Source organism: Elephas maximus, chromosome 17, assembly GCF_024166365.1.
Source record: "Elephas maximus indicus isolate mEleMax1 chromosome 17, mEleMax1 primary haplotype, whole genome shotgun sequence".
NCBI lineage: Eukaryota > Metazoa > Chordata > Mammalia > Proboscidea > Elephantidae > Elephas > Elephas maximus.
Genome location: NC_064835.1, coordinates 42,408,758 through 42,477,996, shown reverse-complemented (window position 1 = coordinate 42,477,996; position 69,239 = coordinate 42,408,758). Strand labels below are relative to the sequence as shown.

The following is a 69,239-nucleotide window of genomic DNA, read 5'->3' as shown; positions in this document are numbered from 1 at the left end:
CTCTAGTCCATGCCGGGGAGATTCCCCCATCACTGCTAGAGACTGCATGTCTCATAGCAGCAGTGCCTTTAGACCCAGGCAACCCAGGCCTGTCTTCTAGAGGTAAACACTTAGCTACTGTCTTAGTCACCTGGTGCTGCTATAACAGAGATACCGCAATTGGATGACTTTAGCAAAGAGAAATTCATTCTCTCACAGTCTAAGAGGCTAGATGTCTGAATTCAGGGTGCCAGCTCTAGCGGAAGGCTTTCTCTTTCTGTCAGCTCTGGGGTAAGGTCCTTGTCATCAATCTTCCCTGGTCAAGGAGCTTCTCAGCACAGGAACCCTGGGTTCAAAGGATGTGCTATTCTCCTGGCTCTTGTTTCTTGGTGATATGCAGTCCTTCTGTCTCTCTGCTTGCTTCTCTCTTTTATATCTCAAAAAAAAAAAAAACAAAAAACTGACTCAAGATAAAACCTAATCTTGTAGATTGAGTACTGCCTCATTAAAAGAAACTGCCTCTAATCTTGCCTTATTAACATCATAGAGGTAGGATTTACAACACATAAGAAAATCCTGTAAGATGACAAAATGGTGTTACAACCACACAATAGTGAGAATCATAGCCTATCCAAGTTGACACACATTTCTGGGGCACATATCTGTCATAGTCATCTAGTGCTGCTATAACAGAAATACCACAAGTGGATGGCTTTAACAAAGAAGTTTATTCCCTCACAGTCCAGTAGGCCAGAAGTCCAAATTCAGGGAGCTGGCTCCAGAGAACGTTTTCTCTCTCTGTCAGCTCTGGAGGAAGCTCCCTGTGGTGCATCAGTTTTCCCTTGGTCTGGGAGCATCTCAGCACAGGAACTTCAGGTCCAAAGGACACGCTCTGCTCCCAGCACTGCTTTCTTGGTGGTATGAAGTCTCTCGTGTCTCTCTGCTCACTTCCCTCTTTTATATCTCAAAGAGATTGGCTTAAGACACTATCTAATCTTGTATATCTCATCCATATAACTGCCACTAATCCACCTCATTTCATCAGAGTGATAGGATTTACAACATATAGGGAAATCACATAAAATGGTGGACAATCACACAATACTGGGACTCATAGCCCACCTATGTTGACAGATATTTTGGGAGAACACAATTCAATCCATGACAACATTCAATCCATAACAACTACCTGCTGAAAGGGTGGCAGTTCAAATCCACCCAGACATGCCTTGGAAGAAAGGCCTGGCAATCTACTTTCAAAAGATCACAACCATTGAAAACCTCATGGAGCACAGTTCTACCCTGTAATACGTCAGTCAGAATTGGCGTAGGGCAGCTTGCCTTTTTTTTTTTTAAACTCTAGCTGTAGTCCTCCTCCAGCTGTACCCCTCCCCACAGAGTGAGGTATCCACGGGCCGCAGGGGCGTGCCTACCTGAAGCCCACAAGCCCCTTCCTAGTACCCTACAGTTCGTTCCCCAACCAGCCTGGGCCTGCCTCCAGGGCCTGTGGGCCTCTCCCTCCTGCGGTGACTGCACTGTGGTCTCACAGCCCCCAACCTGAGCTGAGAGTACAGGGAGAGAAGAGCACCCAGGGCTGACCTCTGGAAGCTCCAGCACTGAGAGGTCAAACGCAAGAGAAGTCTGCAAAGGAGTCGGATGAGGGGTCATCAAGGAGGTGAGAGCCAAATGGAGGAGTGTGGTGTCACAGAAGACAAGATGTTATTTTAGAAGAAGGAAGTGGTCAGCTATGTCAAATGCTACTGAAAAGTCGAGTCAGAGAAGAGGAGAAAAGTCATCATCAAATGAGGGAACAGACAAGAGCAGTCTGGGTAGAACGATGGGGGAAGAAGCCAAGTGAGCATGAGTGAGAACTGATGAGGTGAGGCCCAGGGTCTGCTTCCCTCGTCACCTCCTCGACTCTGGGCTTTCTCCCTACAGTCCAGCCTCCACATCACTGCAGTTTCTCAGCACACCTGGCTCCCCACAGTTTGGACTGGTGCTGGTCAGGAGAACACCAATGCTGTCTCCTTCCCCAGCCCAGGCCCTCTCTCCTCTACCTTTCCATCTATCCCCACAGTTACTTGTTTATGGCTCTATATCCTCTACTCTGTGGTTTTTTATCCTCTACTCAACTGTCAGCTTCTCAAGAGCAAGGACTGGTCCATCCATCCACATATCTACCCCCGCTGTATACAAAGTGCTTGGCTCATGACTGGTCGATAAGTGTTCGACGGACAAGTGAGTACAAGCTGCTCCTCTCCTCTTCCTTGACCACTTCAAGACAGTACTACGGAAGGTGGAACCTGACCGTTTCCTCCCAGTCTGTGGGGCTTGTGTGTGTACGTTGTGTGTGTTGGGGGTTGGAGGAGGTACGTGGCTGGGGGTGGTTCCTGCTTACACCAAACTTCGATAAGACCCTCCCAGACTCCTGGAGTCTCCAGCTCTAGTCCACCCATTACAACTTCCAGCAACTTTCCCAAGACAGCATGAGTAAAACTCTGAATGAAGGGGTCCCTGGCTGCAGGCAAGAAGAGCCTCCAGCTCGGGACAGTGCTGTAGCTTGGATGCGAGGAGGGAGAGGGAAGCTGGCTCCTGCCCCCAGAGTCCCTGCCAGGATGAGCTTTGATCCTCTATGTCCAGCCCCCATCCTGGGACTCCCCACCCAGACAACTGTCCCCCTCTCCAGGGGCCAAAAGACTTGCTGCTGCCAGACACACAGCTTCCTACCCTGACCACGTGGAAGGCAAGCATCACAGCTCACAGGCACGCGGCACTGCCAGGCAGCCCCTTCCTGCCTTCCTCGAGGTGAGCCACTTCCTGTGTGCCCGCAGAGGAAGCTGTTCTGCACAGGTGGAGAGGTGGCTTCTCACGGACTGAGCATGGAATGGGGAATGGGGCCCACCCTCCAGGAGAGGAGCCCTGGAGCTCTCAGCACAGAGTCTGCCTCTCCTGGGAGGCAAACGACAGAGAAGAGGGGGCAGCAAAGGAGAGGAATGGGCATCCCATTTATAACTACCCTTTACTGAAGGCCCACCAGGGCTGCCACTCACCAGCCCTTTCCAGGCGCTATCTCTAATCCCTGCAGGTCTGAGGAGGGGCTGGGGTATTATTATCCCCATTCTAGGATACCGAGGCTCAGAGTAGTTACTCAGGCTCACATAGGCAGTAAATAGTAAAGCTGGGATTTGATCCAAGGACTGTCGAACCCCAAGAAATATACTTTCTGCTATAACTGTTGCCATCTGCATACTGCAGATACAGAAACTGAGGCACAAAGTAGGCCTTCTTTGCAAGCAAGTGGTGCTGACAGCGTGAGCCTGCCTCATTTCTCCCATCTTGAAGCTTAACATAAAAACCCTTGAGGTGAAAGGAGTTCACATCATCCTCCCAAGGGCACTAGCTACAGAGCAGAGTGAGAGAGGAGGCCTGAAGAACCTCAGCAAGCCCCTGAATTTGCATCTGTAAAATTGCTCTCCTTCAGGGCAGTCTGGAAGTAAGGCAGCCAGAGAACGGTCTATTCTCTCCAGGCTCCACAGGCCCTGGGCCCTCAGCAAGGACAGGCAGGGGAAGATCTGCCTCCCTAGACACATTCCTCTGCCCAGTTAGACGTTTACAGTCCTAGAGACAGATGGGCTGTGGGCTGACCTAGGAATGGAGCAGAGAGCTGGGAGGTCAGGCTAGGGCGAGGGCTTCCAGTGACTAAGCACCTGGCAGGAGCCAAAGGCAGTGACCTCTTCAACATCCACGGTCTTAGAAAAGTACAGAGAAGGCCCTTAGAAGCAGGGCAGAGGAAAGGAAAAACAGTCCAGCAGTACAACAATCACCAACCTCCCAACATGTGTTTACACGCACGCATGCACAAACACACATACACACACAACCAATGCCACCCTTAGTTTCTTAGAGAAGTGACTACAAAAGTGAAAGATACACTTCTGTCTCTCGAATGTGGCCTGGCCAGTGATCTGTGAAGGCAGTCCTCACCCAGCCTGTGGCCAGTCAGTGTAAACACCCTGTGTCTGTGGACGGAGGCCCAGGAAGGGCAGCCCGGCCACAGCTCGCTGGCTCTCTCTTGCCCCAGTACTAACTGCTGCCCCAGGCTTCCCTCCTCTTCTGTCCCAACACTGTGTTTTAGAGTCGCACTTTCCCTCCAGCTGGGTGTCACAGGTCTGTCCCTCCAAGTGACCACTGAGTGGGGCTCTACAGTCATTCACCCACCATCCCCTAGCCCTCTGGGGGCCCAAAGTTACCTCAAAACATCTGCTGAAACCCTTGGGCATGCAGTTATTTATAATGACCAAAGTGTTCACAACCTCAATGTCCACAGTAGGGAACTGGATAAATAAGTTACTGCATAGCCATGGGGGCGGTGCAAACAGTGAAGCAATCAACTACTAGCCGAAACGCTGGTGGTTTGAACCCACCCAGAGGTATCTTGGAAGACAGGCCTGGTGACCTACTTCCAAAAGGTCACACAGCCTTGAAGCACAGTTCTAGTCTGGACACGTGGGGTTGCCGTGAGCTGGAGTCGACTTAATGGCAAGTAACAACAAGGCAACCTTTAAATATCTTATTTTTGAAGAGTATTTAATGAAGTGCAAAGATGCTCACAGTATATTATTAAGTAAAGAAACTGATCACTGTGTATATTCAGTATAATTTCAATTAAAAAAATTTTTTTTATGTCTTTAGGCAATAAAATACCAAAACGTTGATAGCAGCTGTGTGTGGTAACAGTACACATGATTTTCATGTCTTTATGCTTTTCTGCTGTGTACTTAATCTTTAAAAGTAAATATGTATATGTTTATCATCAGCCAAGTTAATAAAGCTATAAAATTGAACTTCCTGAATTAAATATGAATGAATTTCTCTGCTCACTTTAAAGACCAGGAGGTCCTTTGCCAACCTATCCCCCACATTGCCCGTGGAGGGTGAGGGCTTGGGAGGGTCTGGATAGGTGTTCATTTTTCTTGACTCTTCACTATCACCACCTCTCAGGTGGCTGACAGTGTGACCTCCCTGACGGAGAGCTGGGAGACTCGCATGCCCCAAATTTCTCCTCCAGGAGTCCATGAATCTAAGGCCCTGATTGCCTAAGCCCGTGTGTGGTATACATAGTAAACATCTGAAATAGCTAAGCGTTTACCTGAATACGCATTAGGAAAAATATCATCAGCACAGCAAACCTGTGTTACCGCGTAGGACCACACTAAAGTAGACAATGCCAACTTTAAGGGTGTTTTCTTGCTGTTGTTGTTGTTTTTTTTTTTAAGTGTGTAAATTTAAAGAAAAATGTTAAATAATAGCATAGGATATTGCATATTGAATATACCATGGACTGCCAAAAGAACGAACAAATCTGTCTTGGAAGAAGAACCACCAGAATGCTCTTTAGAAGCAAGGATGGTGAGATTGCTTCTTACATACTTTGGGCATGTTGTCAGGAGGATCAGTCCCTGGAGAAGGACATCATGCTTGGCAGAGTACAGGGTCAGCGGAAAAGAGGAAGACTGTCAACGAGGTGGATTGACACAGTGGCTGAAACAATGGGCTCAAGAATAACCACGATTGTAAGGATGGCACAGGACTGGGCAGTGTTTCGTTCTGTTGTACAGGGGGTCTCTATGAGTCAGAACCGACTCAACGGCACCTAACAACAACAATAGCATAGTTGGAAAACTCTTAGGCCAAAAATCACGATAAACCAAACCCACTGCTGTCAAGTCAATTCTGACTTATATTAACCCTATAGGACAGAATAGAACTGCTCCGTAGGGTTTCCAAGATTTCTGTTAACTTTATGGAAGTGGATTGCCACATCTTTCTCCCACACAGTGGCTGGTGGGTTCCAACCGTGGACCTTTTGGTTAGCAATCAGGTAATTTAACCCCTGAGCCACCAGGGCTCCTAAAAATCTTATACCTAAAAAAACCAAACCCACTGCCTTCGAGTCAATTCCAACTCATAGCGACCCTATAGGACAGAGTAGAACTGCCCCAGAGAGTTTCCAAGGGGCATCTGGCGGATTCAAACTGCCGACCTCTTGGTTAGCAGCCATAGCACTTAACCACTACGCCATCAGGGTTTCCCAAAAATCTTATAAGAGTATGTAAATGTCCAAAAATGAGGTACAGCAAATTGGACCTTTCCAGCATTTGCTCCTCTGGAGAAAGAATTGGAAGTCTTATAATGCTAATTATTGGCCATGATTGGCCATTAACCCATGAATAGGAATTCAGTCATCCAATTAGAAGGAAAGCAAGGCTCTTCTGTTATAACATGAGAACAGTATGCTTTGAACAGGTAAAACCAAATGAACAAACTAAAAAAACAAACCCTTTGCCCGTGAGTCGACTCTGACTCACAGTGACCCTATAGAACAGAACAGAACTGCCCCACAGGGTTCCCAAGGAGCAGCTGGTGGATTCAAACTGCCGACATTTTAGTTAGCAGCCAAACACTTAACCACAGGTAAAGGAGGAAGATAAAACCCAGAGCAGGCCTTTCTCGGGGCCATCCACATGTTCCCCTGGGGGTGCCCGCTCTCAACCCTGCCTGTAGCAACCAATGGTCACTGGGGTGGAGAGGTGCGCTAGCTATACAGCTCCCCGCTGGGACCATGCTGGGGCCTCTGAGCTCATCCTGGGGAAGAGAAACAGCCTACCTGGTGCCTCCTGAGCTTTCTAGGGCTATTTCCTTCCTCTCTGCCTCAGCACCACCTATCCACCCTCCAAGGCTGTACCCAGAGCTGTGGATAACGGCTGCCGCCAGGAAGGCAGGGGCCAATCTTAGGTGTTTTTGTACATAACCTGCCCAGGTTCCACACAGGCACAGAGTCCCAGAGACAGAATGCTCTCCTGAGGCTGTCTAGCCAGTAAACGCCCCAACAGAGGGCAGAGGGCAGAGGTCAAAGTTATATCCCATGTCTCCCTGGCTGGCTTCACCTGACCATCCGCTTCTCCCCGTACACCTGCCCTGGGTTCTGCTCTGGCCAGGCCTCTCTTGCCCTTCACCCTTTTCCTGGGTGAGCTCATCCATTCCCATTCATTCATCTCCCACTTACTTTCTAACCAGTTGCCATGGAATCAAACCCATATGTGTCAGAATAGAACTGTGCTCCGTAGGGTTTCCAATGGCTGGTTTTTCAGAAGTAGATCACCAGGACTTTTTTCCGAGGCATCTCTGGGTAGACTCAAACCTCCAGCCTCTCAGTTAGCAGCTGAGCATGTTAACCTTTTGCACCACCCAGGGACTCCTACTTGCTAGAGGTTCACCTACCCTCTCCAACCCAGAGTCCTCCCTGCGGCGGTGTCCTCTAGAGGGACATGCAGCAGACTGCAGACTCAGTAGTGTGCTCGCCTGCCCAGGAGCGCCTCTCCCCACTCTATGCCCACACCTCTCCTGCGTCCTGTCTCAGGGACTGGCATCACATCTGCCCACTGTCCCATGTTAGCAGCCCTAGCACAGCCTGGACCCCTATCCCTCCTGGCTCCACAGCCCAGTCCTTCCAGGTCTTCCCTCACACCGAGCCTTGTCCCCTCTCACCTGAAGAACTGCAGGGACCACCAGCCTCTCGGCGCTTGCAGCATCACTCAGCCCACCCTGACTCTCCTCCCTGAGATCACTCCTGCCCTGAAAATCTTGCTGACGGTCCTCCCCTCCATCCTACCCCTTCCCTGCTGCCTTTAGGAGAAGTCCAAACACCGGCATTAGACCTCCTCAGCCTCTCCTATGGCCACACACCCGCCCCTTAAACTTCAGCCCCAGCACTCCACAGGCCATCCCCTAAATGTCCCTGGTACTTTGACACGCTGGCTTTGTCCTCATGTTGTTCTCTCAGTCAGCTCTGGCCTCCCCGTCCCCATTCCCTTTCCTATCTCTCATTCATCCTTCAAGGCTCACCCCCATAAAGCTCATTCTCCCATTCAATCCTTCTTGACTAATTCAGTGTTAATCAATTGTTATAATTCCAACTATGGACTACAGTGCGGCATTCAGAGCAATGAACCAAATGTACATATAGCAATCAGATAGATCTTTTAAAAATGAAGCACCAGGTTTGAAAAGTGAGAAAAAGGCCAAGATTTATAGCACAATATGTAAGTTTCGAATGCACGCATATAAAAATCAACATAATATATTTTTCTAAAATGTGTATAGGTCTGAGGATACTATTGAATATACAGAGTGGCTGCTGCCCATGAGGTAAGGGAAGGTGACAGGTGTGAGGCCCAGCAGTGGGACCAGGGATGGGGAGGAAGAAGAAACCATAACAAGATCCCTTATAATTCAATCAACAACAAGACCAAAATGCAATTTAAAACAGAGGCAAGGATATCAACAATCCACAGAAAAAGACAAATAGCTTAAAACAAATATAAGACTCACTATAAAAAAAAAACATTAAAACTACAACATGATGACATCTTTTATCTGTCAAACTGGCAAGAACAAAATGTTGATAGCGCACCAAGTTGGTGGGGCTGTGTGGAATAAGTACTCTCGTAATTATAGAGCCCTACCGTGTCTTTGGAAAGCAGGCTATTGTTTAGCATCTTCAAAATCCAAAATAGACATAACTTTTGAACCAATAGTTCCACACATATGAGTATTTTCTCCTGAAATATTCACAGAAGTGAGTGAACATGTAAGCATGCTGAATGCGTTATTATTTGTCACAGCAAAGAACAAACAAACCAAAATGGGGAAAGCAGCCTCCCAGTCCACAGAGGACTGGCTAGAGACACATGTTACGTCCACTCAGTGAGACATCCTACATTTAAAAAAGAATGACGTTGACCTACATGTCCTAAATCAGAATGACCGATGAGTACGCTAAACTTAAAAACAAGGTATTAAATTTTTTTTTTTTATAGACAGGAATATCATTTGCTACTATTTGTGTAGAAGGTATACATACACATTTGTCAGTTTACAAATTGCATAGATCTCTCTGCAAGTAGTCACGTGAAATCATCTCTGAGAAGGAGAACTGGGGACAGAGGACAGGAGATGAAGGGATGTTTTTCACTGTGTACCTTCAGGCTGTTCGAATTAACATTTTTAAAAAGATTTTTAATTTGCAAGTATTACCTTTAAAAACAATTAAAAAATAAATTTTAATGTGCATTACCTTAAAGATATAGTTTTAAAGAAGAAGTGGAGCTCATAACAACCCCTGGTCACTTCTCTAACTGCCCAGGGGTGTCACTGGGGGGGGCAAGGGATGTGGATTGCACCAGGTGACACTCTCAGAGGTGGTGACACCAACATGACTATCTATAAAATTTTTGTGCAGTGTTTCAGCAGAAATTTATTATTTTTTATAAAAATATCCCTGTATTTCAGGGGACATCTAGGTCAATTGGTATAAGAAAATGTATTAAGAAAACATTCTACATCCCACCTTGGAGAGTGGTGTCTGGTGTCTTAAATGCTACCAAGCGGCCATCTAAGATACATTAATTGGTTTCAAGCCACCTGGAGCAAAGAAGAATGAAGAACACCAAAGATAGAAGGTAAATATGAGCCCAGGAGACAGAAAGGGCCATATAAACCAGTGGCTACATCGGCCTGAGACTGGAAGAACTAGATGGTGCCCGGCTACCACCAATGATTGCCCTAACAGGGAACACAACAGAGAACCCCTGATGGAGCAGGGGAACAGTGGAATGCAGACCTCAAATTCTTTTAAAAAGACCAGACTTAATGGTCTGACTGAGACTAGAGGGACCCCTGAGGTCATGGTCCCCGGGCCCTCTGTTAGCCCAAGACTGGAACCTTTCCCGAAGCCAACTCTTCAGACAGGAATTGGACCAGGCTGATACTGGTGAGGAGTGAGCTTCTTGACACAACTAGGCACATGAGACTACATGGGCAGCTCCTGTCTGGAGGCAAGATGAGAAGGCATCGGGGACAGGAGCTGACTGAATGGTCACGGGGAATAGAGGGTGGAGAGTATGCTGTCTCATTAGGGGGAGAGCAGCTTGGAGCACAGAGCAAGGTGTGTATAAGTTTTTTTTATGAGATACTGACTTAACTTGTAAACTTTCACTTAAAGCACAATAAATTAAAAAATATATACATCCCTGTAGTTGGTTGTAACGACAAAAACATTTTTTGCAAGCCCAGGTTACATGTATCAATATACCCTACAAGGCTAAAACTCTGTGCTTATTTTCCCTTTTAATCTTCTAATGTGCTTGGGTTAGAGCTGTCATCATTACCCAATCTCAGTGATGCTTCAAATCACATGGTTTCACCTGCACGCGGCTACAAGCACGCACGCACTGTTGTTTTCATTGCTGCCAGTAGTGTTTTTATAGTTGCTGATTTTGTCAAATTTTCTGGTATGTTAGCTATAAAAATAGCACTGTGTAATTAGCATGGAGGGGGTGACACCAACCCTAGTGACGCCACTGTAACCACCCTCTGCAGCCATGCACTGTAGAATCCCTCTCTGTGTAAACATTTCTTCAGCCAAAACACCTCTCTCTCATCCTTGTGCCTCCTGGGGCCCCTCTAGAAGCCACACTCAGTTCCAAAGACACCTCTCACCTTGCTCCTTTTGACAGGAGTCTGAGCTTATTCGTACTCTCTCTTCCTGCCACCCCAATCTTCTATGTGAAAATCAAGGGAACAAAATGGAATGTCAACGTCCTCTGTGCACTTCCAGACCACCGCCCCCAACCCTTGGCTAAACCGCAATGGCTATCATGCCCCAAGGCTTGGCCTGGGGAGGGGAAGTTGCAGGGAAGGGCTGGCACCTGAGAAGGCAGGCATTCAGCCTCACGGACATCTCCCAGAGGAGCCCGGGGCACAGTGACAGCTTAGGGGCCACGATCTCCTTTGAGGAACCCAGCCCTGTGTACAAGGCTGGGACTCACCACTGGGGTAAAACCAACTGGAAACTGACCCACTGACCCAGTGTTACTATGTCACCACACCCTGCATGTGGCCTCACCTTGGCCTGAGACCAGGATTTGGGGGAATAAGCCACACTGCCACAGCTATTTTATAAACACGCCAGTTTCATTTGCCAAACTCTGTGCTTTCCCAAAAGCCAGGGCAGTAGATAGAACTCAATTTTGATAAACAGAATCTCTTACCAGTTTGGGCCTGAGTTGGGGTCTCTGACACTTCTATAGTGTTTAAGAGCATTTAGCTCTAAAACTGGGCCCTTAATGTCAATCCTGATTCTTCACTTACTAGCTGTGCGACCCTGGGCAGCTTTCCTACTCACTCTGGGCCAATTTTCTCTTCTGTGAAATCAGATAGTAATAGTATATGCCTCGGAAACCCTGGTGGTGTAGCGGTTAAGTACCACAGCTGCTAACCAAAGGGTCGGCAGTTTGAATCCGCCAGGTGCTCCTTGGAAACTCTATGGGGCAGTTCCACTCTGTCCTATAGGGTCGCTATAAGTCTTAATCGACTCAGCGGCACTGGGTTTGGGTTTTTGTTTGTTTGTTTTCTTGGAGCTGCTGTGAGGATTATCTGTGTTATTACTGCTCCTAAGTAGCTCAAAGGAGGGCCTGGCATACAGTATATGCTTAATGAACGTCAGTCAGTATATGCTCTCCCATTTCATTAAGCCTACTAACGAGATCACAAAATGAGTTTAAGGATGAAAAAATAAGATTATTGGAATTTCTCCAAGCAGCAACTTTTCCTTCCCCATTGCCAGTTTCCAGTTTGAAAAACCTGGGGTCTGGCTTCGACATGCATTCTCACTGTGTGGTCCCATGATGTCTGGAGGGACAGTGGGTATAGGTTAGAAATGCAAATTTATACTTCCCCTGCCAAGGGACACAGTCCTTCCATCTCTGATCACCTCTCCCCCTGCTCAGAGCAGCCACCAGACCTGACCCCGAGGTCACCTGGGAGCTAGCTCCTTCATCTTCCTGCCAGAGCAGCTGAGAGCATGTCCTGTCCTGGACGGCTCTAGTCATCAGGCTGAGCCCCACCCCGAGACCTCCTTTAACAAGAGCCTCTGAGACCCTGCTCACCTCCCAGAGCCACACTGGCCTCCTCTTTTTCCTCCAGCATGCCCAGCAAGCTCATGCCTCACTCATGCCTTGGGGCCTTCTCTTCTGCCCTCCCCCCTGCCTGGAATGCATTTTCCCAGATAATTACATCGCTGCATCCTGTCTTCATTCAGGTCCTTGCTCACATCTCTTCTCCTTTGCAAGGCCTGTCCTGGCCACTCAATTGAACACTGCAGCCCCTATCACCTTCTCATCCCTTAAGCTGGCTTGCTTTTCTTCATATATTGTTGTTATATTGTCCCTGTCTCCTGCCAAAAAATAAGTTCCATGGGAGGAAAGACCATCTGGTCTGCTGATTAACACCTGGAACACTGCCTGGAGAACATAAGCTCTCAGTAAGTGTTTGTTTAATGAATGAACAAGTAAGCGAGTGAACAGAGCAAGTCTTCCCTGGAGGCTTAACTCTCTGCCTTGGATTCAAGTCCCCCAACAAGAAACATGCTCTCAGGACTTCACAGGGCAGCGAAAAGCTCCCTGTGCCCAAGTCTATGCTTTCCCCAAGGTGACAGAGATCTTCAATCCTGGGCCCCAGATCTTTGGGGCCTGAAAACGGCTCCATTTCCTCTCCTCACTTAAAAAGCCAGCTTGCTACCCCTTCTAGCTAAGGGACAATTTCTCTTACTTGTTTCACTGTCACCCGCATCACCCTGGTTTGTTTGACAGCATTTACCACTCTCTGAAGTAATGCGACTCACTGGCTTACTTGTTTATTTTCTCTCTCCTGTAACTCTGTAAAGGAGCACAGTCTTATTTCCAGTGCCTGCAAGGCTTATTCCTAGCTGGCACTTAGTAAATATGTGTTGAATGAATGAATGAATGAATGAATGATCGAATGACTCATCATCATATCTTTCACACAGGAAATACTGAGAGCTTTGCTCAGCATATTAACAACTGTCTTGGCTGGCCTGAGATCCTCTCCTTGGCTGTTTCTTACATAGAGATGCACTCCTAGACATCCAATTAGTTGCTAATTACATTCCGTCAGCGCTGGGTCGGGGAGGAGCCAGGCTAATGAGGTCCAGGGGCAGCAGAAGCCTGGGGTTGCCAAGGCCTTCCCTGTGACCCTGCTTCCTGACCTAAACACGCAGCCGCTTGCACACAGATCCGGGTGAGTGCACAGACAGGAGGCGCAAAGTTCTTCGCACAGACCGGAAAAACTCTGCAAAGCACTCACACTCCTGGCTCCACCGTTCTATTGGAAGGACAACCTAAACTGAATTCTACAGCCAGAGGGACCTTGGAGAGACTTGAGTCGTCCGATGCCCAGACACTGTTTAAATCGCGCTGGTGCTTCCTGGTACAGACCAGAAACACCAAGAAGGGCCAGGGAAAGGGGCAAGCATCCAAGGGCGCGGGCACAGCTCGGTTCTGATCCATCCCAGGGCACTCCGAGGCAGCTCCCATTGGCAGGAGCTCACAGGAAGGAGGTCCTGGCCCTTGACACCGGGGAGGAGCTCACAGGAAGGAGGTCCTGGCCCTTGACACCGGGGACCAGCGAGGTATAGGGCAATAGGGGACAAAGAGCAAAGCCCTCAGTGTCGCTGGGATTCTGATACTGCTTGGCTTTAATCACTCCTCCTGCTCTCCGTCGGGCTTGGAACGCAGACCCACGCAGCCCAGCAGGAGGAGCCTGCAGAGCAACTGTTCCCCAGACGCCCCCCGCCCCGACTCTCGCAGGGGGGCGCAAAGGAGCCGGCCAGTAGGGGCACATTCCCCGCAAGCTGGTTGGGCCTGGATGGGAAGGGTTTACAGTCTGAGAAACCTCGGCTGGCTCCCGACCCTCTGCGGCTTCTCCCCGGCCGCCAGGCTCCTTTCCCTACAGTGCCCCGGCCCGGCGGCCGCTCCGCACGTGCTCACCGGCTGGGCAAGAACCGGACGCCGCACACAGTAAACGTCGAGGGCGGCTGCGGGGGCGTCCCAGCCCGGCCCTCCCCACGTGCCCTTACCCACTTCCCGCCGAGCTCCTGCTCCGGCCTCCCGCCGGCCCGGGCGCCCCATGGCTCCGAGCCCGGGCGCGGGCCGGGGGCGCCAAGGGCTGCGAGGCGGTGGCCGCGCGGGGGGCTGGCCCGCTCCAGCTCGGGGCGCTCTCAGGAGGGACTTGGGTTTCCCGAAGGGAGGACAGCGGCCGGCGGGCGGAGCAGCGCGGCGCGGGGCAGGGGCGCGGCGGGCCTGCGAAGCGGTCCGACTGGTCTGACGGCGGCGCGCCCGCTGGGCCCCAGGCAGGGCCAGGCTCCTCCTGCGCGCCCCACTGCGCTGCCCGACCTCGAAGTTCCCGGAGCTGCAGCACTCCAGAGCCCCTCTGCCTTGTTTTTCCAGCGCATACGCCGGAAACTAAGGCCAGACCCAGATGAAAAATATGTAACAATTTAAAGTCTCTACAAACTCATTATTTATTTACTGTTTATTTGTTGGGGACGGGAAGAAACTGTATGACCTGAGTTCAGAATTTCAGCTGGCTGTAACTTTTGACTTACTAAGCGGTTTAGCTAGCTGGTTTGGGGATTGGTGTCATGCTGGCACATAGTTGTGTCTCGAAACTTCCACAAGTTTTACCAAACATCTTCAGACACAGATTGGCTTGGGCAAGGAGCTATTATTAATTTTTTTTCAATTTCCTACTTGATAGCACTGTCCAGTTTCTATTTCAGTAACTATATAAGGCAGCCTGTGTGAATTTTAAGTGTGAAAATTTGAGTTAAGTGGTCTATGTTTCTAATATCCCCAGCCCCAGTGTGGTCGAGCCGATTCCAACTCATAGCTACCCTACAGGACAGAGTAGAACTGCCTCATAGAGTTTCCAAGGAGCACCTGGCAGATTTGAACTGCCGACCCTTTGTTTCTAATATATCCGGTGATATTTTAGCTGCCCGTAGAGACTGGCAGGAGCCCTGGTGGCGCAGTAGTTAAAGCTACGGCTGCTAACCAAAAGGTCGCCAATTCAAATCCACCAGAGCCACTCCTTGGAAACCCTAGGGAACAGTTCTGCTTTGTCCTATAGGGTCACGATGAGTCGGAATCGACTTGAGGGCAAAGGTTTTGGGGGGGGGGAGGCGGTTTAGAGATTGACAAAGTCCCTGGATGGCACAAACGATTAAAGACTCAGCTACCAAACCAGAAGAGCCTGGGAAGACAAGCCTGGCAATGTGCTTCCCAAAAGTCACAGCCTTGAAGACTCTATAGAGCAGCCCTACTCTGCACACATGGGGTCGCCATGAGTGAGAATCAACTCCATCCCAGCTAACAACAGCAGAGGTCAGCAACCTGTAGAAGAAGTTCATCTCTTGATCTGATGCTACCTAAGACTGTGTGCTAGGCATTGTACAAACAACAGCCACAATAACACCTAGTATTTACTGAGGGCTAACTATGTGCCAGAGAATAAGCTCTCTACTTGTCTGAATGCATTTAATCCTCACAGCAACGCTATGAGGTAGGAAGCTTTATTCTCTCCTTTTTATATGATAAGGAAATGGAGGCACAGAGAGATTAAGTAACCTGACCAAGGACACACTGTCAGGTAGCCTGGACCCAGAGACACTCTCTAAATCACCATGTAACACAGCTGCTTTGTCTTTTTCAGATGGGGCACTGATGCTAGGTCAGCAATCCTGTAATTACGACTTCATTTTTTCACTCTAAACATTCATTGAGCACCTACTGTATGTATGTCAGGCACTGGATAGGCACTATGGAATAGACAGATGAACTAAACATGCCAAGAGCTTGCAGCCTAGCAAGAGAGAAAAGTAAAAGTGTGATGAAAACTGGTGTTGAGGATGGGAAACACCCTGAAAGGCGGGAGCCACAAAAGGGAGAAGCCCAACATCTGCATAGAAACTCCCCTCGAGTCCTTGGCCGACTTCTGGATAAACATGCTTGGGGCAAAAATCCAAATAGTCCAAAGAAAACATCAACTGAGCAGAAATTGGGCAGTTGCCTGCTCCTGGGGAATTTGGAGTTCAAGTCCTGCCATCTTAGAGGTAAACACCGGGGCTTTCCATTGAAACCGCAGAATGGCCACACCTAAGAAGTAAAGACCACATCCCAGAACTCAGGTACTTATTCTAGGATTAGCACAAAACCAATAGAAGCCCATCCAAAGTCTAAAAGCAAGCCTCCACCAAAACAAAATGATCTTCTAGTGGTTTAACTTCCTGCTAGAACAAATTCTTTTGGGGAAGATAACAGGATCCAAAACATCTGCAATGTATTATCCACGATGTCCACCATACAACAAAAAATTATTAAACATGCAAAGAAAAAAATCAGTCAATTGAAACAGACTCACATCAACCCAGATGTTGGAATCAATGAATAAAAAATTAAAAACAAAAACTATGATAAAGATGTTAAAGGACCTACAGGGAAGAAAAAAAAAAGATCTAATGAGTGAAGATCAGGAATTTCATCAGATATATGATAACCCTTTTTTAAAACATAAAGAACCAAGTAGAATATGAATGAATCTGCTCCAGTAAGGGAGAAATCTTTGTCTTTATTACCCTAGAATGAAGAGACACCTCAATTTGAAGATGGGGTAGGGGGACTTTTGCAATAACATTACTTTACTATTGCTGTGAGTAACACAGTGTCTCGTATCTTCTGTCAGAATCTATGAAACTGGGGCAGGCTACCTGGTTAGCATTCAAGCAGAATAAATTCTCAGACCCTTTCAGTTACTGACTTAAAGGAAGTAAAGGGGAAGACCTTAATAACAACCAAAAATTCACATTGCATTTTTTTTTATAAGAATTATAGCTAACTTCTGATCAGAAGCAGAGTAGGCCAGAAGTCAATGCACTCCATCTTTAAAATCCTGAAAGTTCTATATCCAGTAAAAAAAAAAAAAAAAAAAAAAATTTCAATAGGTAGGCAAATTAAAGGCATTTTCAATAAAACAAAATCTGAGAGTATGGTAAGGAAAGTGAAAAAAATCAAGATAAAGGGAGTTATGGCAGATAAAAATTACAATCTGCAGGAAGGAATGAAGAACATTGGAAATGATAAATATATGGGTAAATATAAAAGACTATTTTTCTCTTAAATTATTTAAAGTCAGTTTACTATTTAAAATAAAAATAACACTGGAGGATTTAAAACATGAAGGAGTAAAGCATATGATAAGAAAAATACAAAGCACAGGAGGGGAGGTAAACGGAAGTAAATTTTAAGGCTTTTACATTATAGGTGAGATTTTTCATATTAATTCAGAATAAAATCTAGTAGCAGATATAAGAGTAATTACTAAAAATAACTAACCCAAAGGAGTTCAGGAAAGGAAGAAAAAAATAAAAATAGACAAAGAATAGAGGGACCACATATAAAACAGATAGCATTCTAGAAAACTTACCAGTAATTTAATTAAATACTCCAATTAAAAGTCACAGCTTGTCAAACTAAGAAAACTGTCTAACTATATGTGTTTATAGGAGACACGCTTTAAATATAAAAACACAGGCTGAAAGTAAAAGAGTGGAAAAAATATACCATGTAATATTAATTTTAGACAAAATAGAATTTAATACAAGAGTATTATAAACAATTATAAAGGTTATCATATAATGATAAAGGATCAACTTATCAAGAAGACATAACAATCTAAATACATATAAACCTAACAACAGAATTTCCAAATACATCAAGCAGAGAGTGATAGACCCAAAGGAAGAAACAGAAAATCTACAACCACAGTTGTACACTTTAACATCTCTCTTTCAAAATCGGTAAGGATATAGAAAATTGGAACATTATCTTTAAACTTGACCAAATTGACATTACAGAATATTTACATGATCAATAGCAAAAGGCATATTCTTCTCAAGTGCACGTGGAATATGTGCTGAGACTGACCATGTGCTAGACTGTAAAAAAAAAAAAAAAAAACCCACTGTAAAGCAGTCGCTTAATTTCAGTGGATTGAAATCATACAGATCGTATTTTCTAACACAATGAAATTAAATGAGAAACAAGCAACCATATCCTATCTAAAAGATACCCAAATATTTGGAAAGCAAGCAATACAATGCTAAACAACACAAGGATCAAAGAAGAAATCACAGGGAAATTAGAAAATGCTTCAAACTGAAATGGTGTAAAGGTAGACAAACAGAGCAATGTAACAGAATTAGTGTGTCCAAATATAGACCCATACATATATGGTCAATTGACATCTTTTGAAAAAGACGTTTGGGTAATTTAGCAGAGAAAGGAAAGTCTTTCAACAAAGGGTACTGGAACAACTAAAAATTTGTATGGTAAAAGAAAAAAAAAAAGAGACTTGAGACTTGTATCTAGAGTATATAAAGAACTTCTACAACTCAATAAGACAAATAACCCAATTTAAAAATTAGTAAAGGAAAGGTAACACCAAATGAAAGTGAAATGTACACAGCTTGACAAAGATGAAAGATGTCACTAAAGAGTACATAATAAAAAAGAACCTGTAGGGAGAAGGCATATGTGAGTAACTGTAGGCATATGTATGTTTATATATATGCATATGTACATGTATATGTATATGTAGGCATATGTATGTTTATGTGTGCTACATATATTTTCAAGTATAAAATAAAGCACATAGAGGGCACAGTTATGGATACTTCCTAGAAACAACCACTTCATCAGGCTGGTCTACTGGGTTTGAGGGCTTAGGACCATAGTCTCATGGGGCAACTAAGTCAATTGGCATAATGTTGTCCACAAAGACAATGTTCTACATCCTAGTTTGGTGAGTAGCATCTGGGATTTTAAAAGCTTGTGAGCGGCCATCTAAGATACAATTATTGTTCTCTACTCATTCAGAGTAAAAGAGAAAGAAGAAAATCAGAGTCAAAGAAGAAGTTAGTCTACAGAACCAATAGTCCACATGAACAACGACATCCCCTACCTTGAGACCAGAAGAACTAGATGCTGCCTGGCTACCACTACCAACCAGGGACTCAATAGACCGTCTCAGATAGAATAGGAGAAAAATGTAGCACAAAATTCAAATTCCTAAAAAAAAAGGCCAGACTTACTAGGCCAATAGAGACTATCGCCTTGAGATACTCTTTAAACTTGGAACTCAAACCATTTCCAGAGGTCACCTTTCAGCCAAATGACAGGTTGACCCACAAAATAATAATATCACCCATGAGTACCAAAAACAAAAAGCAAACCCATTGTCATTGAGTCATTCCAACTCATAGCAACCCTAGAGGACAGAGTAGAGCTGCCCCATAGGGTTTCCAAGGAGCGCCTAGTGGATTAGAACTGCCAACCTTTTGGTTAGTAGCAGTAGCTCTTAACCACTATACCACCAGGGTTTCCCCCATGAGTACTGTACTCAAAATAACCATCCAGATGAAACCAGAGGGTTAATATTTACCCTAAACCAAAGATGAGAAGGCAATGGGGGACATGGAAGCTAGATTAATGGAAACAGAACAACAAAAATGGAAATAACAAGAATACTGACTAGGGTCTTGAAAGCTTGCAAGTGGTCATCTAAGTACAACTATTGATCTCTACTTGTTAGGAGCAAGTGAGAAAGAAGGAAACCAAAGATTCAAAGAAGAATCTACAGGGCTAATAGTCTGCTGAACCACAGCCTCATCTACCTTGAGACCAGAAGAACTAGATGGTGCCCAGCTACCACTACCAGCCATTCTAATCAGGGCCACAATAGATGGACCCTGATAGAATGGGAGAAAAAATGTGGAATAGAACCTCAAATTCCTAAAAAAAAAAAGAAGAAGAAAGAACCAGACCTGAGACTATTGCCCTAAGATAACTCTTTAAACCTGGAACTGAAACTAACTCCTGAGGTCACCTTGTAGCTAAATAACAAATTGGCTCAAAAATAATGACTGTTACCCATAACTACTGTGATCCTTAAAAAAAAATCACCTATATGAAATCAAACAGTGCTCAATTACATTAAAACAAAGATGAGAATGTAAGGGGCCAGGGAAACTAGATTAATGGAAATTGAACAACCAGAATGGAAATAATGAGAATGTTCACTCATTGTAAAGAATGTAACCAATGTCACTGAACAACTTGTATAGAAATTGTTGAATGGGAAACTAAACTCCTGTGTAAGTCTTCACTGAAAACACAATAAAATACTATTTTAAAAAATTGCCAAAAGAATAGACATTTCTCCAAAGAAGATATACAAATGACCACTGAGCACACAAAAGATGCTCAGCATCATTAGCCATTAGGGAAATGAAAATCAAAACCATAATAAGATATCACTTCACACCCACTATGCTGGCTTAATAAAAATGATAATAACAAGTCTTGGTGTGGATGTACAGAAATTGGAACCTTCAAACATCGCTGGTAGAATCAAAAAATGGGGCAGATGCTTTGGAAAATGGTTTGGCAGTTCTTCAAAAGGTTAAACATATAGTTACCGTATGACCTAGCAATTCCACTTTGGTATATACCCAAGATAAATATACATCTATAAAAAAACTTGTATATGAATGTTCATAGCAGCAAATCCTTAATACCCAAAAGTAGAAACAACCCAAATGTCTATCAACTGATGAATGAATTAAAAAAGGTGGCATAACCGTACAAAAGATTATCATTCGGCCGTACTGATACATGCTACAATACGAATGAACCATACAAATATGCTAAGTGAAGGAACTCAATCACGAACGACCACATATTATATGACTTCATTTATATAAAATTTCTATAATAGGCAAATCTTAGAGACAGAAAGTAGGTTAGAAGTTGTCTAGGACTAGGGGAGGGGGCAATGGAGAGTGACTGCTAAAAGATAAGGGGTTACTTTTCAGGTGATACATTGCTCCAAAGCTGACGGTGGTGATGGCTGTGCAGCTCTGTGAATATATTAAAAACCATCCAATTACACCGTTTAAATGGTTGAGTGGTATGGTATGTGGACTTTATTTCAATTAAGCTGTTATAGGAAAAAAAAAAGAACCATGTGCTTCACTCCACACCGTACATAACAATTAATTCAAAATGGATCATAAACCTTAATATGAAAACAGAAACTATAAGACATCTAGGTGAAAATCTTCCTAATGTTATAGGAGTCAAAGATTTCTTAGAACATAAAAAGACTTGATAAATTGGAGTTTATCAAAATTTTTTTTAATGTGTTCATCAAAATACTGTTAAGAAAGTGAATAGCAAGCTACAGATTGAGAGAAAACATTCACAGAACAGCTGACAAAAGAATCGTACCTAGAATATATTCAAATCTTCAAATCAGTAATAAAAGGACAAATGACCAAAATATATGAACAGACACTTCACAATAAATGATTTTAAAAAATGGTCAGGAATGTTCAATATCATTAGTGCAAATTAAAACCCCAATGAGGTATTACTTCATCCCCACTAAAATATAAAACACCGATAATACCAAATATTGGCAATACCATCAGATGTTGCCAACGGAAGTGTAAAATGGTACAACTACTTTGGAAAACAGTTCAGCATTTTCTTGTAAAATTAAACCTGTACCAACCATTTGACCCGGACATTCCACCCCTAAGAATTTACTCAAGAAAATTGAAAACAAATGTCCGCAAGAAGATTTCTACAAAAGATTATTCATATCTTCTTTATTTAACATAGACAAAAAATGTAAAAACCCCATGGTCCATGAATGAACAGTTGTGATTTATTCATAAATTGAGATCCTAATCAGCAATAAAAAGAAACAATTGACTTATTTTCCACAATAACACGGATGAATCTCAGAAACATTATGTTGTGAGAACGAAGTAAAAAAGAGAGTGGTTACTGTTTACATGAAGTTCAGAGAAGGCACAACTCATCTACATGGATAGAAATCAGAACGATGGCTGCCTTTTAGATGAGGGGAATTCATTAGAAAGGGACAAAACAATTTCAGGGGTTATTGAAGTGGTCAAGGTCCTTAGGTGGCACAAAGAGTTTGCACTTGAATAGTCTAAAGGTTTGGAAACCCTGGTGGCATAGTGGTTAAGTGCTACAGCTGCTAACCAAAGGGTCAGCTGTTTGAATCCACCAGGGGCTCCTTGGAAACTCTATGGGGCAGTTCTACTCTGTCCTATAGGGTCACTATGGTCAGCAGTTCAAGCCCACCCAGTGGTACCATGAAAGAAAAGGCCTGGCTACCTGCTTCCATAAAGATTAGAGCCAAGAAAACCCTATGGAGCAGTTCTGCTCTGTAATATACGGGGTCACAATGAGTCAAAATTGACTCGATGGCCACAAACAACAACTACATTGAAATGTGCTACATTTTGGTTGGGGTGGTGGTTACAGGAGTGTATACTTTTGTAAAAACAGAGCTGAACATTTAAAGCTTTGCAAGATAAAAAGATACTGTATATAAATTACACCCGGGTTAAAAAAAAATGCTAATCAAATTCTTTTACCCTTTAGCTTAAAAACCTTTAATGGCTTTTGATTGCTCAGAAAGTAAACTCCTCCACATAGCTTATAAAGCCCTGAATGATCAGTGCTCTTTATATGGATCTGATCAAGGTAACTAAACGAATTTACATTTAAAGAAAGAAAAGAGAACCTGATTTTAATGTCAAAAGATTTGTCTGAAATCATTCGGTGGGAAGATCACGGGTATAATTTACTCTACCGCCCCAGTGTTAACTGGAGAAAGAGGGTTAAGTGTAATGGGGATATTGACAGGTGATAAAACTCCTCCATAGTTCTGCGTTGCTGGGCTCCTGGGGAAGCCTCCTTCTTGCAGGTTCAGAAGAGTGTCCTAGGTCTCGCCCTCTGGAGAACAGACGTGGCAATCATAAAAAAATAATAGGAAACATTTATAGGCCATTAGCCAGGCCCCATAGGTACTTTGTTTGGTAAAGTACAGAGTCAGTAGAAAAGAGGAAGACCCTCAATGAGATGGATTGACACAGTGGGCGCAATGACAGGCTCAAGCATAACTACGATTGTGAGCATGGCACAGGACTGGGCAGTGTTTCTGTGGTACGTAGGGTTGCTATGAGTCAGAATAGACTTAAGGGCACCTAATAACAACACAGGCACTTTACGAAGTGTTGTTGCTGTTGTCAGTTGTTGTCGAGTCGACTATGACTCATGGCAACCTTATGAATAGTGGAATGAAACGTTACCTGGTCCTGCACCATCTTTGTAATGCTTGGTCCTGTGAGACCATTGTTTTGAAGTAAGTAGCCCAAATAGGACCTAATTGCAGTTTCATTGGTAGTTGAACGAGATAAACTCTCTTGAGAGTGAGAAACCAACGTCCTTTCAGAGAGTCTACTTTACCAGTCTGAGAGCAGGAACTGAACTAGATGTCTTCTCAGTGTTCTTTCCACAGCAAAGCTGAGTCAGGAATGTAAGATTTTATCTCCAGTAAAATGCTGTCCCCTGGTGGACCTTTCCTGAACCACTTTTTTTAAATCCCGGCATGCTTCATGCAGCAGATCCAGAGGCAAAGACATGGTTTTGAAACCCAATTGTCCCTCTATTAAAGTTTTCTCAGGTTTGAGGGTGTATCAGCCAGGATTCTAAGACTTAACTTACATGTTAAGAACTTGACTCCCGTGGCTGTGGGGGCTGGCAAATCTGAAATCTGTACTGCCACCCAGCAGGCTGGAAACTCAGGCTGGAGTTGATATTGTAGTCTTGAGCCGTAATTTCTTCTCTGGGAAACTTCAATATTTGCTCTTAAGGCCTTTGACACATTTTCAAGGATAATCTCTTTCACTTAAAGTCAGCTAATTTTAAATATGCTAAACCCATCTACAAAATAACTTCACAGCAACACCTAGATTTCTGTTTGATCAAATGACTGGGTACAATGGCCCAGCCAGGGGGCAGTGGTGGTTCTGTGGTAGAATTCTCGCCTTCCACGTGGGAGACCTGGGTTCTATTCCCGGCCAATGTACCTTGTGTGCAGGCACCACCTGCCTGCCAGCGGAGGCATGTGTGTTGCTATGATGTGGGACAGCTTTCAGTGAAGTTTCCAAACATAGGGACTAGGAAGAAAGGTCTGGCGAAAATCTGCCAATGAAACCCTAGGGACGGTGTTTCATTCTGTTGTAAATGGGGTTGTCATAAGTCGGGGGCGGACTCCACAGCTTATAGCAACAAAAGTAGCCTAGCCAAGTTCACACATAAAAATTAATCATCACAGAGGGTAAGAGCCGCAAGAGACATAATTCATAATTCCCCCAAACTCTCCTGAGAGAGCTGGGTTTAATATCAAGCATGATGAGATTTACCCCTGTGGCTGAGGAATTTCATAGTCATATGAAGAGAAAAGAAAATCATTTGGTTTCCCTAAGATTTGCAAGGATTTTATCACAATTTAACACCTACTGCAGTAGTATTATAGCACAATTTCTGCAAAGAAGAGTGAGAGTTGAAGTGTTTCTTAACCTGCCTTATGATTGAAAAAGTGGAGAACCTTATTCTACTTTCAACCAAATCAAAACATAGGCAGAATCTACCACTAGCTTGGTGAGGAGCCTTTCTCTGACACAAAGCACCACCTCCATCCTTTGGGCTTGCAGAAACCACCAGGTGGGGTGTAGCAGCCAGGAGAATGTGACCTCAAGGCCTCTGAGTCAGCAGCCATCTGGTCCAGAGGTTCTCAGCCCTGAGGTACTTGACGTCCTGGCGCTACCCTCAGGCCGTACCAGACCAACTGAATCTGAATCTCAGGGTGGTGACTCTGGTGACTGACTTTTTTTAGATCTCCACAGGTGAATACAATTCAAATCAGAAATTTTTTCCAACTCCCCCCATTTTCAAGTGGGAAAATTGAAGCTGAGAGAGAGGAAGTTGCTTGACCAAGGTCATCCAGCTAGTTAGTAGGAGAACCCTGAACAGGTTAAAGCCTTGAAGACAGGAGCCCTGTGTGTTTATTTTTTTAATTCTTGAAAAATATAGTTGTTCTGTGATTCTGTGGTATCACGCCATGGTCAGGCCTAGAAACCACTTTCTCTTAGGTGCTTGCTTCCCCATCTTCTCTCTCTGTGCTTTCTTCTCCACCTGAGCCCCTCACTCCTCCAGGCATCTTCACACTGTCCCCTAATTATAAAAAGCCTCAGTCTGAAATGCTACTTAGGGCTGGCCTTTCCCTTCTTCTGGGAGTCCTTCAAAACTTTCTTATCTAGTCCCCTGTCTTCTCAAACTTGCTGGTCAATCCAATAAATTAATCTCTATTAAAAAACCTGTTGCCATCAAGTTGATTCCAACTAATAGCAACCCTCTAGTGACCCTGTAGGACAGAGTAGAACTGCCCAGTAGGGTTTCCAAGGAGTGGGTGGCGGATTTGATTGAACTGCCGACCTTTTGGTTAGCAGCTGAGCTCTTGAGCACTGTGCCACCAGGTTTCCTTCTCTATTAATATATCAGAGACCAATTCATTCATTCACCAAATATTTATTGAGCACCTGGTATATGCCAGGCATTGACCTAGGTACTTGGGCTGCATCATAGGGCAAATGATGCATTGCATTGGGTTTAGAATTATCAGAGCATTTTAACACCACATCAGTGCTTCCCTTTAAGGTAGTACTTCTCACACCCTGGAACCCTTCTCCCGGGAATCAGCTGCTACCCCGACTTTCAGGGACAGCACATCCTTGCCTTTCTTTCGGTTCATACCACCTGTCCCTGCATCCCGCCACAGAACAGCTCCGGGTCCCTGCTGTGAACTCTGTACAAATGGGAGCATTGTATACGTGTGCTTTTCCCCATTTTCTGTTGGTAAGAGTCATCCATTTCGTTGGGTGCAGCTGGCTGGGGCTTATTCATTTTCTTGGCTGTGAAGTGTTCCATTGTATGAACAGCACAATTTATACATTCATTGTTCTGCTGGTGGATAAGTGGGGTGTTTCCTAATGTGGGCTATTGTGAACAAGGTGGTTTCACACATTCTTGGCAGGGAGCCCTCCCCCCATGTTATCTATGGAGACTGAGGCCCTAGAAGGGAAAGGACTCTCAGAGGAAAAACAGCGAGGTCCAGGCCCAGGCCCCAGGTGGGAAAGGGCAGCAGGCCTCACCATCTCCCCAGCTTTCTGTGTCCCAGGCCCAGCGAGGCTGTGGACACAGCAAACCAAGTAGGTGAGGTTTCAAAGTTTTATTATAAAACAAGGTAAAATCACAGGGAATAGGAAAACTTCCACTCAATCCACACAAGACACATTTACTGAGCGCCTACTAAGGGCCAGGCTGTGTGCTCGCCCTGCAGGACCTCAGACACATAAGGAGCACTGCGTCCTCAGGAGCTCACAGTCTGAAGAGGGAGACAGAGGCATGACCACTTTTCATACAAGTCTCAGAAGTACAAAGATGGTCAAGAAGCAACTCATCCCTCTTGGGCCTTCAGCAAAGGGCTCCTGGGGATTCACATATGTTTTGGGCCTGGGGAGCTGGTGAAGTTTAGGAGGCCAAACATGGGGAGAGATAGGCGTTCCTGGCAGCTGCAAAGGCCCCGAGAGGTGATGGTGCTCAGGGTCCTGGATGGCAGGGCCCAGACTTACAGGGACGTTTCAGAAACAAAAAAATTAGGAGGCCAACATAGTACACATACTTTTAATTTTCACACATGTGACATTACAAAAACAAGTGAGAGAAAACAAATGCTACCATCTACTTTCCCCATTATTTCAAAATTGCAAGGACATATTCATTCTCTACTACCACGTCTTCCCAGAAAGGACACACTCCCCAAATAAAGGAGTCGCCTTCATAGTGAATACAGTTGGTTTCCAAAAAAATCACCAAATCCTCATTTTCCATTTTGCCATAGACCCTTACAAAATTTCATCATGGACTAGCACCAACTAGCAACACAGGGACGGGGAGCCACTTGGTGGGGGTCTGAGAATGGCAAGATGCATCTGGGGTGTGAACACATGGTGGGTGAGGAGGAGTTGAGGGGAGAAGAATGGAGGGTGCCTAGTCTGGGCAGGTGGATGGGGCTCAGGTGAAGAAGTTAGCGTTTCATCCTGGAGGCATAGGTAACACCGAAGGTCATTGGCAGAGGAGTGTTATGATCTGGTTTACATTTTAGAAAAACTATTCTGGAGGGAGCATGGAGGTTGCCTTAGCTGAGGAGGCTGGAGACAAAGTCAGTTACCAGGGGTCTGTACCTTCTTCCAGGGGTGAGCCATCCCCCAACAGGATAGCAGGAGGACCCCAAGCTAGGGTGGAGAGGTAGCTCCCAGAGTCATCCAGGACCCAGAAGTGGAGTGAAGGGGAGATGTGGGCAGCACTATTGATCTGCATGGAAGTAGAACCGGGTGGTATCTCCAGGCTCGTTGGTGAGACTGACGGGCCCGTCTCCTTCAGGTTCTGTGCAGAGGAACCAGCCAGGGTAGGCAGCTGACTCGAAGCTGGTGATGGAGCCATTCTGTGAGCGGGTGAAGGCGAAGCGTTTGGCCTCTTCCTTGTTCCTGCCCACGTCAGTGATGTTAACTTCCTGGAAGGCAAGAAATGGGCAGGTGAGAGCTGAGGGCCTGGGAGGGCCTGTCTACTCCACCTATAACATGGACCTCTGGTTACTGGAGAAGCACTGACCTAGAGGCCACTGGCAGGAAACCATTGTGCCCAGAACCCAGAACAGCAGTGACACAAAGAGCTGTCCATTTCCACATCTTGACTTTGGAAGTTTGCCTGCTATGGCCATGGGCCAATCAGTTTGGTAAACATACGACACCATCATCAGAGGCCAAGGCCTGTGGAGGCCATTGCTCTGTCAGGGCCTCAGCCTCAGAGGACAGGGGGTGGGTGGAGCAGGTGGGCAGAGTGTCACAGCTCATTTACATGTTACACCCAATTCCCTGGTCATCCCTCCTCCACGCAGAGCAGGCTGACACCCTCCAAAAGAGTGCTCTGTCCAACTGGTGGAGGGAAGGAACGCTGCCACCATAATGGACAGTCAGGTTTGGGTTAGGATCTAGTCCAACAAGCCCCTGAGACAAAGTCATCTTTTCCCAGAGCTGGGAAGCCACTAATATTGCATGGGATTAAGAAGCACAAAGCCGTGAATTGGAATCCAACTAATCAATTTTGAGAAGGTAAGAATTAGAAGAGAAAGGATGGGTTTGGCAGAAGAGTGCAGGCCCATGTGGGTTTCCTGGGGCCCCCTGGGGTAGCGGCCTAGAACACAGTGATTTAGGTCCCGCGGTAGGCTGTTATATTGGTGGCTCCCAGTGAATCAAGCCTCTCTGTGTTCACACCCTGTGTAGTCCCCTCTCTTACTGACTGTAGACTGAGCCATTTGACTGACTTTGGCCAGAGGACGTTAGCAGTGCGATGTAAGCAGAGGTTTAATAAGCACTTCCAGGTGGAGGCTTGTCCGTTTGGAACACTACCATGCTGTAAGGAAGCTCAAGCTGACTACTGAACAATGAGAGGCCCTGTGGACAGAGAGCCTGTCAAGAACCTGATCAATGCAGCCACAGGAGTGATCCCAGCTCCACCATATGAAACACAACTGCCCAGGTGATCCTAGTCCACTTACAGAATCATGAGAAAAATTAAGCTGTGATTATTCTAAGTCACTGGGTTTTTGTGGTGGTCCAATATCTGAAACAGGTCCTTACCTCCAACTGGAGTGTGTTCTTCTCACCAGACTTGACACAGGCCAGCCACAGTTTCCCTTCGTGGATCCCCAGGAACATACCACCAGGAGACTCAGTGAGTACCACATATATCTTCTCTGGGGAAGTACAGAGGGGATGGTCAGGTTGTAGAGAGAAGAGCCGGCAGAGATGTGAAGAGACGACAGCCTGACCCCTCCCTGGGTTGTTTTCTTGTCTCCCCACGTAAAACTCCAACATAGAAGGACAACTAGGCCCTGTCTTCCTGCTCTACATCCAAACTGAACATCAAACCAAGCACAGTATCTATTATTTCTCAAGTATTGTCTCCTAGATTCTGTGGCACGTGAATTCCGTCCTTCCCTTACTTTCCAAGATACCTGTTCTCCAGGTCAACAGGTATACTGCCCATGGAGCAGGGAAAATACCATTCAAGTCATGAGTGGGGCCTCGAGGCTTGGTCCTCAGAAGCCTGGGTGACTTTGAACCCACCTCCTCCCCTCGGTGGTCTCCATGCCCTCATGCGGCAGAAAATTCTCAGCTTCTCTGTGTCAGGGCATTTCACTAGGAGAATTACAAGCAGGGCAGGAAAGGTAGGTCTTGCTCTTTTTAGAAGGTAGGCAGGGGGGGAGAGCAAGGGAGTAGGGAAAGATGGGGAGATGGACAGAATGCCATTCTCCAGTACCAAGTCAGTCACCAGGGAGGTGATAACGTCCTAGGACACCAGCGCCACAGGAACCTCAGACCACATCACCCCACTGCTCTCATTTTACTAGAGGGGCAATGAGGAATGGAATGGGTGAGGCTTGTCCAACTTCAGTCAGCTCGTTTAGAGCACAGGCCAGAACATGACTGAGTGTGGTGTCCACGAATAAGGAACACAGCCCAGCCTGGCACAGGGTGTATTAATTTTGGGTAGAGTTTGGGGTTTGGATCAAATAGGAACATGGGAGGCTTAATAGGCACAGGAAGAAGGGAAGGGTAAATCTTACCTTCTTGTCCCAGGCCTCTCCCAGCCATGGCCCTGACCTAGACTCCACCCTGGACACTCCCCTTGAGACTGCGCTCACATACACCCTCCAGTGGCCAGGCCCCACAGGCTCCAAACCCAGTAAAAGGATCCAACAGAGATTGCAAAATTGCATCTAAGGTTTGTGGGGCAGGCCACAATGCTGCAGACCCCGGGTAAAGTGACCGCTGCCCACGCAACACCAGCTTTTCTGACAAACACTCACCTTCTAATTTAGCGTTTGCTGCTTGCAAGTACCCAGCGACTAGTTGGTTATTACTCAGGTAGAAGACCTTCTGGTTAACATCCCAGATTCTGAAAAGAAGAGAACCCAGATCCAGCTGTAGTGGATAGCCGCTGCGTGCCTGGCCCTGGGCTTAGTACCCTCCTCATTCTCACAAAGCTCACTGACTCAGCATTCAACTCCGCCAGGGGTGTGGTCATCAACACCCATGGCGTGAATGAGGAGACTGAGGCCGAGACTGGTTAAGAGACAGGCCCAAGTCACACTGCTAGTGAGAGGTGAACCCACCCTCCACCTGTCTCCTCGCCTTGGTCCTCACCTTCAGATTCCCAGAGCAGGCACCTCCTGTTTCAGCAAATCCTACTCTAGAACAGGGCTGTGCAATACAGCTTTCTACGAGGACAGAAATGCCCTAGATCTGAACTGTCCACTACAGTAGCCACGAGCCCCACATGGCTATTGAGCTCTTGAAATGTGGACGGTGAGATCGAGGATCTGAATTTCCTATTTAACTCTTTATTCATGAATTTGAACGAAGATTTATATACGCACTTGAGATGAGTGGCTACCTCAGCAAAGCTTTAGACATTGGGAAGGAAAGCATAGGAGTCCTGGTGGTGCAGTGGTTAGGTGCTCGGCTGCTAACCGGAAGGTTGGCAGTTCAAAATCACCAGTAGTTCTGTGGGATAAAGATGTGGCAGTTTGCTTCTGTAAAGATTACAGCCTTGGAAACCCTGTGGGGCAGTTTCACTCTGTCCTATAGGGTCGCGATGAGTTGGAACCAAAGCAACAGCAACGGGTGGTTTGAAGGGACAGTTAACCTTGCAGCTAACTCTCTCTGAGCCTTAGATTGTATGACCTGTTGCCAGAGCCCTTCCTTGGCCACCCTGTAGGTCTGGCAAGGTCGGCTGTCACTGCACACCAGCTGGCTCACCAGGAGTGGCTTCCTCTCCAGTCCACACAGTGGCCTGGGTCTGGCTCTCAGTCCTTTCTTTTTGGGGAAGGGCCTTCTGACTCCGAGCAGAGCTTACAGCTGTGAGACGAAGTAAATAGGCCCTGCCAGGAGGTGGACCCTCTAGCCCCAGTTGCCCATCAGTGTGACACTGAAACCTAAATCCCCCCACTTGTGCGGTGTGGCTAACAATGTCCACGTCACCAGGTTGCTTTGAGGAGCCTGTGAGCTCTCTGAGGGGTGGTCAATCAAACTGTGAAGTGCTTTGCCAAACCCAATTTCCATTGCCATCCAGTCGATTCCAACTCATGGTGACCCATGTACTACAGAGTAGAACTGTGCCATCAGGTATTCTTGTCTGCAGTATTTATGGAAGCAGATTACCAGGCCTTTCTTCTACAGCACCGCTGAGTGTGTTTGAACCGCCAACCTGTAGGCTATATATATATATATACACACACCATATATATATACTATATATATATACCATATATATATACATATATATACCACTTGCCCTCAAGTAGATTCCAACTCATACTGACCCTATGTGTGTCACAGTAGAACTGAGTCCATAGGGGTTTTGATGGTTGATTTTTCAGATAGATCACCAGGTCTTTCTTCCAAAGTGCCTCTGGGTGGCCTGCAACCTCTAGCCTTTTAGTTAGCAGCCGAGCACATTAACCATTTGCACCATAGGTCCATGGGCAGCACAAATGCACTGCACTGCCTACAAACCTAAAGGTTGACGGTTCGACCCCACCCACTGGTCCCACAAAAGAAAGGCCTGGTGATCTATTTCTGTAAAGATTACAACCAAGAAAACACTGTGGAGCAGTTTTACTCCATAACAAATGGGGTAGCTATGAGAAGGAACTAACTCCATTGCAGCAGGTTAGGTTAGTAGTCAACTGCAAACTGTTTGCACCACCTAGGAACCATGAAGTCCTTTGCATATGTATCTGACCTTCTGAGGTTATTCTTAGTTCCTGGCTTCAGTCTAAGGGGATTAAACATCCCCTGGGGCACATGGGGCACATGGGGTCGCCATAAGTGGAAATCTAACAGAAGGCAATGGGTTTGGTTTTTTTGGTGGGGGGGTGGGAATGGACATCCCTGCAGGGTCATCTCCCTGAGCTCCCAGGTGATAAGAGGCTGCAGGCGATGAAACCTCTTGAAGCAGCAGGTCCCCAGGGTTGAGACCATGGAGGAAAGGGGAAGGGCTTGTCCAGGCACACGTGCGTGCACTCACACACATGGGAGTGAAATCACTCAGTCACACATGCGGGACACGGCTCCACTCCCAGGATGTCACAGGATAGGAAGGGCACACAGCCAGCACCCTCTTTGTTATCAGCATGACAGCCCATCATTTCTACATCAGTACTGGTGACATCTGACGAAGCTCCTGGCTCAATTTTAAAAATCACAGTACTTTTCAGGCACTTCAGTTCACAGAACACTCTTATACTATTATCTGCACATTTAGTCTTCACAACAGCCCTACAAGGCAGGCAAGGGTTATCACTAACCCCATTTCAAAGATGGGGAATCCAAGGCCCCAGGTAAGTCGGATCCTCCACCATGCCAACATCAGACAGGCATCACCTAAAAACCCGTCTGGCACGTTGGGCTGTGGACAGTTGCATGCCTGCAGCTGCATGTCTCTCTGCTTCTGCGCCCAGCACACTGTGCCTGACCTAGGTCCCGACCAGGGCTTCCATCTGCTGTGCTGACTACTTGCTCAGTTACCAGAGACCTTTGTAAAGATAAGCCTCCTCTGAGTTTTATGCAGCTGGGCTATTTTGAAAGACAAGCCCTGAAGACCATAGGGTGGCAGGCTCTTCCTGGAATCACAGGGCCCCCTTTCCAGCCCAAACCCAAGTCTCAAAACCTGCAGAGCCTGGTGGCCCCAGGACAGTCATGCGTGTCCCCATTCTCTGGCTATCCACCCCACCTCCTCGGAGTCAGCCTCACCTGAAGGTTTGCATCTTGTAGAGTCTTCTTTTAGTGGGGCCGCAGGCAGCCTCTGAGTAGAACAGGAGAAGGATTAGAGAGATTAGGTGGCTGAGGGGGCACCTGAAGATTTCCATCCTGTGACCACAGCAAGGCAAAAGAGACTGCCATGTCGGCCCCAGAGGAGCTGCTTATAAAGTGGCCACTCACCCAAACGGGGATGCTGCCACTCTGCCCCGCTCTTAGGAACGGAAATGTCCATTTCCAAAAATAGAAATCCTCACTGTTGTCACTTTCAACCCTGCTGAGTGTCGCAACAGCCATGTCGTAACTGATTCCCTCCCTTTGCCCTGGAGCAATTTCCCCCAAATGGAGATTTCTATTTCCCCATCACGGAGTTCCTGGGAAGAAGAGCAGAGTGAAAACCAAGCACCCCTCCCCCACCAAGCTGGTGGACAGGTACCCTGAGACTGTTGGTTATTTTATTAAAAAAAAAAAAAAAAAAAGGCATTTGAGCAGAGACATCCCTCTTTCGTAGTAAAACCGACCCACAAAACGCTCATATCATTTTTTGCTCTTTGAAAGGGGGAGGCCTTGCCAGACTAGACCAGGGACTGGCAAACCCTCTGAAAAGGATCAGGTAGTAAATATTCCAGGCCCTGTAGGCCATGAAGTCTCTGTCATGGTTACTCAGCTCACCTGTGTAGTGTGAAAGAGGCTGTGGACAGTACAGAAACACGGGAGTCTGCCTGAGCTCCAGTACGACTTTAGTCAGGCAGTGCCTGGAGCTAGCCTGAGGGCCACAGCTTGCCTACCTTGCTCTACAGAAAAGCGTGCCTTCCTGAGAGGTGCTTGGAAACCAACTTAGTACCCCACATCTTTACAGCTGTAGTCTCAGGAAAATGGGGTGAACCCAGCACTTAAACATTTGTGGGTCCAAATTCCATGTCTCCTGCTTGTCATTTGCCACCGTGTGACCTTGAATAAATGACTTCACCTATTTGGGCCTCTGCCTCCTCATCTATAGATGAGGATGATCATGTCTTCCTTGCACGTGGGAAGGAAGGAAGGAAGGGACGGAGGGAGGAGAAAGTTCCTGGTCCACAGTGGGTACCAATAAACATTAACTTCCTTCCTGACAACATTCTGGACAGTTAGGAAAAAGGTGAGTATACTCCTCTTCTATGGATAGAAATAAGTCGAAGAGGGTGTGTTCAAGATGGGTAACGCTTGTGTAGACAGATAGATGGTAGCATTTTAGAACTAAATGGGAGCTTGGTGATCTGATCCCACGACACTAGCGTTTTACAGAAGACCCAGAGAGATCTGGAAAGGGGAAGGTCACATAACTCATCAACAGCAAAGGTATGTGCAGAATTTCAGCTATCCTGACTCCCAACCCAGACCCTCCCTTCTACAGCCACCGCATGCCCAAATGACGGTTAAGTCCTTCAAAGGAGGAAGGTGAAGATAAATTTTGCAGATTTCATAGATGGAACATTCCTTCCAACAGCCTATCACCTCCCTTAATGACTGCTTTGAAGGGTGACATGCCATGTAGGTGTCCCTGCTCTGTTCTCACAAGCTACGTGAATTTGAAGGTGTCATTCACCCTCTTTGAAATGCCCGGGAGAAATAATGTCTACCTTTCATGGCCAGGGGAGATTTGCTTGTTGTTTTTGTGGGGGCTAGCTGGAAAAGAATGGAATCCTTGGGTAGTACAAATGGTTAAGTGCTCTAACCAAAAGGTTGGAAGTTCAAATGCACCCAGAGGCACCTTGGAAGAAAGGCCTGGTGATCTACATCTGAAAAATCAGCCACTGAAAACTCTATGGAGCACAATTCTACTCTAACACACACGAGGCCACCATGAGTCAGAGTCGACTCAGTGGCAACTAGTTCAGTTTTATTTTTATTTGACTGGAAGAGGCAGTGTGTCTGGTTATTTGCCACATCCAGTAGTAGTTGAATCTGGGTTTATCATTTCTGGAACATTTATTAATCGTTAGGTACATAACTTTGTCATCACACCTTAAAGAAAGGAAGTCAGCTAGCACCCAATTGCGGCAAGTTATCTCCTGCTGGTCTTTCTTATGATACTTCTAAAGACCTCCTTCGTTTTAAAATCAGCATTCTCTCAAAAAATGACAGAAAATGTTTATGGAGAGAAACAACTTGGAAAAATGAGACTGAGGGGCTTCATCCTTGGAACAAGCAGGGCTGGATTACCCAACAAGCAATGTAAGCATGGCCTTACTTGTGTGTACTTACTAATCTGAAGTGAGCAATTTCACTGCTTTTCACATAAAAGATGTGGTGAAACCCATGTGGAATTGCTCACCACAGATTAGCAAGTAAACATAATTACGTCCATGCACACCTTGCTTACTGGTTAATCCACCCCTCGATGCAAAATGCCAAGTAAAGGCCCCATTCACATTGCAATTCCTAAGTCAGTGTCTCTCTTCCCCAACCCAAACTCAAAGAGACAGACTTCTCCTGGAGAACAGATGTCCTGGGCTCCCGACCTTTCCCAGACCTATGCCCTTTGCCACTCTGCCCTTGTGAAGTGGCCCAGGATGGCCTTCCTGAGTATGGGGAAAGGGAGTTCCAGGTGCCATGTAGGGCAGGACATCTTTTTTTTCACCCCTCTTTTTTTTTAATTGTGCCATAAGTGAAAATTTACAATTCAAGTCAGTTTTTCATACAAAACTTACATACACATAGTTATGTGGCCCTAGTTGCTCTCCCCCTAATGTGACAGCACAGTCTCTCTCTCCACTCTCTATTTCCTGTGTCCATTCAACCAGCTCCTGTCCCCCTCTGCCTTCTCATCTTGCCTCTGGACAGGAGCTGCCCACGCAGTCTCATGTGTGTACTTGAACTAAGAAGCACACTCCTCACCAGTATCATTTTATGCCTTATAGTTCAGTCTAAGCTTTGTCTGAAGAGTTGGCTTTGGGAATGGTTTTAGTTTTGGGCTAACAGAGATTCCAGGGGCCATGTCCTCTGGGGTCCCTCCAGTCTCAGTCAGACCATTAAGTCTGGTCTTTTTACTAGAATATGAGTTCTGCATCCCACTTTTCTCCAGACAGGACTTCTTGATCCCAGGCTATGAAGTCAGGTTTGAATTCTTCCCTTGTCATTTACAAGCTGGGCCACGTCAGGCAATGTGCTGAACAATTCTTGGTCTCAGTTCCATTATTTGCAAAATGAGGCTAATAGTAAAAGCATGTCATGGGTTGCTATGAGGATTGGATGAGATATTGCACACTATGTACTTTGCCCTGACCCTGGCACGTAGGAAATACTCCAATGGTAGCTATTATGTGTGCTTCTTTACTCCAGGTAAAGTAGATGAGATAGGTCACAAATGCCCCTCACTTTTCCTCCTTTCCCCTGCATTCCTGTCCCAAGTCTGCTTTGACTTCAACAGAGGCAAGCCCTCCCTATATGGGCAGGGGGTGGGTAGTAAGAGGCAGGGAGAGGGGAGGCCCCATGCCCTCAGGCTTCTGCTTACAATTCCAATCTTGGTTCCCTCTTATCCAAGCACAATTTTTGATGTCCCTATGATTTCTGTCTGCAGGAAATCTCTGCATAAACTTATTCTTTGTTCTGGAGACTCAGCTCCTATCTCCACTTCCTGAAATAAACTCAATTATCGCAGCACATAGTGAGTGGGCTCTGCCTTCCAGTCAGCATGTTATAATTGTATCCAGTGCCTTTCATATGCTGAACATTGGGCTACTAGACAGAGTCCCTATGTGACACAAATGGCCAAAAGCTGGGCTGCTAACCAAAAGGTTGGCAGCTCATACCCACTCAGAGTCACCTTAGAAGAAAGACCTGGAGATCTGCTTTCAAAAGACCAGTCTTAAAAACCCTGTAGACCATAGTTCTATTTTGCGCGTATGGGATTGTCATGAATTGGAATAGGCTCAACGGTAATTGGTTTGGAGCTGCTAAACACTGGTCATAACAGAAAGGGGTGGATGAGGCAGGAAATAGAGAAACCAGTCTAAGTCAATGTCCTAAGAGTTATTATAGACCCTATCAGAAGACAGTGTGATTTAGAGAAAAATCCTGCCATGCTACCACAGCCTGACTCTGGGCCTTGAGGCTCCCGATCTTCTTTGTAAGGGGATGAGATGCCCACCCCACACATGTGAGCCTCCGTTGAGTTGATGGTTGTTAAGTGTTAAGCACGGAGTTGGACCCATAGGAAGCATTCGATAAAAGTTAGCTATCTCTCCAATTGCATCTTTCAGTTCTAGGATTTCCACGTTTTTTTTTTTTTTTTTGGTATAGTGTCTAGTTCGCTCCTCACCAAATGTTTCCATCTTGTCTTTTAATTCCTTGAACATGGAGTCCTTGTAAAGCCTGCGTCCGATAACTCCATTATTTGAATCCCAGCTGAGTCTCCTGCTATTGCCTGTTTTTCTCTAGTCATGGTTTTTCTTGCTTATACCTCATTATTTCCCATTGATTTTTGGTCACTGTATTTCAAAAGCTATACCATTCCTTTGAAGGTCTGTAAGATGTTGTCTTCATCCAGAGACTATTCACTTTTGCTTCTGCCAGGCAGCTGGGCCAGGAACACTGCAGCCTTAGGTAAGCTTCATCCAAACAGACTGGAAGCGATTCAGTTGGGCTTCAGTTCCTATGTGGGCATCTCTATTTCTGGTTCCCTCCTTCTCCTCCAGGGTACCAGCCAAAGCCTGGGGTGTTGATCAGTGACGTAAAGTACATGTTTTATGCCCCCTCCCTCATCAGCCCCAAAAGTCTGTCAAAAGCTGGGCCACAGCCTTTGAAATCAGCAATTGCTCCAGGATAAAGGGTTCCAATGCTGGGCTCCACCACTGTGGGCCCCTGCAGTTCTCATGGCCTTGGTCATTTTCTGACTTCTTCAGAGTTTTTAGAAATACATTTTGTCTAACTTTTCTAGTTATTCACAGCAGGAGGGTTGGTCCTAAACAACCTAAGCCAGAAGTAGAACCTGATTTTATCTATTTCTTTTTAAAGTTTTATTATTCAGGATGGCTGGAATTTATGAGACGTTTGGAGATAAGGATAGGAGCCAAAGGAGGATGGACCTTTAATGCGATGCCAAGGAGCTGGGACTTTATCTTAAAGAACATTGAATCAGAGGGTGACTTTGTCAGATTTGTCTTTATGAAATCATTCCAGGGACAGTGAATAGATGGATTGAACCCGGATTGTGTTGGAAGTGATGAGCCTGAAGGCAGGGCAGTGGTGTGCTGGTAAATGTTACAGGAAACAAAAGCACTGATTTATATAGCATTTGCTGATTTCTGTGGTGTAAATACTCTCACCATTGTTGATTTCAAGGTACCAACATGGCATCATTGAATGCGGAGCCAGGAAGAGATGCGCACAGTTGGATCTTGCTGGCTCAAGCACACCACTGAGGCAGGGAGGTTTGGCTGCTCCTCAGTCTTTACGGAGAAAAATCATCCTCGCCTTTATCCACTCCCACCTTCCACCCCTTTGACCCAAAAGACTCAGTCTACAGGTCCTGTTCCCTAGCCAAAAACACTCTCTACTGATAAATCCAGTCTATCAGGGGATCTTGAGAAAGCCCACATTTTCAACTGTGCCTCATGGAGATGCATTTGTGTCACCCAAGAATTATTTGTAATATTTAAGCAGCTGCCTTCAGGTGGACAGATGTGTGCACTAAATTGCAATTACTTAATCACATATTTAAAATTCTTCAGCCAACACTTGAATGCCTGGGTGTTACAGCACACATCACACAATACAGGGAGTATTATTGTCTAATCTTTGTAAATTATCCTTAAGATAATGATACAAAAACTCTGGATACTCTTTCCAAGACAGTGGTAAATATTTAAGTACAATAAAGAGAAAAAAAGACAAGAAATATGTGTGAGGGCACTCTAAGAACAGAGATGATTGGTATGGTTAAAAATGACTGACTTAGGTCTGAACCACAGCTCCATTTTTTGAATTAAACTTCGGCCTATCCTAAGTTCCCTTTCTTCCTTCCTGAGAACAGAACTGTGGCATGTAGCTTCTTGTGAAACTTTAACCACCCTCAGCAAACATTGGAAAGGGTGAAAATATGGTTTTGAAGAAACGTTTGTCAGTAAATATTTGTCACAATGGTCCCAGGAGAATGCTTGCATAAGCATTCCCCAGGAAGAATATATAGGTAAATATGTAGAAAATCATTTGCTAAGTTGACGCTAGAAAGTCTGCATTATTAAATAGATCAGCTACATGCACAAAAACTAATTCCAAGTGGATCAAAGACCTAAACATAAAGACTAAAACGATAAAGATCATGGAAGAAAAAATAGGGACAACCCTAGGAGCCCTAATACAGGGCATAAACAGAACACAAAACATTACCAAAAATGATGAAGAGAAACCAGATAACTGGGAGCTCCTAAAAATCAAACACCTATGCTCATCTAAAGACTTCACCAAAAGAGTAGAAAGACCACCTACAGACTGGGAAAGAATTTTCAGCTATGACATCTCAGACCAGCGCCTGATCTCTAAAATCTACATGATTCTGTCAAAACTCAACCACAAAAAGACAAACAACCCAATCAAGAAGTGGGCAAAGGATATGAACACACATTTCACTAAAGAAGATATTCAAGCAGCCAACAGATACATGAGAAAATGCTCCCGATCATTAGCCATTAGAGAAATGCAAATTAAAACTATGATGAGATTCCATCTCACACCAACTAAAAAAAAAAAAAAACTAGACCGGCATTAATCCAAAAAACACAAAATAATAAATGTTGGAGAGGCTGCGGAGAGATTGGAACTCTCATACACTGCTGGTGGGATTGTAAAATGGTACAACCACTTTGGAAATCCATCTGGCGTTATCTTAAACAGTTAGAAATAGAACTACCATACAACCCAGAAATCCCACTCCTCGGAATATACCCTAGAGATACAAGAGCCTTCACACAAACAGATATATGCACACCCATGTTTATTGCAGCTCTGTTTACAATAGCAAAAAGTTGGAAGCAACCAAGGTGTCCATCAACGGATGAATGGGTAAATAAATTGTGGTATATTCACACAATGGAATACTACACATCGATAAAGAACAGTGACGAATCTCTGAAACATTTCATAACATGGAGGAATCTGGAAGGCATTATGCTGAGCGAAATGAGTCAGAGGCAAAAAGACAAATATTGTATAAGACCACTACTATAAGATCTTGAGAAATAGTATAAACTGAGAAGAACACATACTTTTGTGGTTACAAAGGGGGGAGGGAGGGAGGGAGGGAGAGGGCTTTTTATTGATTAATCAGTAGATAAGAACTGCTTTGGGTGAAGGGAAAGACAACACTCAATACAAGGAAGGTCAGCCCAATTGGACTGGACTAAAAGCAAAGAGGTTTCCGGGATAAAATGAATGCTTCAAAGGTCAGCGGAGCAGGGGCGGGGGTCTGGGGAACATGGTTTGAGGGGACTTCTAAGTCAATTGGCAAAATAATTCTATTATGAAAACATTCTGCATCCCACTTTGAAATGTGGTGTCTGGGGTCCTAAATGGTAACAAGCGGCCATCTAAGATGCATCAATTGGTCTCAACCCACCTGGAGCAAAGGAAAATGAAGAACACCAAGGTCACACGACAACTAAGAGCCCAAGAGACAGAAAGGGCCACATGAACCAGAGACCTACATCATCCTGAGACCAGAAGGACTAGTTGGTGCCCGGCCACAATCGATGACTGCCCTGACAGGGAGCACAACAGACAACTCCTGAGGGAGCAGGAGATCAGTGGGATGCAGACACCAAATTCTCATAAAAAGACCATACTTAATGGTCTGACTGCGACTAGAGGAATCCCGGCGGCAATGCTCCCCAGACCTTCTGTTGGCACAGGACAGGAACCATCCCCGAAGACAACTCATCAGACATGAAAGGGACTGGTCAGCGGGGGGGAGAGAGATGCTGATGAAGAGTGAGCTAATTAAATCAGGTGGACACTGGAGAGTGTGTTGGCAACTCTTGACTGGAGGGGGGATGGGAAGATAGAGAGAGAGGGAAGATGGCAAAATTGGCACGAAACGAGAGACTGAAGGGGCTGACTCAATAGGGGGAGAGCAAGTGGGAGAAGGGAGTAAGATGTATGTAAACTTACATGTGACAGACTGATTGGATTTTTAAATGTTCACTTGAAGCTTAATAAAAGTTAATTAAAAAAAAAATAGATCAGCTAACCTTGTAAGATTTTAAATTGCTATTGTCTTGTAGCCATACGTAAACCCAAGCCCCCTTGATTGTGATCACGTACTCCCTTCTCTACTTTTCTGTGTAAAAATTCACCTCTCAAAAGGGTGGAGCACTTTACAATTTTGCTTAAATGCAGCCCTATTTGAATCACTCTATTTTTTCAATAAAACTCCTTTGTTTTCATTTTAGCAGGCTCAGAGATTTTACTCTTTGACAAATACAAACTGCCACAGTATTATCGAGTATCTTCATTTTGTCCGTCTTCACTTATCCAACCCTGCCAAGAAGCTTATTAGATGCTCCCTTAGGAATACACTGTGCTAGCATTTTTTTTAAATCGTGGTGAAAAGATACGCAACAAAACATTTTCCAATTCAACAATTTCTTTATGTATAATTAAGTGACATTGATTACATTCTGCATGTTAGGCAACCATTACTGATATCCTTTTCCAAATTATTCTACCACTATTAACATAAACGCAATGCCCCCTGAGCAAAAACTCCCCTTTTTCCCCTCCCTCCCATCCCTGGTAACCACAAATAATCTTTGGTTTTTATATATTTGCTTGTTTCGTATAAGTGAAATCATACAGTATTTCTACTTTTGCAACTGACTTATTTTTCTCAGCATAATATTTTCTACATAGGTTCATCCATGTTTTGGAATGCATCAGATCTTCATTTCTCCTTATAATTGAGTAATATTCCAGTGCGTGCATATACCACATTTTGTTTATCAATTCAGCTGTTAACGGACATTTAGGTTGTTTCCACCACTTAGCTATTGTGAAAAGTGCTGCAGTGGGTATCAGTGTACAGGTTTCTGTTTACGGTCCTGCTTTCACTTCTGGGTTTATACCTAGGATTGGGATTTCTCATATAGTAGCTCTATGTTCAACTTTTTGAGGTACTGCCAAATATTTTTCACAGCAGCTGTACCATTTTACATTCCCACCAGCAATGGATAAGGGTTCTACTTTTTCTACAACCTCACCAACACCTGTTGTTTTCTGTTTATTTATTTTGTATCATTGCCATTATAATGGAGGTGAGGTGGTTTCTCATTGTGGTTTTGATTTGCATCTCCCTAAGGCTAATGAAAGGAGTCCCGGTGGCACAGTGATTAAGTGCTCAGCTGTTAAATGAGAGGAATCAGCTCGGTGGCAATGGATTTGGTTTGGTTAACAACTAATGAAGTTGAACATCTTTTTATGTGCTTGTTAGCCATTTGAATATCTTCTTTGGTGAAATGTCTGTTCAAGTATTTTGCCCGTTTTTTGACTGGGTTGTTTGTCTTTTTGTTGTTAAGTTGTACAAGTGTTTTTATATATTTTGGATATTAGACCCTTATCAGATACATGCTTCCAGAAAATTTTCTCCCAATCCTTAGGTTGTCTTTTCACTTTGTTGATAAAGTCCTTTGATAACCAAAACTATTTAATTTTTATGAGGTACCATTTATCTAGTTTGTCTTTTGCTGCTCATGCTTTTGTTGTCAAATCTGATAATCCATCATTAAAGACTAGGTCATGCACCCACGCTTCTATATTTTCTTTAAGAATTTTATGGTTTTAGTTTTCACATTTAGATCCTTAGTATGTTTGGAATTGGTTTTTGTGTATGGTGTGAGGCATGGATCCTGATACATTCTTCTGCATTTGGAAACCTAATTTTCACAGAACCATTTACTTATTTATTGTAAGTTAGATGAAGGTTTACAGAACAAACCAGTTTCTCATTAAACACTTAGTACACATATTGTTTTATGACATTGGTTAATAACCCTATAACATGTCAATGCTCTCCCTTCTCAACCTTGGGTTCCCTATTACCAGCTTTCCTGTCCCCTCCTGCCTTCTAGTCCTTGCCCCTAGGCTGGTGTCCCCATTTAGTCTTGTTTTGTTTTATAGGCCTGTCTTATCTTTGGCTAAAGTGTGAACCTTGGGAATAACTTCATTACCAAGATGAAAGAGTCTTTGGGGGCCATATTCTTGGGGTTCCTCCAGTCTCTGTCAGGCCATTAAGCCAGGTCTTTTTTTCTGAGTTAGAATTTTGTTCTACATTCTTCTCCTGCTCTGTCCAGGACCCTCCATTGTGATCCCTGTCAGAACAGTCAGTGGTGGTAACCATCTAGTTGTACTGGACTCAGTCTTGTGGAGGCAGTGGTAGTTGTGGTCCATTAGTCCTTTGGACTAATCTTTCCCTTGTATCTTTAGTTTTCTTCATTCTCCCTTGCTCCCAAAGGGGTGAGACCACTGGAGTATATTAGATGGCTGCTCACAGGCTTTTAAGACTACAGATGCTACTCACCAAAGTAGAATGTAGAACATTTTCTTTATAAGCTATGTTATGCCAATTGACCTAGGTGTTCCCCAAGGTCATGGTCCCCACAGCCCTTAGGCCAGCAATTTGGTTCCTCAGGGAGTTACAGAACCATTTATTGAAGAGACTCTTCCTTCCCTATTGAATGGACTTAGCAGCCCTGTCAAAAATCAGTTGACCATAGATGTGCAGATTTATTTCTTGATGAGCTAACATTTTAACACATCCCACTGGGGACTGCTACATGCGCTGGGGAAAGGAGGAGTACTTGCTGCCCAGGTCTTGGTCTTTTGGAATAAACGTTTGCAGTTTACAAAGCAATTCCTCATCCACTCTCTCATTTTAAGTTGTAGTAGCCTAGGGACCCACTGTCTTCTGTCAAACCCTAGCTTCTCCCATTACACTGGCTATCTGGCCTTGAGAAAATTACCTAACCTCTCTATGCCCCAGTTTCTCTTCTGAAAATGTGAATAATAATTTTGTTGTTGTTGTTAGCTTCCATCATGTTGGCCCCAACACATGGCAACCCCACACACGTCAGAGTAGAACTGTGGTTCATAGGATTTTCAATGGCTGATTTTTCAGAGGTAAATACCCAAGCTTTACTTCCAGAATAATAATAGTCCTCTCCCATATAGTTGTGTCCTGTGGGATTTAATTTTAAAATTGAGTAAAGAAATGTTCAAGCTTATCATGCATACTCATTTACTTTACTGCAAGGTAGTCATAACAAGGCATATAGGTAAGACCACAAGACATTCAGTTAGGACTGGAGAATCATGGTTAACAATTACACTGTTGTGCAATGGTTAGAGTCCAAATCTTGAGACTTTAAGTGTTTACTTTTAATGAACAGTCTTGGGAGGAATGCTTGACCAGTAACTTGTCCTTGGCATAGGCCCCTCATAGCTAGGGTGCAAGGCTGGCAGTGGCAGAATCTCAGTCCAGAGCCTCAGTCTTTTGAGAGTGTCAGACTCTAGAGGGAGGTTCTGTCTCTGACTTCTCTCAATGAATGTGCCAGGGTTTATATGTGATTTTCTCACCTTGGCTTTGCATGATAATGGGCAGGTGATACCATGCATAACCAAGACTAGTGTGTTACACTGTTTCTTCAATGTCGACCAGATGGTGTAATGCTGCATCTTTCTTCAAGATTAGAGATTAAGGGGGGTGTTTATGACATACTTTATTTCAAGGCCAATTTAACAGAAATTTAGTTATGTCACATTTTCTTAATCACAGCATGAGGGTACATGGCTATCTTGGAGGGGTTTTTTACTACATACCTCATAAACTTCTATGTTTCTATTTCTAAATTCAGAAAATTTCAATTTCTAACATTATGCTATACATATGTGGTTTGAGAGCATTACCAAAACAGGCATAACAAGTTTTTGTGAGGATTAAATGAGGTAAATCATGTAAAGAGCACAGCAGAGCACCTGGCCTGAAGCAACCACTATGGAAGTGTTAGCTATACTGTGTCCATGAAACCCTGAGAGTTTGCCAGTCTCCTCTAGACACCTAGGAAAGTGAGATACAGAAAAGAGAACTGGTTTGCCTATTAGGGGCCAATTTAGGATTGGAAACTGGGTCTGCAGACTATCAATCTTAAGATCTTTTCTCTGCCCTACACGTAACTAGAGGTTGCAAACTTGTAGTTATAGGCTTAATAACATTATATTTTCTCGTTTACTTTATTTTAACAGAATACTATACATAAAAGAATCAGTATATCTGCTTTCCTTGAAAAATGAGTTTAGCCACCTGGGCCTGTATTCTCATGCGACAACCATCTGCTGGAATTTATTAGTGGCAGCCCCAAATTTTCCACAGCCCCTACCCTTGCCTATTGTCCCTCAAGCCCTGTGACTGAATACCAGATTCTATTGGTATTTTTCATTGCTCCACACTGCTCATTTTAGAGAAATATTTCTCTAATTTCCATGTTTCTATCAATGATGGAAATTGAACAATAGACTCCAAGGGCTCCATGATTTTTTCTCACAGTAGACATGCTTCCTTCATTCTGTCACCTACTGGCCCACAGGCATTGTGCTAGCAGCCTCTGCCTCAGAGCATCTCCAGGTCTCCCAAGTAGTACTAGGGCTCCATGCACTTGACATTTCCTTAGAAGCTTGCTCTTCAGAATCGGAAAGCATTCTGCAAACACCAATGGTAGACATTTCCTCCCAATTTTCCAGATGGAAAAGGAGGAGAGGAAGGGACTTACCTAATGCCAAAGGGAGAACCTGATAGGCATGAGGTCTTCCAAGGACTTCCAGCCTCTGACTCCAGACTGAGCTGTGACACAGAGAAGAGGAACACCCAGGGTTTACCTGTGCAGTAGCTATCCCAGGGTAAAGCTGCTCTTTCCTTCCTGACCACCTAAGGAGAGTCAGAGGAGACAGACCTCCCTCTTCCACTCACCCACACAGGGTCTGGCCATACTGAGGCTATAGGAAGACTGACAACTGATGCGAGGCCACACTCAGCTTATAGAAGGATGACTCAGGGTAACAGAAGCCAAACTGGTTTTTATCTGCATAACTCTGGAAGCCACACGTGAGAAACTGAGCCTGGTTTAGGGGGGCTTGTCCTCTGTGCCCACTCTTACCGCCAACTGCAGTCAGTTCAAACATCCAATCTTGTGTGTCAAGCATTGTTCCAGGCACTGAGAGAACAAACCAGATACTATCCCTGGTATTCTGATGGGGTGTCAACTAAAACAGGCCATAACCAATTTAGGCCAGCCTCAGGTGCTTCCACCTAAAAATTATAAACCTTACTTAGAGCTTTGCAAACTCACATTCTCTTCAGACTTCCTCATAGTGCAGCCAAGAACACTTGAACCTACTAGAAATGGAAAAAAAAAAAAAAAAAAAGCCATGTGGCCCAATCACAAACTTGTCCCTGCTGCAAAAGGACCTATGTTTGCTTAAATGACAACTTTCTAGAACTTATTCTTCTTTTTCTTTTTTCCCAACTAACTTCCTCAAGGAGCCCTGTTGGCACAGTGATTAAGAGTTATGGCTACTAACCAAAAACTTAGTAGTTCGAATCTACCAGCTGCTCACTGGAAACTCTATGGGGCTGTTCTACTCTGTCCTATAGGGTCACTATGAGTCAGAATTGACTGGATGCCAATGGGTTTAACTTCCTCAAAGATTCTTATAAAAAGAGACTACTATCTTTCTCAAGTTCAAGTCCTTGGTATTTCCTCTTGAGTGCCAGGCTTCTTGCTGCAGCAATTTGGTTTTCTCCCAAATAAAATCTGTTCTAAAATTTGTATAACTTGACTCCAGAATCTGTCTTTAACAGTTTGGAGATCCCACCAAGATCCAAAAGGGATCCTCATAAGACTGTAGGGTCCTGCATTCTTACCAGGTAAAGCACACACAGAGCATCATCACACTTACTGCTAGTTAATCTAACTCTGCTGCCTTTGGGTAAGTCCTTTCCCAATCTGAGCTCTGCTTCTTTTGCATTTATTTCTCCAGCTTTCTTTGGGAGTTTTTGGCTTTGTTTTGTTAATCATTCTTGTGATCCATCTCTAAGTTTTCTTCTCTCCCTTCTTTCATATTTTGAGGCATAGGGCTAAAAAGGGAGAGAGAAAGGTTATTGGTATTTGTAATGGCTAAAACGAAAGCAAGAGATGATATTTGCTTAGATACTTGCCAGTCCAAACTAGAGCCTTTAGTCTCAGGACCCCTACTAAAGAAATGTTTTGGGGAAGAGCCTAATGCTGGGCTGTTTAGAAACTGGGTGGCCTGAGGTGCAGCCACCAGCCTCAAAGCCACTTCCTAAGGAAAAAGTTATGCTGAAACAAAATATAACGAAGAAGGGTAGACTGATTCCCAAGAGAATAACGAGTAAAGCCTGAAGGAAAAGCAAAGGAACAGTTTGCAGTGGAAATTTTTAAACGGTTACTAAGAAATGGGGTGAATAAAGTGAACATTGATAGGGTTGGAACAGAGGTCTTAATGCAGTACTATAGAAAGTTGGTGGATCAGCAGGAGCTTCTGCTGGTTCCCTAACATTAAAGTGCTGTAAACAAGTCTGCTCTATTCACCCCAGCATGGAAGAATTAAAAAAAAAAAAAAGGAAGGCAGGAAATGCAACACCAAATATGGGTAAAGTGTGCACAACCTTACTGAGGCAGAGACATCAATAAAATGTACAGAAGAAAAAAGGACCGTTTGCTAATTGCTATGACATATATAATTTGCAACTACAGCAACAATAACAAAAAAATACATGTATAAGTATATATATGTATGCGTGCGTATATGTATAAAAAAAGTAAAAACCTGTTGCCATCGAGTTGATTCCAACTCATAGCGACCCTATAAAACAGAGTAGAACTGCCCCATAGGGTTTCTAAAGAGCAGCTGGCGGATTAGAACTGCTGACCTTTTCTTTAGCAGCCAAAGGCTTAACCTCTGCACCACCAGGGCCCCCAGGAATGTATATGGAAGCATATATGTGGGTATATATAAGCATATGTGTATGCCTATGCATGTATGTGTGTGCATGCATATATATTCATATATGTAATAAATCATATGGGGGCACAGCTATGGATACTACTTAGGCATAACCAAACATGTCACAGGATTGGTTTTCTGGGTTTGAAGGCTTAGTCCCATAGTCTCACGGGAAAACTCAGTCAACTGGCATGGTATACTGCATAAAGTTTATGTTCTACGTCCTAGTCTGGTGAGTAGTGTCTGGGGTCTTAAAAGCTTGAGAGTGGCCATCTAAGATACAACTATTGGTCTCTACTCATCCAAAACAAAAGAGATAGAAGGAAACCCAAGATAAAGAGAAAAAACTAGTCTAATAAAATAACTGTCTAAGGCAAGTCGGAATCGACTTGACGGCGCTGGGTTTTTTTTGTAAGGCAGCCCAAGATGGCAACATAGTCAGATGCCTCAGAACATATCTCTTACAACAGAGACCCGAGAAAACAAGTGAATTGGATATAGATGACAACTTTGGAACCCTGAGCAAGACTGAAGAATTGAACAGAGTACAAAGCGGAAGGAGAAACTGTACAGAAACAGTGGACACAGAGAAGTACAGGTCAACAGTGCTGCACCAGCCGAACCTGCACAGTGCAGCCATATTGAGACAAAGCAAACAGTATTCCCAGTCAAATCCCCCATCATCTGGTGTGGTCAAGCAGGAGCGACTTTGCATCCATGTCCAGGGCCAGGTAGGAGATTTCCCCACCCTGTGAAAGTTAAGTGCACTCTCCTCACCCACTGCACCCTGCCCAGGCCCTGTGCCTGAGGCCCAAAACACCCTCCCCTGAAAAACACTTAAGCAGACAGGAACATACCCTCTTAGCAGGCACTTGTGGACTGACGACATCCCACCAGCCTCACCTCCTGCAATGTCACCTCTGCGATCAGAGGCTTGTGCCCATTCTGGCCACTCCTGCATCAGTCGGAGTTACCATACCACCTACATCAGTAACTGACAATCTGGGGACTCTCATGCCAATCACCCAGCAACCGGGAGTGTGCACAAACAACACTCAACCCAGTGGCCAATGAGAACGCTCCCTGCACCCACATCCAGGTGACCAGCCAGACAGACACATCAGCTAGCCAGCAACATCAGCTACATCCTCAGCCACCCCACAAGATCAGCAAACATAGGCTATGCTCACACACCCAGCTGATGTCCCACCCACATGGAGACAGATGGTGAAACCTCCAGTGCAGCTAGACTAGAAACCAGAGTAGCACACATGCCCCACCTACTTGGATATATCAAAACAAAACAAAACAAAAACTCAGGATTCAGCAAATGAAAAAACAATAAATCAATTAATATAATAAAACCTTAATGCCTTGGAGACAACAGATGATATCAAATCACATAAAGAAGCAGGACAAGATGTCTCCAGCAAGTGACCAAATTAAAGCACCAGAAAATCTCCTAGAGAAGAAATGGTATTGGAACTACCTGATAAGAAATTCAAAAGACTAATATATAAGGTTCTCTAAGAGATCAAGGAAAATACAGACAAAATCAGGGAAAACACAAACAAAACAATTAGAAGAATTCAGGAAAACAACACAAGAACAAAATAAATAGACTATTAGATATTGTACAAAAGCAGCAACTAGAAATCCAAAAGATTGACAATAAAATATCAGAAATAGACAACTTGATAGAAGGACATAGTAGAAGATTTGAATCAATGGAAGACAGAATCTGTGAAAGGGAGGACAAATCCTTTGACACCAATTTGTTTTTGGAAAAGCCGGAAAAAAGGATGAAGAAAAATGAAGAAAGCCTAATAATTACACTCTCAAGAGGAAAAATTTACATGTGATCGGAATTCCAGAACAGAAGAAGGAAACACACACACACACACACACACACACACACAGAATTGCTGAAGATTTGCTGGCAGAAAACTTCCTAATATTATGAAAAACAAGAAGATAGCCATCCAAGAAACTCAACAAACCCCGTACAGGATAGACTGCAAAAGAAAGTTACCAGGACATATCATACTCAAGCTTGCCAAAGCCAAAGAAAGAATACTGAGAGCAGCTAGGAAAAATGAAAAGTCACCTATGGAAGCAGAACCAATAAGATTAAGCTCTGATTACTCAGGAGAAACCATTCAGGCAAGAAGGCAATGGGATGACTTATATAAAACCTTGAAAGAAAAAAAATTGCCAACCAAGAATTATATATCCAGCAAAATTGTTTCTCAAATATGAAGGTGAAATTAGCACATTTCCAAATAAACGGGAATTTGTAAAAACCAGTCCAACTTTACAAGAAATGCTAAAGGAAGTCCTTCAGACCGAGAAACAATAACATCATACAACAACCTGAGATTAGGACACAGGACGGCATCAACCAGATACCAACCCAGATAAAGAATTCTCAAAAATAAAACAAAGCCGAAAGACTAAAAACAGGGAACCAGAGATGTCAATCTGTAAATGATGATGTTGTCAAAACAAAAAAGGGGGAATAAATAGTGTAGTTATAGAACTTTTGTATGGGGAGGACATAAAGTCTTTATCAAAAAATAAAAGACAGCTTTAAACTTAGGAAGATAAAGGTAAATTTCAAGATAACCACAAAAGAATTTAACAAACCTACTCATCAAAGAGAAAAACATTAAGACCCAGTAAACAAAAAATCAGCAACAAAGAAATGAAAAAGAAAAACCACACATTAAAAAAGAACTTAGCACAGAAAATTAAGCAGAACGAAGAAACCATCAACACCACACACACACAAAAGCACAACGTAATGATAGCAGTAAATTCATACCTATTGATAATTACAATGAATGTAAATGGCTTAAATGCACCAGTAGAGAGACAGAGAGTGGCAGAATGGATTAAAAAACATGACCCATCAATACGCTGTCTACAAGAGACACAACTTAAACACAAAGATATAAATAAACTAAAACACAGAAGATGGGAAAAAAATATATCAAACAAACAATAACCAAAAAAGAGCGGAAGTGGCAATATTAACTCTGATAAAAGAGACTTTAAGGCAAAATTCAACATTAAAGATAAGGAAGGACATTATGTAATGATTAAAGGGTCAATCCCTCAAGGCAACATACCATAATAAATGTCTATGCATGCAATGACGGGACTTCAAAATACACTTTAAAAAAAATTCTAACAGCATTGAAAAGAGAAATAGTTTCACAATAAAAATAGGAGACTACAACAGTCTGCTTTCAGGGAAGGACAGAACAACTAGAAAGGAACTCGAAAAATAAAAATAAGTAGAGAAGATGTAAATGCCACAATCAATCAACTTGAAATCATAGACATATACAGAACATTCCACCCAACAGCAGCAAAGTATACATTTTTTCCAACACACATGGATCATTCTCCAAAATAGACCACTTTTAGGCCACAAAGCAAGCCACAACACAATCCAAAACATTGAAATAATACAAAGCATTTTCTCTGATCACAACACTATAAAAGTAGAAATCAATAAAAGGAAGTGCAAGGAAAAGCATCAAATACATGGAAACTGAATGACACCTTGCTTAAAAACCACTGGGTTATAGAATAAATCAAAGATGAAATTAAAAAACTCCTAGAATCCAATGAGAATGAAAGCACAACATACCAAAACTTTTGGGACACATAAAAAAGTAGTGCTCGCTCTGAAACTATGGCTCCCAGAGGCACTGTTAAGCTAGAACTGAAACCATTCCCAAAGCCCACTCTTCAGACAAAGATTAGACAGGACTATAAATAAAAAAATAATACACATGAGGAATGTGCTTCTTAGTTCAATCAGATATATGAGGCCAAGTGGGCAGCTCCTGTCCCAAAAGCAGGATGAGTAGGCAGGAGGGGACAGGAACTACTCCCTAGAAAAGGCATTTGATAAAGTCCAACACCAATTCCTGATAAAACTCAGCAAAATAGGAAGGGAAGGGAAATTCCTCAGCATCATAAAGGATATTTATACAAAACCAACAGCCACAACGTTATTCTCAACAGAGACTGAAAGCATTCCCCTTGAGAATGGGAACCAGACAAAGTTAACCTTTATTATGACTCTTATTCAACGCTGTACTGAACGTCCTAGCTAGAGTAATAAGACAAGGAAAGGAAATAGAGGACATTCAAACTGGTAAGAAAGAAGTAAAACTATCCCTTTTTGCAGATGATGCGATCCTATACATAGAAAATCCCAAAGATTCCATGAGAAAGCTACTGGAACTTAGAGAAGTATTTACAAAGTAGCATGATACAAGATCATCCTAAAAAAATCAGTTGAATTCCTCGACCAGCAAAAAGAACTTTGAAAAGGAAATCAGGATAACAATATCATTTGCAATAGCCCCAAAAAGATAAAATACTTATGAATAAATGTTATCAGTGATGTAAAAGACCCATACAAGGAAAACTACAAAACGCTACTACAAGAAACCAAAAAAGACTGATATAAATGGGAGAATATACCATGGTCATGGATAAGAAGACTTAACATTGTGAAAATGTGAATACTACCCAAAGCAATCTACGGATATAATGCAATACTGATCCAAATTCCAACAACATTATTTAATGAGACAGAAAAGCTTATTACCAACTTTTTATGGAAAGGAAAGAGGCCCTGGATAAGTAAAGCATTATTGAAAAAGAAGAACAAAGAAGGAGGCCTCACACTACCTGATCTCAACCTATTATATGGCCACGGTAGTCAAAACAGCCTGGTACTGGTACCTAGACACATAGACCAAAGGAAGCAAATTAAGAACCCAGATGTAAATCTATCCATCTATGATCAGCTGATCTTCAACAAAGAGCCAAAGTCAATGAAATGGGGAAGGGGCAGTCTCTTTAATAAATGGGGCTAGGCAAAAGTGGATGTCTATCCGTAGAAAAATTAAACAGGACCCATACCTCACACCATACACAAAAACCAACTCAGAATGGATCAAATACCTAAATATAAAACCTAAAACTATAAAGGTCATGGAAGAAAAAATAAGGACAACTTTAGGGACCTTAATATATGGCATAAATAGAATACCAAATATAACTAAAAATGCAAAAACAGCAGAAGTTAACTAGATAAATGGGACCTCTGAAAAATTAAACACTTATGGTCATCAAAAGACTTCTCCAAAAGAGTAAAAAGAGAACCTACAGACTGGGAAAATTTTTTGGCTATGACATCTGACAAGGGCCTAATCGTAAAATTCACAGAGAACTTCTATACCTCAGCAACAAAAGGAAACAACCTAATTAAAAACTGGACGAAGGATATGAACAGACACTTCACCAAAGAAGACATTCAGGCAGCTAATAAACACATAAAGAAATGCTTCATTAGCCGTGATCATTAGCCATTAGAATGATGCAAATCAAAACTACAATGAGATACCATCTCACCCCGACAATAATGGCACTAATCAAAAAAAAAAAAAAACAGAGAATAACAAATGTTGAGGAGATGGGGAGATTGGAAATCTTATTCACTGTTGGTGGGACTGCAAAATGTTATAAGCACTATGGAAAACAGTATGCCGCTTTCTTAAAAAGCTAGAAATCGAAATACTATATGATCCAGCAATTCTACTCCTAGACATATACCCTAAGGAAATAAGGGCCATGACATGAATACACATATGTACACCCATATTCGTTGCAGCATTATTCACAATAGCAAAAAGATGGAAACAATCTAAGTGCCCAGCAATGAATGAATGGGTAAACAAATTGTGGTATATACACACAATGGCATACTACACGACAATAAAGAATAACGAATCCTCGAAACATCTCACAACGTGAATAAATTTGGGAGAAATTATGGTGAGTGAATTAAGTCAATCACAAAAGGACAAATATTGAATAAGACCACAGTTATTAAAAAAAAAAAAAGAAAACATTTACACACAGAAAACAAAACAAAACAAAACATTCTTTGATATTTACCAGGGATGGGAGGTTGTGGGAGTGAAAATTACTAACTACATAGAAGACACGTGTTAATGCTGGTAAAGGCAAAGGCAAAGCACAATATGGGGGGATGTCAGCACAACACGACCGAGGCAGATGAAGATACTGAGAGGAACGCAAGAATAAAGGATAACTATGGTAATTTTTTTTTTATGGTAATTACTCGGAAACCCTGGTGGTGTAGTGGTTAAGTGCCACGGCTGCTAACCAAGGGGTCTGCAGTTTGAATCCACCAGGTGCTCCTTGGAAACTCTATGGGGCAGTTCTTCTCTGTCCTATAGGGTCACTATGAGTCGGAATCAACTCAATGGCACTGGGTTTTTTTTTTTTTTATGCTACTTACTATAACATAGACAATCCTGCAACAATAGTATTAACAAAAAATAATTTCAAAATGGATATATAGGCTGATAGGCATGCTAAAGAGGTGTGGGAGGGTGTAAGGGATTACACCCCCCTGTGGATATAAGTTTGGCTGTGGATATTTCTACATACATGGCTGCAGGTACTGCATGCATATTAATCTAGACAATACAGTGCACAAGGAACACAGTCATGGAAACTTCTTAGACATAACCAAACACCTCACCAGATGAAGTTCCTAGGCTTAAAGGCGAAGGACCATAGACTCGAGGACACCTAGGTCCATTGGCACAACATAGTTCATAAAGACAATGTTCTGCATCCTGCTTTGGTGAGCAGCACCTGAGGTCTTAAAAGCTTGCAAGCAGCCATCTAAGATACAACTATTGGTCTCTTGCCATGCAGAGCAAAGGAGAGTGAGGAAAACCAAAGACTCGAGGGAGTAGTTAGCCCAAAGGACTAACAACAGACCACACAAACTACAGCCTACATAATCCTGAGAACTGAAGAACTAGATGGTGCCCGGCTACCACCACTGACTACACTGACTGGGATCATAACAGAGGGTCCCAGGCAGCATGGGAGGAAAATGTAGAACAAAAAATCAAATTCACAAAAAAGACCAGGCTTCCTGGTCTGACAGAGACTGGAGAACCCCCTGAGACCATGGCCCTAAGACACCCCTTTGACCTGGAACCAATGCCATTCCTGGAGACCACCTTTCAGCCAAACAATAGACAGGCCCATAAATAAACAATAACACCCCAGAGGAACATGTTCCTTAGAACAATCAATTAAATGAGACCAAAAGGACAACATTAGCCCAAAAGCAAAGATGAGAAGACAGGAAGGGGTAGAAAATCTGAACAAAAGGGAATGGGAAACCCAGGGCAGAAATGGGGATATTGCTAACACATTGAGGGGAATGCAACAAATGTCATGAAACCCTTTATGTACAAATTATCAAAAAGGAACTAATTTACTCTGTAAAATTTTACCTAAATCACAACAAAAATTAAAAAAAAAAAAAAAGACAAGACCATCTACATGAACCGTGTCCTCATCTACTCTGAGACCAGAAGAACTACAGATGGTGCCTGACTACCACAACTGGTTGTTCTGATCAGGGTCAGAATAAATGCATCATGAAAGAATAGGAGAAAAATATGTGGAATAAAACCTCAAATTCTTATAAAAAATCCAGAATTACTGGACCGGTTGAGGCTAGAGAGCTCCCCGAGACCACTGCCCTGAGATATTCTTTAAACCTTGAACCAAAACTACCCCCTGAGGTCACCTTTTGTCTGTAAAACAGATTGGCTCACAAAATAGTGACTACTGCGATCCTTTCAAAAATCATCTACATGAAACCAAATCGTCGAGAGACCAGGGAAACTGGATTACTGGAAATGGAACATCAAGAATGGAAATAATTAGAATATTCATGCATTCTGAAGAATGTAACCAATGTTACTTAATGATTTGTGTAGAAATTGTTGAATGGGAGCCTAACCTGCTGTGTAAACATTCACCAAAAACATAATAAGGTATAATCTAACAAAAAACAAAAAGGAAGGCAAAGATGATAATGAGAAGCCCTAGCTAAAATCATTTGGGGCTATGGTACAACAGATCAATCACAATAAGGACTGACAGAGGGGACAAGATCCTCTGGTTCAACCCCCAGTTGGGGACATGAGGCCATATGAACACCCGTGGGTAAAATGATCAAGAGGTGGGGAAGGGAATTTTCTGGGGTTACTTGAAATCAGAACTCAGTGCACTGTGATCCCAAAACCTGTCAGTGAAATCTTAACAGGGGCTAAGGTTAGACTAGGAGTCCCTGGGTGGCCAAGGTTAAATGCTTGGTAAGTGAGCAACATAAACGGCGACTATACACATGGACCTCGCCAGATGGAACACACAGAAATCAAATTGACTACATCTGTGGAAAAAGACAATGGAAAAGCTCAATGTCAGCAGTCAGAACAAGGCCAGGGGCTGACTGTGGAACAGGCCATCAATTGCTCGTATGCAAGTTCAAGCTGAAACTGAAGAAAATCAGAGCAAGTCCAAGAGAGCCAAAATATGACCCTGAGTATATCCCACCTGAATTTAGAGACCACCTGAAGAATAGATTTGGCACATTGAACACTAGTGAACGCAGACAAGATGAGCTGTGAAATGACATTAAGGACATCATACATGAAGACAGCAAGAGGTCATTGAAAAGACAGGAAACAAAGAAAAGACCAAGATGGATGTCAGAGGAGGCCCTGAAACTTGCTCTTGAACATCGAGCAGCTAAAGCAAAAGGAAGAATTGATGAAGCAAAAGAACTGAAGGCCATCTCGAGAAGACAAAGTAAAGTATTATAATGACATGTGCAAAGAGCTAGAGATGGAAAACCGAAAGGGAAGAACACGCTCAGCATTTCTCAAGCTGAAAGAACTGAAGAAAAAATTCAAGCCTTGAGCTGCAATAATGAAGGATTCTATGGGGAAAATGTTAAACGATGCAGGAAGCATCAAAAGAAGATGGAAGGAATACACAGAGCCATTATACCAAAAAGAATTAGTCGATGTTCAACCATTTCAAGAGGTAGCATATGATCAAGAACCAATGGTACTGAAGGAAGAAGTCCAAGCTGCTCTGAAGGCATTGGCGAAAAACAAGGCTCCAGGAATTGATGGAATATCAATTGAGATGTTTCAACAAACAGATGCAGCACTGGAGGGGCTCACTCGTTTATGTCAAGAAGAGAGCTTCCTGGCCAGCTGACTGGAAGAGATCCATATTTATGACTATTCCCAAGAAAGGTGATCCAACCGAATGTGGAAAATAAAGAACAATATCATTAATATCACACACAAGCAAAATTTTCCTGAAGATCATTCAAAAATGGCTGCAGCAGTATATTGACAGGGAACTGCTAGCAATTCTGGCCAGATTCAGAAGAGGACATGGAACCAGGGATATCATTGCTGGTGTCAGATGGATCCTGGCTGAAAGCAGGGAATACCGGAAGGATGTTTACCTGTGTTTTATTGACTGTGCAAAGGCATTCGACTGTGTGGATCATAACAAACTATGAACAATATTGTGAAGAATTGGAATTCCAGAACACTTAATTGTGCTCATGAGGAAACTTTACATAGATCAAGAGGCAGTTGTTCGGACAGAACAAGGGGATACTGATTGGTTTAAAGTCAGGAAAGGTGTGTGTCAGAGTTGTATTCTTTCACCATACCTATTCAATCTGTATGCTGAGCAAATAATACGAGAAGCTGGACTATATGAAGAACTGGGTATCAGGATTGGAGGAAGACTCATTAAGAACCTGCGTTATGCAGATGACACAACCTTGCTTGCTGAAAGTGAAGAGGGCTTGAAGCACTTACTAATGAAGATCAAAGACCACAGCCTTCAGCATGGAGACAAAAATCCTCACAACTGGACCAATGAGCAACATCATGATAAACAGAGAAAAGATTGAAGTTGTCAAGGATTTCATTTTACTTGGATCCACAATCAACAGCCATGGAAGCAGCAGTCAAGAAATCAAAAGAGGCATTGCATTGGGTAAATCTGCTGCAAAGGACATCTTCAAAGTGTTGAAGGGCAAAGATGTCACTTTGAAGACTAAGGTGCGCCTGACCCGAGCCATGGTATTTTCAGTTGTATCATATGCGTGTGAAAGCTGGACAATGAGTAAGGAAGACCAAAGAATAGTGGTGTTGGCGAAGAATATTGAATATACCGTGGACTGCCAAAAGAACGAACAAATCCATCTTAGAAGAGGTACAGCCAGAATGCTCCTTAGAGGCAAGGATGGTGAAACTGCGTCTTACATACTTTGGACGTATTGTCAGAAGGGATCAGTCCCTGGAGAAGGATATCATGCTTGACAGAGTGCAGGGTCAGCGGAAAAGAGGAAGAGCCTCGATGAGGTGGATTGACACAGTGGCTGCAACAATGAGCTCAAGCATAACAACAATTGTAAGGATGGCTCAGGACGGGGCAGTGTTTCATTCTGTTGTGCATAGGGTCGCTATGAGTCGGAACCGACTCGATGGCACCTAACAACAACAACAAGTGAGCAGTTGTATTCTGCACACATGGGATAACCATGTGTCGGAATCAACTTGCTGACAACTAACAACAGCAAGGTTAAACTGAGAGGATATGGGGACAGAACAGTTGATGCAATTCAGGTGAAAGTTAGGATAAAAATTGGAATTTTTGAACAAGCCTTATGTGAAGTGGTTGCAGTTCATTTGTCTGAATGTATTATTGGAATGGATACTCCCCCTACCTAGTACTGTAAAACAGAAGGCATGTAAGTCTTCCCTCAGGCTAGCCTTGATTGAACAGGCTAACTGGGAACCACCAGAATTGCCCGAATTTACGCAGGTTGTTAACTTGAGATAGTATATCATGATAATAATCAGAAACTGAAAAGCAAGCTAAGACCGATTTAAATGCAATGGTAACTCACATGACTAACAGAGGCTGGTTGATCAACCCAGCAAAGATTCAATAGTCTTCCCAAATGGTGAAATTCTTAGGAATAATTTGGGCAGGAGCTACCCATGACAACTGCAAGCAACAAAAAATAAACTGTCATTGTTACCTACTCCAGGACTAAAAATGAGGCCCAGTGATTTGTTAGCTTATTTTTTTTTTGGAGAATGATTATCCCACATCTGCTAGCTCCTATCCTTATGGGGTCGCTATGAGTTGGAATCGACTCGACGGCACTGGGTTTGGTTTTGGTTTATCCATAAAATCACCCAGAAGAAGCCTGTATTCGAATGGGGGCTTGGAATAAAAGTGAGCCATGTTTGAATTGCAAAAGGTGGTCTCTTTCTCTTTCTCTCATGCATTTGGGCCCTTATGATCCACATGCAGGTAATATTTTGGAAGTGTCTGCCTCACAAGCTTATGCAGATTGGATTAAGGAAGGATGCTCATGTTGCCCTGATGGTCTCTGGTGGTCCCTGAGTGGTTCCCTGGTAATACCAGAATTCATCATATAACTGCTTGCCAAATCTCTTCATGAGCTTACCTATCACAGCACTGAAAAATTGAAACAAACCTAACATCAGTTTTGGTGGGGTGACTTCCATTTAGAAGCTAAATGAGTATATGACCAATGTTCATATACTGGAAACATGACCCAGGAAAGAACGTAAATCTCAAACAAAGTCATAAACCAAAACCCTTTGGACACCCCCAAATGGACTTCATTCAGTCACCCTCTTCTATGGGATACCAATACATGTTAGCTGTTGTATGTATGTTCTCAGAATTGGTAGATGTTTTCCCTTGTCACAATGCAGTGGCAAACAGTGGCAAAGAAAGTTCTAGGCTTTGTTTTTCCCACATAGGGAATTCCTGTATTCCTTTCAAGTAACAGGGGCACACATTTTACTGGAACCACTATTTGGGAATATTTCAGAATACTGCCAAGCATTCAAAAACTTCACTGCCCATATTGCTCCCAATCTTCAGGAAAAATAGAATGTGCAAATGGATGCTTAAAATTAGAGTTAACAAAGCTTTCTGAGACATTGGAATTATCATGGGCAAAGGTCTCCAAACTTAATTGCTCTAAAATCCTCTCCCATCAGAAAACATAGGCTAATCTAATGAAATAATCTTAGGTAGACCCATGAGAGGGGCTCTCGTGGTGCAGTGGTTAAGCACTCAGCTTCTAATCAAAAGGTCAGCGGTTCAAACCCACCAGCCACTCCACAGGAGAAAGATGTGGCAGTCTGCTTCCATAAAGATTTATGGCCTTGGAACCTCTATGGGGCAGTTCTACTCTGTCCTACAGGGTAATTATGAGTCAAACTCGACTTGATGGCAGTGGGTTCAGTTTGGCTTTTATCCCATGAGATTAAACATTTCCCCTCCAATTCCAGATCTAATCTTTACAGGCTGACCTGTAAAACTAAGTATGGAAAAGGACTTATGCTGCACACACAGCTTTCTCAGTGTATCCTCCAGACCTACCCTTACACTACCTAGCTCCCAAAAAAGCTCCCAAAGACTTTGCTTATTGAAAAAAATAGCAAAGAAAGACAGCTTTGAACTAAGGTGTGAGGAACCCTACCAGGTCCGCCTCATCACCAACACCACCATAAAACTTCAAGGAATCAAATCTTGGATACGCATGTCCCAACTGAAAATGGCACGGCCCACCTGGAGGACTATACCACTTCCTGATCTTAAGATGAGGATTACGTGCGAACCTCCAGAAGCAGATGACTTCTTGAAGTAGACTACTTTTCCCAAGAACTCCTGAACATGCAGATGACATGAAGGTAGGGGGAGGAAGCAGCTTCCACCCAAGACCTAAGATTCCCTATCTATTTCTTTCCTGTGCTGCTTTCATTGTCATGATTTGTTTATTCCTAGCCTTTTCTCTTTTGCCATGAACCACTTCCAGCAACATTCAGAGCTTTATTTTAAAATTTTCACAAGTTGTTGCAGATTATTTAAATTTGACCAAAAACTGGATATGCCATACATCTCCAGACAGTGATTCTCACATGCTGGTCTATCCGTTAAAGGAGACACAAACATTAGTGTCACACTCCTTGACTGTAGATAACCCCCTTAAATGCTCCTTCTTTCTGTGATTCTTTTATCTGTGCATCCCTTGGATATTATTTTTTTTGTCAGAGAAGTACTTTTCCTTTTTTTGCCTTAGAAAAATGTAACCTCAACATTTAGAGGAATTTACAGGGTTTTTTTTTTTTTTTAATCACCCAAGAAACCCCTATTGATCTACACCCTGCACATTGAATGAAAAGAGAACTTTAGAATGCAGTCACCACCCAACTGTAGAGGTTACGCAACTTGAAAAAAATTGTTAGAAACCTATTTTTGACTCTTGCCAAAATCACTAATGGCACTGCAGGGGTGATAGAAGCCCAACAGACTAGTTTAAATTCTCTAGCAAGAATGTGATGGATAGCCAAATTGCTTTCATTTTTCCTACTGGCTGGGGAGGTGTATACGCTATACCTGACACCTCTTGCTGCATGTGGATAAATGGCTTTCTAGGGTGAACTCAACTGGAATACGGGACATACTTTCTAAATCTTAGCCTAAGATCTTACAGTCCTTCATCAAGAAGCATCCTGCAAGGTCTGCTAATGGTCTTACTGGTCACAATAGTTGTCAGAGTTGCATACTTCCTAATCAAATGCATACTTCCCAGGATCATAATGCTACTTGCACAGCCGTTACACCAAGAGATGATATCTCTCCACCTACAAGAACATCTGCAGGAAGCATCATCAGAACACAACGCCATCATTGACCTTCAAGCAGAGACAGAAATGGTAAGCTGGAAGTAATGCCAACTATTAGCCACACTTTTGTGCCCTTGAAAACCAAAAAACCAAACCCGTTGCCATCAAGTTGATTCCGACTCATTGGAACCCTGTAGGACAGAGTAGAACTGCCCCATAGGGTTTCCAAGGAGCGTCTAGTGGATTCAAACTGCCAACCTTTTGGTTAATAGCTGTAGCTCTTAACCACTACATCACCAGGGTTTCCCAAGAGGATGACCAAAATTGGGGAATTGCCAACCAGAAATGACCATAACCAGTTTAGACCAGCCCCAGGTACTTCCACCTAAAATTATAAACCTGCCTTAACTATAACTTTCTAACCCTCATTCTTTTGAGACTTCCTCATAGTACAGCCAAGAACCCTTGCATCTTATACAAACAATAAAAAGACACATGGCCTAATCACATTTTGAAAGAACCCTCCTTTGCTTAAATGACAACTTTACAGAACCTATATAACCCCCTCCCCCTTTTTTTCCCAACTAACTTCTTCAAAGATTCTTATAAAAACAGAATGCTATCTTTTTCAAATTGAAGTCCTTGGAATTTTCTCTTGAATGCTAGTCTTCCTTGCTGCAACAAAATGGTTTACTTCCTAAAAAAATCTTTGTCAAAATTTTTATAACTCGACTCCAGAATCTGTCATTTAACAGGAGGAAAACAGACAAGAATCAAGTAAACAAGCTAACATCATATGGTGGAGTTATGAGGGAAATTAAAAGTAAAATATGCTATCAAGGGACTTAGGGGTAGGTAGATAATTTTAGGAAAATTAGTCAGGGAAGGAAACACTGGTGGCACAGTGGTTAAGAGCTATGGCTGCTAACCAAAAGGTCAACAGTTTGAATCCACCAGGCGCTCCTTGGAAACCCTACGGGACACTTCTACTCTGTCCTATAGGGCCACTATGAGTTGGAATTGACTTGATGGCAAAGGGGTTTTTTTTTGTTTTGGTCAGGGAAGGCCTCTTTGAGAAGGTGACATTTAAGCTGAAACCTGAGTGATATCAAGGAAGCTGGCTGAAGGAAGATTGTCCCAGGTGGAGAGAGCAGCAAGGGCAAAGGCTTTAAGTAAGAATATTCATGGTTTGTTTGATGATCACATGGAAGGCTGAAGTGGTTGGAGCATGGCTTATGAGCAATAAGTGTCCAATCTGTTTTCCAGTTACCCATAGCCACTGCCATGATGCTGTCCACAGGCCAAATCCTCCCTTCCTGCCTACTGCGGGAGCATCCTATGTTCTGTACATGTCTCCTTCCTTTTTGCCATTCAGAACCAACTTGCTCTAGATTCATGCCTCTGAACACTGCCACTAGGGAGCAAGCAACTATTGAATCCTTAAAGCTGTCCATATTGATGCATGGGGTACAGAAGCAATGGCACCCTGTGCAGGCTAAAAGTTCTGGGTCTTCTCCCTAGGTCTGCAGCTAACCAGCTGTGTGATTCTGGGCAAGTCACTTCTGCTCCCCAGGCCTCATTTTGATCAGCTGCAAAAGGGGCCAGCCTAACACTCCCTGCCCTACTTAAGCTTGGGGCTGGCTGGAAGAATAAGTGAAATGCAGAGTGTAAAATGCTTTATAAATTGTATGTATTTAAACAGGGCCTTTCTTGAGTCAATGTTTTAATGCACAGGTGAAGGGGAGAGAGGGAGGGGCAGGCCAGAGAGTGGCTGCCTCCAGTCCTGCCATCTCCAAGCCTGTCTCCTCTGATGGGGAAGGACATTTCACTTTCCTTTGCAGAGGGCTCATGAGTCATAAACTCCTCAACAGGGGCTGGCTGAAGCCCTTTATGTTTTCCCCTAACCCTGTCTCTTGGGTCTGGACTCATTCTCAGGGTCTCTTTGCTCAGTGCTCAGGCCCTGCAGACAGGCTGGGAGGTGCAGGGAGCAGGACAGGAAGAACTCACTGCTGTGGCTATTCTCAACCACAGGGACTTCCCATGGGGCCTCCACTTCCTGCTCTTCAGCCTAGGCTCACTAGCGTGAATGCCAATGTCTCTGAGCCTTGGCTGGGAATTTTTGAAGTAGATTTTGTAGAGAAATGCCTGGTGGCTAAAGAATCAGGAACTACATTTTGCAAACCTGGAAAATTGATCATTGAGGCAGTCTGGAAACCTGCCCGGTGAAGCCCTTCTTGTCATCATGGTGTGCGTATGTATTATTACAACAGGAGGACAGTGTGGTGACGCTGGCTCTGGGGCCTAGAGGTTCAAATTCTGACCTCACGACTTACATCTGTGCAATCTTGGGAACATCTGTAAAATGAGGACAATACTGTTGCCCACCTCATGAGGCTGTGGTAAGAACTGAGCCAACAAACATAAGGTTTGAAAATATAGTGATTAAGAAAAAAAATTACCACCTGTTAATTTCTATTGAGTCAGCTCTGACTCATGGGGCCCCCATATACAACAGAATGAAATACTACTCAGTCCTATGTCATCCTCATGATCACCTGCACACTTGAGTCTATTGTTTACTTCCAACCTAGGCCTTCCACCCCTGTATCTGACAATATATAGTGACAATTTGTTGTGATCCGTAGGGTTTTCACAAGGCCTTTCTTCCTAGTCTGTCTTAGTCTGGAAACTCCACTGAAACCCGTCCACCACTGATGACCCTGCTGGTATTTGAAATGCCACTGGCATAGCTTCCAGCATCACAGCAACATGGATGCCACAAAGTATGACAAACTGACATAGGGGTGGTGGAAGTGTTTCTTATATACTAAATATTCTCATTATGGGATGTGAATTTTAATTTCTTCCCTGGGGTGCTAGAAGCCTTTCCTAGTCTGGGTCAGTAATGATACATTAAACTAGGCCACCATGCTAATCACCACAAGAGGCTGGGATTCTCTGGCTGGCCCCAACACTGGGCACATCCAGGGTGGAGAGATCATTTGAGGGCAAGTGTAACCCTCTGGTGCCTGGACTCTCTTTTCAGGCCTGCCTGCCACTCCTTCGAGCAGGAGTGGATTAACCAGTAAGCAAGGTACACACAGGCTTAATTGTGTTTACTTACTAATCTACAGTGCCCAAGTTCGCAGGTGAAACTGTGCAATACAGACTAGTAAGAAAGCACAAATAAGCCTGTGCGTACCTTGCTTATTGGGTAATCTGTCCCTGCCTCCAAAGTTGTGAAGCCCTTAGGGCACTAACCTGGCGTAGGGGACTTGGGACACCTGAGAAGCATGAAGTCAAACAATCCCAGAGCTGGGGAAGACAGGCAGTTGTGGTGAGAGCTGGCATTTGGGAATTTTCTAGGTGGCTGGGACTCTTGGCCATATGAAAGGCTCCTGAAGAGCTCTAAGGTACCCAACCCCCATTGACACCAGGAGTGGTGACTAACCACTCACCGCAGCACTGAGCTGCCTTAGTCCAGCCCGCTGCATGGGGAAAAAGGGAAGGACGGATGTACAGAAGAAAGGTGTAGGCAGGGGGTAACAGAGGAGCAGGGGTCAGGGTGAGGTTTAATGTTGCTAGAACTCCTGTCTTGAATTGAGAGAGTCCAAGATGAGGCTTTCTGACAGGAAAGATGCAAGGTCTCCAAAGGGAAGTCATGTTGTGGGAACAGATGTCTGGGCACAAGCCTGGGCTCAATTGCAGGGCCTTTGTGTGCTGTGGGAAGAGTAAGATTATGGGTGAATACCTTCACTGTGGTCAAGGGAGAGAGGTGCCAAGGGGACATCCTGCTTCCTGCTAGCTTAGGTACATGAGGCTAGAGCAATGAATCCAAGTTTTAAAAAGAGATAGAATCGGTTTTAGAATTCTGATGACTGGAAACCCTTGAGTGGCTTACCATGCTGTTAGATAAACATTACAGTCTTTACATGGTTCATAAGAGTCTGCACAACCTACCTCCAGACTTATCTTGCAAAACAACCCCTCTTGTTCTCTCAACTCCAGCACACAGGCCTTCTTTTGGTTCCTCAAAGCACTTCCTCCTCCTGTCTCAGGACCACATAGTTCTCTGCGTGGAACACCTCCTCTGCTTCACTGACTAGTAACCTGTCCTCATTTGTGTGATCCTACGCTCAGTATCTACTTTTCTGGCAGGTCATATCAAACACTGGGTCTGTTTTGGTCACTATTATACCCCCAACTCATGGTGCAGAACTTGGCACATAGAGAAATGAATAAAGGAATTAATTGAAAGCTAACACCCGTGTGTGTGTGTGTGTGTGTGTACATACCTCTGTACATACTTCTGTAGACTGAAGAGATTCCTGAGCATTACACTGATAAGTGATCACACACTGCAACACATCAGTTAAGGTTGAGATATGTAGACTCCATTTAAACCCACAATTGACTATCCTGGGAACTGTTCCTCATCACCACAGTCTTTATTATCTAGAGCTGTTGTAATAGAAATACAGCAACTGGATGGCTTTAACAAACAGAAATTTATTCCCTCACAGTGTGGGAGGCTAGAAGTCTGAATTTAGGGCACCAGCTCCCAGTGAAGGCTTTCTCTCTTTGTCAGCTCTGGGGGAAGGTCTTTGTCATCTATCTTCCACTGGTTTAGGAGCTTCTCAGCACAGGGATCCCGAGTCCAAAGGACACGCTCTGCACCTGGCTCTTCTTGGTTGCATGAGGTTCCTCTCCTCCCTGCTGGCTTCTCTCTTTTCTATCTCAAAAGAGATTCACTTAAGATACAACCTAATCCTGTAGATTGTGTCCTATTTTATTAACATAATTGCCTCTAATCCTGCCTCATTAACATCATAGAGATTAGGATTTACAGCATGTAGGATAATCATATCAGATCACAAAATGGTGGACAACCACAAAATACTGAGAATCACTGCCTAGCCAAGTAGATACATTTTGGGGGGATACAATTCAACCCATAATGTTCCACCTTTTGTCCCCCCAAAATTCATGTCATCTCCACATGTAAAACACTTTGAAACCATCATATCATCCTGAAAGTCTTAAATCAACTCAAAGTTCAAATTCCATATTGTATACAGCAGGAGGAAATACTGCTATATTTGAGCCCATTATTGCAGCCACTGTGTCGATCCATCTCATCAAGGGTCTTCTTTTTTCTCTGACCCGCTAGATTACCTGCATGGAGCCCAGTTGGCACAGTGGTTGAAAGCTACAGCTGCTAACCAAAAGTCGAATTCACCAGCCGCTCCTTGGAAACCCCAAGGCGCAGTTCAACTCTGTCCTATAGGGTTGCTATGAGTTAGAACCAACTTGACGGCAATGGGTTTGGAGTTTAGGCTACTTTACCAAGCGTGATGTCCTGCTTCAGGGACTGACCCCTCCTGATAACATATCCAAAGTACGTGAGACAAAGTCTTGCCATCCTTGCTTCCAAGAAGCACTTTGGCTGTATTTCTTCCAAGACAGACTTGTTCATTCTTCTGGCAGTCCAAGGTATATTTAATATTCTTTGCCCACAACACAATTTGAAGGCATCAATTCTTCTTCAGTCTTCCTTATTCATGGTCCAGCTTTCACATGCACATGAGATTGAAAATACCATGGCTTGGGTTAGGTTCACGTTAGTCCTCAAAGTGACATCTTTGATTTTCAACACTTAAAGAGGTCCTTTGCAGCAAATTTGACCAATGCAATATGCCCTTTGATTTCTTGATTGCTGCTTCCATGGGCATTGTTTGTGAATCCAAGTAGAATGAAATCCGTGACAACTTCAATCTTTTCTCCATTTATCATGATTTTGCTTATTGGTTCAGTTGTGAGGATTTTTGTTTTCTTTATGTCGAGGTGTAATCCATAATGAAAGTTGTACTGTTTTATCTTCATCAGTAAGTGCTTCAAGTCCTCTTTGCTTTCAGCAAGCAAGGTTGTGTCATCTGCATATCTCACACAGGTTGTTAACAAGTCTTCCACCTATCCTGACAGCATGTTCTTCTTCATATTGTCCAGCTTCTCAGATTATTTGCTTAGCACACAGATTAAATAGGTATGGTGAAACAATACAACTCTGACGCACACCTTTCCTGAGTTTGAAACCATGCAGTATCCCCTCTTTCTGTTCAAATGACTGCCTCTTGATCTATGCACAGGTTCCTCATGAACATAATTAAGTGTTCTGGAATTCCCATTCTTTGCAATGTTTTTCATAATTTGTTATGATTTACACAGTTGAATGCTTTTTCATAGTCAATAAAGCACAGGTAAACATATTTTTGGTATTCTCTGCTTTCAACCAAGATCCATCTGACATCAGCAAGGATATCCCTGGTTCTACATCCTCTTCTGAACCTGGCTTGAATTTCTGGCAGCTCCCTGTTGATGTACTGCTGCAACCATTTTTGAATTATCTTCAGGAAATTTTTACTTGAGTGTGATATTAATGACATTGATAATTTCCACATTCGGTTGGATCACTTTTCTTTGGAATGGGCACAGATATGGTTCTGTTCCAGTGGGTTGGCCAGGTAGCTGTCTTCCAAATTTCTTGGCATAGATGACTGAGCACCCCCAGCGCTGTTGTCCTTTTGTTAAAACATCTCACTTGGTATTCTGTTAATTCCTGGAGCCTTGTTTTTCACCAGTACCTTCGGTGTAGCTTGGACTTCTTACTTCAATATCATCAGTTCTTGATCATGTGCTAGCTTCTGAAATGGTTGAACATCAACCAATTCTTTTTTGTACAGCAACTCTGTGCACTCCTTTCATCTTCTTTTGATGCCCATAGGATCCTTCAATATTGTAACTTGAGACTTGAATTTTTTCTTCAGTTCTTTCAGCTTGAGAAATGCAGAGCATGTTCTTCCCTTTTGTTTTTCTGTCTACAGGTCTATGCACATTTCATTATAATACTTTGTCTTCTCAAGCTGACCTTTGAAATCTTCTGTTCTTTTACTTCCTCATTTCTTCCTTTTGCTTTAGCTACTCTACTTTCAAGAGTAAGTTTCAGAGTCTCTTCTGACATTCATTTTGGTCTTTTCTTTCCCGTCTTTTTAATGACCTTTTGCTTTCTTCATGTGTGATGTACTTGATGTTATTCCACAACTTGTTTGGTCTTCATACATTAGCGTTCAGTCTGTCAAATCTATTCTTGAGATGGTGTCTAAATTCAGGTGGGATATGCTCAAGATTGTACTTTGGCTTTCATGGACTTGTTTTAATTTTCTTCAGCTTTAACTTAAACTGGCATATGAGCAATTGGTGTGTTCCGCAGTCAGCTCCTGGCCTTTTTCTGTCTGATGACATTGAGATTTTCCATCATCTCTTTCCACAGATGTAGTCAATTTGATTCCTATATTTCCCATCTGATGAAGTTCTTGTGTATAGTCACCATTTATGTTGTTGAAAAAATGTATTTGCTATGTAGAAGTCATTGGTCTTGCAAAATTCTATCATGTGATCTCTGGCATCGTTTCTATCACCAAGGCTGTGTTTTCCAACTACAGAGCCTTCTTGGTTTCCAACTTTCACCTTCCAGTCACCAGTAATTATCAATGCATCTTGATTGAATGTTTGATCAATTTCAGACTGCAGAAATTGGTAAAAGTCTTCAATTTCTTCATCTTTGGCCTTACTGGTTGGTGCATAAATTTGAATAATCACATTAACTGTCTTCCTTGTAAGTGTATGGATATTATCACTGACAGAGTTGTACTTCAGGATAGATCTTGAAATGCTCTTTTTGATGAGGAATGTTATGCCATTCCTCTTCAATTTGTCAT

The 69,239-nt window shown here is 43.6% G+C and overlaps 1 protein-coding gene across 4 annotated transcripts; it reads right to left on the bottom strand.

Annotated features, from left to right (window-relative positions):
* Positions 1-26,565: 26,565 nt before the first annotated feature.
* LOC126060951 (interleukin-1 receptor antagonist protein-like) lies at positions 26,566-48,800 on the bottom strand. 4 transcript variants are annotated; one of them, XM_049857345.1, is made up of 7 exons: positions 48,685-48,792; positions 46,760-46,937; positions 45,574-45,644; positions 32,774-32,825; positions 29,827-29,915; positions 28,595-28,710; positions 26,566-27,468 (listed from the first exon to the last, which is right to left on the bottom strand). In XM_049857345.1, the coding sequence occupies exons 4-7, from the start codon at positions 32,785-32,787 to the stop codon at positions 27,262-27,264; spliced, it is 426 nt and encodes a 141-aa protein (XP_049713302.1). In that variant the 5' UTR covers positions 32,788-32,825; positions 45,574-45,644; positions 46,760-46,937; positions 48,685-48,792; the 3' UTR covers positions 26,566-27,261. The 4 variants fall into 4 exon arrangements, with proteins under 4 accessions (XP_049713302.1, XP_049713300.1, XP_049713303.1 ...); XM_049857343.1 differs by lacking the exon at positions 46,760-46,937 and having other exon boundaries at positions 48,685-48,800; XM_049857346.1 differs by lacking the exons at positions 45,574-45,644; positions 46,760-46,937.
* Between the last annotated feature and the right edge of the window lie 20,439 nt (positions 48,801-69,239).

Excerpts from the sequence above, each read along its gene's own strand:
- LOC126060951 (XM_049857343.1), bottom strand. The coding sequence starts at position 48,788 with ATGCAGGAGTGGCCAGAATGGGCACAAGCCTCTGATCGCAGAGGTGAC. Across the intron at positions 32,826-45,573 it reads GGTTCTCCCTTTGGCATTAG|AGGCTGCCTGCGGCCCCACT; the intron begins GTAAGTCCCTTC and ends TGTTCTACTCAG. Across the intron at positions 29,916-32,773 it reads TACAAGATGCAAACCTTCAG|AATCTGGGATGTTAACCAGA; the intron begins GTGAGGCTGACT and ends TCTTCTTTTCAG.